We start from the raw sequence: 62027 nt of genomic DNA on the forward strand, positions 1-62027 counted from the left end.
CAACTACTACTTCATAGCAAAAGCAACAGCTACTGCAAAAATATAAATAAATAAAAGGAAAGAGAAGTGTTTAAAGGGAAAAGAGAAGGGAGGGCATGCTGCTGCTGCTGCTGCTGCGTTGCTTCAGTCGTGTCCGACTCTGCGCGACCCCATAGACGGCAGCCAACCAGGCTTCCCCTCCCTGGGACTCTCCAGACAAGAACACTGGAGTGGGTTGCCATTTCCTTCTCCAATGCATGAAAGTGATAAGTGAAAGTGAAGTCGCTCAGTCGTGTCCGACTCTAGCGACCCCATGAACTGCAGCCTACCAGGCCCCTCCATCCATGTGATTTTCTAGGCAAAAGTACTGGAGTGGGATGCCATTGCCTTCTCCGAAGGGAGGGCATAGCTATTATATAACCCATCATGGGTTTTAATATAAATTAGATGCATAAGGTAATCTTGTGTGTGTGTTAGCCCCTCAGTCGTGTCCGACTCTTTGAGACCCTATGGATTATAGCCTGCCAGGCTCCTCTGTCCATGGAATTCTCCAGGCAAGAATACTGGAGTAGGTAGCCAGTCCCTCCTCCAGGGGATCTTCCTGACCCAGGGATCAAACTTGGGTCTCATGAATGGCAGACAGATTCTTTACTGTCTGAGCCACCAGGGAAGCCCAAGGATGGTCTTGCTAGAATGTAAATAAAAATTACAGAATCTGAGAGAAATTGCCTACTGAGCAAAACATTTGATGCTGTAAAAATTAATAGTCATCATTTCCAAGTTATAAAAAATATTATTCCAATTCTATATTTTAAGTATGAAGTTGCCTGATTACCTTGGTTTTTCTATAAGAATCATTCCATTTAAGAGCAGACAACCTTACAGAAACACATACTGGAAAAAATGTCCTCACACTTAGTTATTCAAGAACGGTGAATCAGAGAATGAGCCTAAGAGTCACCTTCTAAGAAGTCTGATTACAACCCTTTTAATTTTCTGTAACTCTGCAATATCTAAGTCACAATTACTTGTAAAATAGCATTTCTATTTAGAACAAGCAGCTCAGGAAATCAAGTTAGTTTTATCTGTTTTATCCTTCAGTTTCAGTATTGAAAGTATGATATAGACATTAAAACTATGTGTTCAAAAAACTACTTCTTTTTCACCCTTGACTGGCTTCAGTAATTCAAAGGCATGATATTCCTAACCTTGAATATTGATGGTATCTTTTTATACACAAAGGTGAAACGGAGCTGGAGCATCTTGTAATGTCTTTTGTCCCTCTCTCCTCTTTGTAATCTTGGTTGCTAGTCACCCAGCTATGTGCTGATTCCCAAATGGTCCCAGCCTTCCCTTTCGACCTACAGCTTCTACTCTCTCATGAATTCTCCTTGAGGCCAGAGTGGTATGCTACTTTTGTTCCTGCTCTGATGTTGTAGTTACAAGTTACCCACTTGCAGGGAGGTGAAAAATCTTTTCAGCTCAGACATCTCTAAGACCAGAGCCTTTAAGTCACAAGAAATATTGAAATAGCAGAGACATGCTTCAGGAATGTTAACTTTTCCAAACACAGAGGAAAACTTGGTTCTTTGATTCATAAATTTTGTGGCAATGAAATTTGGCATTGACTTTATTGAATTTGGGAAACATGATGTTCTGGCTAGTTGCCACACAAGGATTATGCTTATATTAGGCATCCTCACCATTTTTTGGAGTTTACCCCCAAAGAGAATCATTACAGACAAAGTTTATATGCCAGAAATTATTTTAGAAAGCTATAACTAATGCCCACAGTGGGTGTCATTTTTAAAGATCAGGACAAGTTCTATCCTGTTTTGGTAACCAATACATTTCTGTGAAACAATTCTGCATTGTAAGTTATGTTCACACAATTCAAAATTCCATATATTAAATATCATTGAGACAAATGTATTTGAGTTATACACACACACCATTTACCTACCATTGTCCAAATAGACACAACTGTAATTCACCTATACAGTCTATGCTATCACATTTTGGATGGCTTCCTTACCCCATCAATATAAATATCATCATCATTTCATTGGTCCCATATGTTTTCATGTTGCATTCAATGAAGCTTCAATTTAAAAGCAGTTACAACAAAGACTGACAATGGTGATGACACAAAGGAAACAGTTGGGCAATTTGGAAATGTTATAAAATGCTTATGAGTATCTATGTAGTGAAGTGTGAAGTCATAGAAATGATAAACTAATAAAGAGGGTAGCTCTTGTTTTCTAATTCTTTGCTTTTAAACATCCTAAAATGTTGGCAAATAACAATATTGGTTCTCGGAGTAATGGTAAATATTAGAAATATTTTAGGCAGCTTCTGGCATAATTCAGCACCTTTATTACTAATTCTGCCATTGCTAATCACAGCTGACTCACATTGATTTTTTTCTGCAGTTTGTTAGAATTCTTCAATATGGAATTCTTTAAATTTGGTCTTATAATTGAGTTCTTTAAAAATTGTTCATTACTCTGGAGTTTACTTCCTTAATTCAGTGGTTCAGATTCTTCATCTGTGAGTTAAAGAGCCTAAATTTGATGAGTTCTAAAATGCTCTGGTTCCATGACATCTGAGCCATTTGACTTCAAAAGGCTTTTGTACCTTTCCTACCTGTAGACCATCTATTTATTCTTTTAGACTGCTATAGCTCTTTTACAAAAACACTTTGTTTTGTATTTTTGGTTTGTATTAGAACTTCATGCACTTTATTCTTATTCCCTTGCACCTGCCTTTAGTGGATCAAAGCGAAAAATAAAAAGTTTAGGGTTGGGTATGAACTCCCCAAAATGCATCTCTGTATAGCTATTTTTTAATTCTTATTTGTGAATTTCCTACCCCAACACTACGGACTTCTTTTGCTTATATATTTTAGCCTGTATACAGACTAAACTTTATCTAAAATAACTCAAAGACCTCTATAAAATGGTTTGTTTAACAGAGCTTTAGTTATAAGAATTTCAAAGCAAACTTTATTTTTTAGAAACTCCAAATTTGAGTAAGACACATAAAAAGTGGGGTACATAAAATGATACTCAAGTTTGAGTAAAATTTTAAAAGGCATATATTATTTGTAATCATAGGGGCTTCCCAGTTGGAGCTAGTGGTAAAGAACCCGCCAGCCAATGAAGGAAGCATAAGAGACGGAGGTTCGATCTCTGGGTCAGAAAGACCCCCTGGAGGAGGGCATGGCAACCAACTCCAGTATTCTTGCCTAGAGAATCCCGTGGACAGAGGAGCCTGGTGAGCTACAGTCCAGTTCACTTCAGTCACTCAGTTGTGTCTGACTATTTGAGACCCCATGGACTGCAGCACACCAGGCCTCCCCTGTCCATCACAAACTCCTGGAGCCTACTCAGACTCATGTCCATTGCATTGGTGATGCCATCCAACCATCTCATCCTCTTTTGTCCCCTTAACCTCCCACCTTCAATCTTTCCCAGCATCAAGGTCTTTTCCAATGAGTCAGTTCTTTGCATCAGGTAGCCAAAGTATTCGAGTTTCAACTTCAGGGTCAGTCCTTGCAATGAATATTCAGGACGGATTGCCTTAGATGGACTGGTTGGACCTGCTTGCAGTCCAAGGGACTCTCAAGAGTCTTCTTCAACACCACAGTTTAAAAGCATCAATTCTTCAGCACTCAACTTTATAGTCCAACTCTCACATCCATACATGACTACTGGAAAACCATAGCTTTGACTAGACGGACCTTTTGGTAAAGTGATGTCTCTGCTTTTTAATATGCTATCTAGGTTAGTCACATCTTTTCTTCCAAGAAGCAAGTGGCTTTTAATTTCATGGCTGCAGTCACCATCTGCAGTGATTTCAGAGCCCAAGAAAATAAAGTCTGTCACAGTTTGAACCGTTTCCCCATATTTTGCCATGAAGTGATGGGACCGGATGCCATGATCTTAGTTTTCTGAATGTTGAGTTTTAAGCCAACTTTTTCTGCTCTCCTCTTTCACCTTCATCAAGACGCTCTTAAGTTCTTTGCTTTCTGCCATAAGGGTAGTGTCATCTGTGTGTCTGAGGTTATTGATATTTCTCCCAACAATCTTGATTCCAGCTTGTGCTTCTTCCAGCCCAGCATTTCTCATGATGTACTCTACATATAAGTTAAATAAGCAGGGTGACAATATATAGCCTTGATGTACTCCTTTTCCTATTTGGAACCAGTCTGTTGTTCCATGTCCAGTTCTAACTGTTGCTTCCTGACCTGCATATAGGTTTCTCAAGAGGCAGGTCAGGTGGTCTGGTATTCCCATCTCTTTCAGAATTTTCCACAGTTTATTGTGATCCACACAGTCAAAGGCTTTGGCATAGTCAATAAAGCAGAAGTAGATCTTTTTCTGGAACTTTCTTGCTCTTTTGATGATCCAGAGGATGTTGGTAATTTGATCTCTGGTTCCTCTGCTTTTTCTAAAACCAGCTTGAACATCTGGAAGTTCATGGTTCACGTATTGCTGAAGCCTGGCTTGGAGAATTTTGAGCATTACTTTACTAGCGCGTGAGATGAGTGCAATTGTGTGGTAGGGAAATGGCAATCCACTCCAGTACTCTTGCCTGGAAAATCCCATGGACAGAGGAGCCTGCTAGGCTACAGTCTATGGGGTCACAAAGAGTCAGACACGACTGAGCTACTTCACTTTCACTTTCACTTTGAGCATTCTTTGGCATTGCCTTTCTTTGGGATTGGAATGAAAACTGACCTTTTCCAGTCCTGTGGCCACTGCTGAGTTTTCCAAATGTGCTGACATATTGAGTGCAGCACTTTCATAGCAGCATCGTTTAGGATATGAAATAGCTCCACTGGAATTCCATCACCTCCACTAGTTTTGTTCATAGTGATGCTTTCTAAGGCCCACTTGACTTCACATTCCAGGATGTCTGGGTCTAAGTGAGTGATCACACCATCACAGTTATCTTGGTCATGAATATCTTTTTTGTATAGTTCTTCTGTGTATTCTTGCCACCTCGTCTTAATATCTTCTGCTTCTGTTAGATCCATACCATTTCTGTCCTTTATTGTGCTCATCTTTGCATGAAATGTTTCCTTGGTATCTCTAATTTTTTTTGAAGAGATCTCTAGTCTTTCCCATTCTATTGTTTTCCACTATTTCTTTACATTGATCAGTGAGGAAGGCTTTCTTATCTCTCCTTGCTATTCTTTGGAACTGCATTCAAATGGGTATATCTTTCCTTTCCTCCTTTGCCTTTAGCTTCCCTTCTTTTCTTGGCTTTTTTTAAGGCCTTGTCAGACAACCATTTTGCCTTTTTGCATTTCTTTTTCTTGGGAATGGTCTTGATCACTTCCTCCTGTACAATGTCATGAACCTCTGTCCATAGTTCTTCAGGTACTCTGTCAATCAGATCTAATCCCTTGAATCTATTTGTCATTTCCACTGTATAATCATAAGGGATATGATTTAGGTCATACCTGAATGGTGTAGTGGTTTTCCCTACTTTCTCCAATTTAAGGCTGAATTTGGCAATAAGGGAATTGCCATAAGGGTGGTCTCATCTGCATATCTGAGGTTATTGTCATTTCTTCCAGCAATCTTGATTCCAGTCCTGTAGCCACTGCTGAGTTTTCCAAATTTGCTGACATATTGAGTGCAGCACTTTCATAGCATCATCTTTTAGGATGTGAAATAGCCACAGTCAGCTCCCGGTCTTATTTTTGCTGACTGTACAGAGCTTCTCCATCTTTGGCTACAAAGAATATAATCAGTCTGATTTCGGTGTTGACTGTCTGGTGATGTCCATGTGTAGAGTCTTCTCTTGTGTTGTTGGAAGAGTTTGTTTGCTATGACCAGTGCATTCTGTTGGCAAAACTCTGTTAGCCTTATCCCTGCTTCATTCTCTACTCCAAGGCCAAATTTGCCTGTTACTCCAGGTGTTTCTTGACTTCCTACTTTTGCATTCCAGTCCCCTCTAATGAAGAGGACATCTTTTTTGGGTGTTAGTTCTAGAAAGTCTTGTAGGTCTTCATAGAACCATTCAACTTCAGCTTCTTCAGCATTACTGGTTAGGGCGTAGACCTGGATTACTGTGATACTGAATGGTTTGCCTTTGAAATGAACAGAGATCATTCTGTTGATTTTGAGATTGCATCCAAGTCCTGCATTTTGGACTCTTATTGACTGTGATGGTGACTCCATTTCTTCTAAGGGATTCTTGCCCACAGTAGTGGATATAGAGTTCATTTGATTTAAATTCACCCTTTCCATCCCATGGAGTCACAAAGCATTGGGCACGACTGAAGTGACTTAGCTCATAGGCATTTGTAATCATATCTTCCACAGTTTACTCACTAATTAATATAGCTTGATATAGGTTTTCTTTTCAGATTTCGATTTTGTACTCAAAGCATACATTCATACCATGTAGCCCACGGTATGTGGAATACCCAATACATTATGTTCTGCAAGGGATAATTGCAGCTTGAGGGAGAGAGTGGGATTCTTCTGATTCTCCCCTAAATTGGGTTCACTCCAGCTCTGGCAGAGGTGACAGAGAGATAGAAGGAAGGAGAGAGTTAAAGCCTTTGCAAAAATGACCCAGAATATAGACAGGTGACTCAAATCAAGAGCACTGTCATCTTATGGTAGACAGATGGGAGAACCAACTGGAAAGAGTAAAACCCAGCTCAAGCCCTTGTGAGTAGGAAAAACAGCCCCAGCACAGCTGCTGGGGTGCAGGGTCCCTGTGTGGCACACACACTCCAAGTGTCCCTGCGATCACCAGCCCCAGCACAGTCCTCACTTGGTTGTGGGCATGCAAGATGAATAACCTAATTTTGGACCTTTTTTATGTCCAAAATTATTCTGTAGTATATGAGGGGGAAACACATTTATTTTAAAGGCACTGCTTATAAACTTCCCTAAATGATATATATATCTAAGTAAATAACCTCATTACAGTAATTTTAAAAGCATTGTGTGTGTTATTTTTTATCAGTAAAAATCAAATATCATGTCAATTAACCACAGAAACAGATCCCACAATTAAAGCAATAAGCCACATTTAACAATACTTTTTAAATGTAAAACTGTTTGGTCAGGGAACTAATATGTCTTTTGTAATTTTTAATAGCTTGTTAAACAATTTGAATATCAAAAAACCCACCTGTTTTCTGTAACAGGTTGTTAATTAGGAAGAGGTTTTGGAAACTCTAGTTTTATTCATCAACTTATATTCAATTCACAGCTAACTCTTCACTTTGATTTTTCTTCAAATGATTCATTAAGGTTGTTTAATACAGAGCTCTTTAACTGTGGTCTTATAATTGAGTTCTTTTAAAAATGTCTATTATTCTGGAATCTAGTTCCTTAAATTCTCTGGCTCTTAATGCTTAAGTTAGGTTTGGAAACATTCCTTTTGTTTCCACCAGTATTCAGTCTACACCCTCATTAGTCTCTAGATATCCCTTGGGTATATAGCTGAGATATGTCTTGTTATGTTAAGAAAAGAAAAGGAAATGGAAAATTCTTGAATATGATCTCTTTGCAGAAGAAAGTGCCAATTAAAGCACTCCATGTTATTCTTTCTGAACATACATATGTCTTATCAAAATAGTTTAAAGTTCTCTTCACAAATGATGCAGATTTTTAAGGTTGAAATCTCTTTGTTTACAACACATATGCTTATAAATAGTTGCTTCCTGTAATATAAAGATAATTTTGTTCATGATTTAAGAGGCATCCTTGAGATATCTCTCTATACAATGTTACCTCCTATTTTTAAGGACATTAGAAAAAATAAACATTTTCTTTAGGTTAGGTGCACCTAACCTAAAATAAATAGATTTATTAAAATAAATATCAAATAAAACATCAAATAAAGCAGATTAATTAAAATAATTATATACCCCTACACAAACATACCTCCCTCACTCTAGTTTGAAAATTCAAAATCAAATCAACAAATTAATCTGCAAAACTTTTCGCTGTCAATCTTGCTGTGAACCTGCTAAAGTGTCACTACAACTCATAAAGGGCAAGGGCTGTATCTGAGTCTTATTCATCTTTAAATATAATTTTTTGTCAACACCTGGCAGGTAGAAAGCTCTAATAAGCTGTTTGTTGAATGAATGACCCTGATGCTAGAAAAGATTGAAGGCGGGAGGAGAAGGGGACAACAGAGGATGAGATGGTTGGATGGCATCACTGACTCAATGGACATGAGTTTGAGTAATCTCTGGGAGCTGGTGATGGGCAGGGAAGCCCGGCATGCTGCAGTCCATGGGGTCACAAAGAGTTGGACACAACTGAGCAACTGAACTGAAATGAACTGAATAAATGAACTAACCACTCTAATTTCACTTAATTGCATGTAATAACTTGCTCTCCATTATGATTGCAGTCATAGAAAGGGTGTCTTAACCATTTTCTGAGTATATTTTAATACATATCTAGGTTAACAACACAAATTTAAATTTTAATCATTTCTTCAATTTGGATCTTGGAGAGATAAAGGGTCACAGTGCAAGGTTTTGCTGCATGTTAATCGTTGCGAGTGTTATGAATTCACCTATTAATATTTAATGAGGACCTACAGAGTATGAAGCTGTGTGCTAGGCAGTGAGAAACGAATACTTAAAAATATTTCAGACTTTTTTGCCCCCAGACATTTTCAGTTTAGCACTCACAAGATTCCTGTCCTGCATTATAATATACTGTTTGATTGTTTCTAATTATTTAATCATCTTCCTGCAGAAGAATTAAGCATGCTTGTCACTTTGATGTTGAACTTAACTGTACAATATGTCTTAGGCTAATGAAATATGAGTGTAATTGATATATATCACATTTGGACAAAAGTTTTAAAAGCTATTATGTGGTTTACTTGTTGAATTTTCCCATACCATGAAAACAATGTGCCTCTAATAGTGAAAGTCCCTTTTAGCCTGGATCCTGGAATAAGGAAGGATATAGAAGTAGAGCAAATGAAAACCCACAGCTGCTTTCAGATCAGATCAGTCGCTCAGTCGTGTCCAACTCTTTGTGACCCCATGAATCGCAGCACGCCAGGCCTCCCTGTCCATCACCAACTCCCGGAGTTTACTCAGACTCACGTCCATCGAGTCAGTGATGCCATCCAGCCATCTCATCCTCTGTCGTCCCCTTCTCCTCCTGCCCCCAATCCCTCCCAGCATCAAAGTCTTTTCCAATGAGTCAACTCTTCACATGAGGTGGCCAAAGTTAGTCTACATTTAATAGGAGCGAAAAGTAAGCCATTTTTTGGAGTAGGCTGCTGAGACTTGGGAAGTTGCTTTATCCTTAGTGTAGTCTTCTGAGGTTGAAGAAACTGTTTTTTGTGTTTGCGTATTTAATCACTCAGTCATGTCCGACTCTTTGGGATCCTGTGGTCTATAGCCTGACAGGCTCCTCCGTCCATGGTATTTTCCCAGCAAGAATACTGGAGGGGATTGCCATTTTCTTCTCCAGGGGATCTTCCAGACCCATGGATTGAACCAACATCTCTTGCATCTCCTGCATTGCAGGTGGATTCTTTACCTTTGAGCCACCTGCTGCTGCTAAGTCGCTTCAGTCATGTCCAACTCTGTGCGACCCCATAGATGGCAGCCCACCAGGCTCCCCCATCCTTGGGATTCTCCAGGCAAGAACACTGGAGTGGGTTGCCATTTCCTTCTCCAATGCAGGAAAGTGAAAAGTGAAAGTGAAGTCGCTCAGTCGTGTCCGACTTTTCGAGACCCCATGAACTGCAGCCCACCAGGCTCCTCCATCCATGGGATTTTCCAGGCAAGAATACTGGAGTAGGGTGCCATCGCCTTCTCCTTTGAGCCACCAGGGAAGCCCAAATATGACTAATATATGGTCAGAGCTCAGCTATAGTTTCCCAGATAATATTAATAGGAGACTATTCTCATGCAGTGGCTTTCTGCCTTAAACAATGTAGAAATTTGTACTGATTCCACTGATCTGTCTGACTCTGTGCTTTATCTACTGTACCAAATTGTCACTTTAAGTAATCATAATGGTAATTGTTGTAATAGGAGTAGGAAATAACATCTCTTTTTTATTTTATTACACTTTATATTTAATCTACCCAACAATTATACTTGGAAGGCATTTTTGTCTTCTAGGTTAAAAAGATCAAATTATTTACCCCAAATCACATGTCTGTCTTCATCCTTGCCCACTCTTCATTTCGCTTCTTACCTGCTCTTCACAGTTTTGGCAATAAAAGCCCATAAATGTACTGTGATGCAAAGGGGAGGGACTTAAAGACAGAGGACCTGTGTTTCACTCTCCATTACTAGCTAAGTGACTTTAAGGGCATCAGTTAACTTACTTTACCTCTCAGGTTCAATTCAGTTCAGTTCAGATCAGTCACTCAGTTGTGTATGACTCTTTGCGACCCCATGGACTGCAGCACACCAGGCTTCCCTGTCCATCGCCAACTCCGGGAGCTTGCTCAAACTCATATCCATCAGATCGGTGATGCCATCCAACCATCTCATCCTCTGTCATCTCCTTTTCCTCCTGCCTGCAATCTTTCCCAGTATCAGGGTCTTTTCCAAGATGTCAGTTCTTTGCATCAGGTGGCCAAAGTATTGGAGTTTCAGCTTCTGCATCAGTCCTTCCAATGAATATTCAGGACTGATTTCCTTTAGGATGGACTGATTGGATCTCCTTGCAGTCCAAGGGATTCTCAAGAGTCTTCTCCAACACCACAGTTCAAAAGCATCGATTCTTTGGCGCTCAGCTTTCTCTATAGTCCAACTCTCACATCCATACATGACTACTGTAAAAAACCATAGTTTTGACTAGATGGAGCTTTGTTGGCAAAATAATATCTCCACTTTTTTATATGCTATCTAGGTTGGTCATAGCTTTCCTTCCAAGGAGTAAGCATCTTTTAATTTCATGGCTGCAATCACCTTCTGCAGTGATTTCGGAGCCCAAGAAATTGAAGTCTGTCACTGTTTCCATTGTTTCCCCATCTATTTCCCATGAAGTGATGGGACCAGATGCCATGATGTTCGTTTTCTGAATGTTGAGTTTTAAGTCAACTTTTTCACTCTCTTCTTCCACTTTCATCAAGAGGCTCTTTAGTTCCTCACTTTCTACCATAAGGGTGGTGTCATCCACATATCTGTGGTTATTGACATTTCTCCCAGCAATCTTGATTCCAGCTTGTGATTCATCTAGTCCAGCATTTAGCATAATGTACTCTGCATATAACTTAAATAAGCAGGGTGACAACATCTAGCCTTGACGTACTCCTCTCCAGATTTGGAACCAGATCATTTTTCCATGTTCGGTTCTAACTGTTGCTTCTTGACCTGCATATAGATTTCTCAGGAGGCATTTCAGGTGGTCTGGTATTCCCATCTCTTGAAGAGATTTTCACAGTTTGTTGTGATCTTCACAGTCAAAGGTTTTGGAATAGTCAATAAAGCAGAAGTAGATGTTTGTCTGGAACTCTCTATCTTTTTTGATGATCCAGCTTGTTGACAATCTGATCGCTGGTTCCTCTGCCTTTCCTAAACCTCTCAGGTTTCTGATCCATAAAATAAGTGTGATTCAGGTTCAAAACAAGAAATATACATGAAAGGTCTTTAGAAAGTATAAGGTACAATGATGTAATCTATTGACACAGTTATATACAAAAAATGATCTTTCCTCTTGATTATTAACTTTGTAGGTCAACAGCAAGTATCTGTTAACTTCTCATGGTTTGACCAGAAATTTCTGTCTGTGGATTCATTCTTTATTGCCAACTCTTTTTTTTTCCCAATCTGCATACTCCATTTCCCAATCACCGGCAATCAAAACAAAGGAAAAGAAAAAAAAAAAAAAACTAAGGCAGAAAAACAGATAGTCAGGAATGGAAAGAGGTATAGTCAGCTTTATTTTTTAATAAGCACTATCAGTTGGAAAGAGATAACCTGTGGTAACCAAGATCATATATCCCAGAGTTTATTAACTTTTCCTTGTCAATAACAGAATAACTTTTTTTGCATCAAATATATTTTTCAAATACTAGGTGAAGTTTGCTTTTTAAGCAACTGCAGCTGGTTGCATTTTCCAGAAATAGCTGCCCCAATATCTCTCCTATCTTCCATCTCTTGCCACTACCCTATCAAAGAGGGAGCCTATTTCTCTACTCTCTTGAATATAGGTGAACCCTGTGACCTCTTTGAAAGAAATACTGCTATCCTAGTTCCAGACTTAGCCTGTCATTAGCCTGGCAGCTTCCACTTTTTGCCTCTTGTAAAGCTCACACACAAACACTCATTCTTGGGATGCTTCCTCTAGAAACTAAGGCACCATTCTCTGAGAAGTCCAAGCCACTTGAAGATCCATGTAAGCATTCCAGTCAATAGCTCCACTTAAGCTCCCAACCATCAGCCAGCTTCAACTCCCAGCCATGTAAAGTGCACCATTTTGGATAGTCAATCTAGTTCAGCATTTAGGTGGCTGCAATCATAACTGAAATCCAACTGAAACATGAAGGAACATAAGCTTGAACAAGTCATGTTAGAATTTAACCTACAGAACCATGCAAAACAATAATCAATGATTCATTTTTGGGGGGTGGTTTGCCACATAGCAATAGATACCCAGAACACTATCCACTGCATAGTTTCCCAAACGTGATTGTCCTTTGTTTCATATGAATCCATTAACACAAATTAACTAAAACCAACATGATCTTTGTAATTGTCTAGTGATTTCATCATTTTGATGCTGTGTGTTATAAAAATTGTATAACAAATTTTAAAATGAAGACATTACTTCACATACTTTGAAGCTCATTTTATTTTTTTTATATTTTTTTAAATTTTATTTTATTTTTAAACTTTACATAATTGTATTAGTTTTGCCAAATATGAAAATGAATCTACCACAGGTATACATGTGTTCCCCATCCTGAACCCTCCTCCCTCCTCCCTCCCCATTCCATCCCTCTGGGTCGTCCCAGTGCACCAGCCCCAAGCATCCAGTATCGTGCATCGAACCTGGACCGGCAACTCGTTTCATACATGATATTTTACATGTTTCAATGCCATTCTCCCAAATCTTCCCACCCTCTCCCTCTCCCACAGAGTCCATAAGACTGTTCTATACATCAGTGTCTCTTTTGCTGTCTCGTACACAGGGTTATTGTTACCATCTTTCTAAATTCCATATATATGCGTTAGTATACTGTATTGGTGTTTTTCTTTCTGGCTTACTTCACTCTGTATAATAGGCTCCAGTTTCATCCACCTCATTAGAACTGATTCAAATGTATTCTTTTTAATGGCTGAGTAATACTCCATTGTGTATATGTACCACAGCTTTCTTATCCATTCATCTGCTGATGGACATCTAGGTTGTGAAGCTCATTTTAAAAGTTTTTAGGAAAAGATAGAACTAGCATGCCGAGACTTAAAATATATTGAGTTTTCATTCAATTATTTGTGTGGAGATTTGGTGATCTAAACTGAATTTATTTAAAAAACAGTGGATTTTTCAAAGACTCAGTAAGATAGGTTTTCAAGTATCTTTTCTTACATTCTAAATAATGTTTCATAGCTGGTAAACTGAAACCAGGTATTTCTGACTGATTTCCTCTTTGGTGGGAATCTTTTTTCCCCAAATGAAAAACATGTTTCTTACTTTTTATAATTGTAAAAGTAATACACACTCATCATTGAGAATTCCAGCATAGACTATAAACCAAGTAGAGGTAAGAGTCATTTGAATATTCACATCCCAAATATAGTGTTAAATAACAAAGTGTTTTTGGCAAGTTACGTCATCTCTCTGATTCAGTTTCATCTACAAAATCAAGATAATAATAATTCATAGGCTTGCTGTGGGACTATTTTAAATGATACATACAAAACATTTATAACAGAGCCTAGAATAAAATGTCTTCAATATGTTAGTTTTAATTAGTAACAGTTTGATATATAAGTGTGTTTCCTTCTAGATTTTTATTTTAAGCATGCATAATTACATGTGTACATTTTTAGCAAAAATTTATGAAATCATAAATGCTCAGCTTTCAAGCTAGTTTTTTAACTCTTCACTCTATCACTTGAATATGGTTTTATAACAGTATATAGAAAAGTCTCATTCCTTCTCACAACCACATTGTATTCTAATTTATAAAAACATAATATATGTAAAATATAACCCTAGTCTATTGGAATTTTTTTTTTACAGTTTGAACTAGTATATAAAACAATGATTTTATGAACAAGAAAACCAGAAAAAAAAATAATTATCTTAAAATGTATGGAACATTTCACACAGATAAACCAGAATAGTTTCTGATCATATGGTATGTGCTTTATTAGCTCTAAATTCTTAGAGAAACCATGAATCTGCTCATCTACATGCAGATAATATTCTAATAAAATCAATATATTTTAAGGACCACAAAAACTAGAAAAGCCAAAACCATACAATCCCCATAATTTTACCAGGACCCCTAAATAATCAAGTTTAGTTAAAGACTCTGGGCACCTCCATTATATTCAGCACATCATAAAGAGAACCTTTATTTCATTATATCATGTAAAATTTTAATTAAAGACTAAGTAAGTTCCGAATATCTGAAGACAGAATTTGGGTTAAGAATATTAAATCATAGATACTGAGAAATTGAGTGAAACTGAGATATTAGCATGCTAACATTGATTTGACAAGATTAAAATAAAATGTCAAACAGAGCGAGTTATTTAATTGGTGTTAAGTTCAAGTAAATTTCACACAGCAGGACCAACCTGCCTGTCTTATCTCTTCTCTGCTCCTTTAAGCAGGATATTCAAACATTCACAGTGGTAGAGCCAAGAGGTTTGGCTTGATGGAGGAGAGGTAGAGAAGAATTTGACTACTGGAATTTGACTCCAATAGTTTCTTTAGTCTCTGATTTCCAGCTTCATCAAATACCCATAAGATTCCTGTAAAATATCAAGCTTGCTAATGAAAACAGAGCTCCAAAGTAAGTTTCCTAGCCCTCATCTTCTAACCAAGTTGCATCCTCTAAGCTCCTCAGTTCAGTTCAGTTCAGTTCAGTCGCACAGTCGTGTCTGACTCTTTGCAACCCCATGAACTGCAGCACGCCAGGCTTCCCTGTCCATCACCAACTCCCGGAGCTTGCTCAAACTCATGTCCTTTGGGTTGGTGATGCCATCCAACCATCTTATCATCTGTCTTCCCCTTCTCCTCCTGCCTTCAATCTTTCCCAGCATCAGGGTCTTTTCAAATGAGTCACTTCTTTGCATCAGGTGGCCAAAGTATTGGAGTTTCAGCTTCAGCATCAGTCCTTCCAATGAATAGTCGGAACTGATTTCCTTTAGGATTGACTGGTTGGATCTGCTTTCAGTCCAAGGGACTCTCAAGAGTCTTCTCCAACACCACAGTTCAAAAGCATCAATTCATCAGCTCTCAGCTTTCTTCATAGTCCAACTCTCACATCCATACATGACTACTGGAAAAAAACCGTAGCTTTGACTAGATGGAGCTTTGTCAGCAAAGTAATGTCTCCGCTTTTTAATATGCTGTCTAGGTTAGTCATAGCTTTCCTTCCAAGAAGTAAGTGTCTTTTAATTTCATGGCTGCAGTCACCATCTGCAGTGATTTCAGAGCCCAAGAAAATGAAGTCTGTCATTGTTTCCATTGTTTCCCCATCTATTTGCCATGTAGTGATGGGACCGGATGCCATGATCTTAGTTTTCTGAATGTTGAGTTTTAAGCCAACTTTTTCACTCTCCTCTTTCACTTTCATCAAGAGGCTCTTTAGTTCTTCTTTGCTTTCTATCATAAGGGTGGTGTCATCTGCATATCTGAGGTTATTGATATTTTTCCCAGCAATCTTGATTCCAGCTTGTGCTTCATCAGTTAAATAAGCAGGGTGACAATATATAACCTTGATGTACTCCTTCCCCAATTTGGAACCAGTCTGTTGTTCCATGTCCAGTTCTAACAGTTGCTTCTTGGCCTGCATACAGATTTCTCAGGAGGCAGGTCAGCTGGTCTGTTATTCCCATCACTTTCAGAATTTTCCACATTTTGTTGTGATCCACACAATCAAAGGCTTTGGCATAGTTAATAAAGCAGAAATAGATGTTTTTCTGGAATTCTCTTGCCTTTTCTATGATCCAGTGGATGTTGGCAATTTGATCTCTGGTTTCTCTGCCTTTTCTAAAACCAGCTTGAACATCTGGAAGTTCACAGTTCATGTACTGTTGAACCCCTGCTTGGAGAATTTGGAGAATTACTTTGCTAGTGTGTGAGATGAGTGCAATTTTGCGGTTTGAACATCTTTGGCATTGCTTTTCTTTGGGATTGGAATGAAAACTGACCTTTTCCAGTCCTGTGGCCACTGCTGAGTTTTCCAAATTTGCTGGCATATTAAGTGCAGCACTTTCATAGCATCATCTTTTAGGATTTGAAATAGCTCAAGTGGGATTCCATCACCTCCACTAGCTTTGTTCATAGTGATGCTTCCTTAGGCCCACTTGACTTCACATTCCAGGATGTCTGGCTCTAGGTGAGTGATCACATCATCATGGTTATGTGGGTCATGAAGATCTTTTTTGTATAATTCTTCCATTTAATCTTGCCACCTCTTCTTAATATCTTCTGCTTCTGTTAAGTCCATACCATTTCTGTGTGTTAATGTGCCAACCTTTGCATGAAATGATCCCTTGGTATCTCTAATTTTCTTGAAGAGATCTCTAGTCTTTCCCATTCTAATGCTTTCCTCTATTTATTTGCATTGATCACTGAGGAAGGTTTTCTTATCTCTTTTTTTTCCTCAGCTATTTGTAAGGCCTCCTCAGACAACCATTTTGCCTTTTGCATTTCTTTTCCTTGTTGGTGTTCTTCATCACCTAAGCGCCTCTCATTTGGCAATTCTGGTTTCCCCCTGACTGCTAGCTGTTTGACAACTTTCACACAATAAGTCTTTTACATAGAATCATGTGGACACATGCATGAAATATTTTACCAGAAGCTTTTGGATTTTCAGTGTCATATGAAGTCTTGGCTTTCTAGGAGTCTTATAAACAAAGACACATAAATAAAGTACATCCCCTATAGTCGGCTAAATAATGGCCCTGCTAAGAGGTCTATGCCGTAAACCCCAGAACCTTTGAGTATATTACTTTGCATTGCAAAAGGGACTCTGCAGATATGATTAGGTTAAGGATCTTGCAATGCGGAGATTCTTCTGGAATTTCCATTTGGGCCCAGTGTAATCACAAATGTCTTTATAAAATTGGGGCAGGAATGTCACAGTCAGTGAAGTTTATGTGACCCCAGAAGCATAGGGAAGGAAGCAGAAATGAAGATGATTAGAAGATATTGCATTGCTTGCTTGAAAATGGAAGAAGGGGCCAGGAGGTAACCTCTAGAAGCTGTAACAGACAAAGAAGCAGATTCATCCTGGAGCCTCCAGAATGCATCCTTGCCAATCCATTTTAGAGTTCTGACCTCCAGATCTATTCAATAATTAATTCTTTTTGTTTTGTCTTACTACTGCTGCTGCTTAGTCGCTCAATCATGTCTGATTCCTTGAGATACTGTGGACTGTAGCCTGCCAGACTCCTGTTCATGGGATTTTCCGGGCAAGAATACTGGAGTGGGTTGCCATTTTCTTCTCCAGGGAATCTTCCCAACCCAAGGACTGAACCTGGGTCTTCTGCCTTGTAAGTGGATTCTTTACCCTCTGAGCCACCAGGGAAGCCTTTTATCTTACTAAGCTTGTGGTAATTTGTTGTAGCAGCAATAAGAAACTAATACACTTCGGTGAGTATGTTATGATGAATTCTATTGCTGATTTCTTCAGAGTAAAGTAAGCAAATATGTAACGTTTAAGAAGAGTGTGACTAGCTAGAGATACTTGTCATAGAAGTATTCACAATATGCTAAATTCTAATGAGAACACAAATACTTTATCCCTCTCTTTGTAATCCTCACTTATTTTCCTCCGTATTCATGTGTAAGTTTCATTCCAGTTATATCCTTCCAAAATGTCACAAAGGGTACAGAGTAAACGACATCTTACTTTTATTGCTTTTTGTAATAATGGTTTGAAGCTATCTCTGTAGCTATGCCAAGGATGAAATGACCTGTTTCTTGGAGCTAGAACCCCCAAGTCACTGATAATCCAATATTCCCTACGTCTTATAAAGAAGTACACCTGTGGCGTGAAAACAAACACAAGCATAGTTATTTCAGATCAGATCCGACCCAGTGTGAGTCATAGCCATGTGGCTTCTGGTATTTCTACTATTGGAAGTTTATTTATTCATTAAACTTGAATCCAAACCTTTGTGTGGAAGGGTTATGTGGCTTTAACAAACATAAAGAAGCCAAGAGTGGCTTCATTTCATCTTATACTCAAGATGGGAAATTAACGTATGCAGGAATAATGCAAGAGAATCCTGTGAAATAGACTATCCGTATAAAATGGAATAATAAAGTGCAGAATCTTTTTAAAAGTGCTGAGGAGATTCAGATAAGAAAAGGTAATTAGAGCCCTTTGGGATTGTCTGATATATTGCCCTTGGCTCCTTAGATTTCTGCAAGGAGAAAAGAAAAGAAACAATTCTTAAATTGTGTTTTCTAGGTGAAAGCAATATGTATCTTTCTCATTGCTGGATCCAGGAAACGATGAGAATGAGATGTCTAACATGGCCAATTAGTCAGGATCTTCCTTTTAGACCTCCTTTTGCCACTGTCTTGTTAGCGAGATTTGTGTTTAAAAGGTTAATTGCTCTTTGTAATACTTCTCCATTGGTTCCATAGTGCACACAACTTCTAGAATTATGAAATGTAAAATTCACCTTCTGTGTCAAGTATTTAATAATTTAAAAATCAAAGTTGTAAAATGGTAGAGAATAAGGAAAAATACAGAAGAGAACTAGGATTGCAAATCTTCCATGTTGAGGCTTAAGGGTGACTTTTTATATATTAATATAAAAAATCTTTCTAATGCTGGAAATTTTTTCAAATGTTGAAAAATGCCACTTGGGTTTAGGCTGCTGCCTGAATAACGAGCAAATGAATTAAAATATACCAGAGATACTACATAATTATATAATAACCCAGTTAAATGACCTCAGAAATGTGGGAATCAATCCTTTTTAAATGTATAATAATTGAATTCATTAAACACTTCTTGATGTCCTTTGTAATTTCATCCTACACATCTTGAAGTAACAGATTTCTTAAATATGCTAATACTTATGAATAAAATTATGCCTTATTTTAGTTTCAATTTTAAGAATTATTTTTTGTAACATTAAGAGGAACGATTTTGTTCTAATTGTTAAGACCTTTGGAGAGACCCAATAAATAGCACCTCTTTCACTACCACATAACAAACTTCAATCTAGCAGAAAAATAAGATGAAAGAATATGATTCGTGGAACAAAATTTCATCGTTACTACTCAAAAAGTTCTAGAATGGCATTTACTGGTTATATTTTTGAGAGATTGAAAACCCCGGAATAAAACAGCCGTATCTATCTGCTTGGGCTTCTCAGGTGGCACTAGTGGTAAAGAAGCTTCCTGCCAAGGCAGGAGACAATACATGCAGGTTTGATCCCTGGGCCAGGAAGAGCCCCTGGATGAGGGCATGGTAACACACTCCAATATTCATACCTGGAGAATCCCAAGGACAGCGGAGCCTAGTGGGCTATGATCCATAGCGTCGCAGAGTCAGACACAACTGAGTGACTTAGCATGCATGCACGCATCCATCTACCTAGTTAGAGACATGCAGAGAAGAAAATGTGCTTTTTTTAAAATCAGGTTTATTCTTGAAAGGTAAAATGAAGAGGTGAGTCAAGCATACCCAACCTATTATCCCAATTCTGCCAAGGAGCTAAATCACACTACCTTCCCAAACAAAGATGACCAAAGGGATGAAGAGGACTCAGAAGTGTTATGTGAATCTCACTTCCTGGATATGAAACATCTGGAAAGGAAAGAAGCAGTGTTTCCCCACTAACTGGACTCTCAGATTCCTGCCAGTACACTTAATATGCAGTCCTTTTATTTGTTTTTATAAACCTTAAGAATACTTCCTCAATCTTTAATTCTCCAGAAAAGTGCTATATTTGTAAGATGTACTTCCTAAGAAATTTTGACCTGTTGCTCATTTTAGCTGTACATGTGGGAACCTTGTCTATCACTTATGTACTTCCTGCTGTCTCGTCAAGAAGGGTAACTGTTTACAGTATCCTGGGAAAGGATTAACCCTATAATTTTTACAGCCCTTTTGTTTCCAGTCAGTTTCCAATACCTTTCCCAAGGATGCTCAGAAATGTTGCTGGTCTTCTCAATAGGAGCATGCTAAGCCTATGTCTTCATAATTGCTGGTTGAGACGAATCTACCATACTGCACATATCATCTAGATTCATTCTTCCTAAAATACCTTGCCTTCCAACACACATTGAAACTTTTTCTACCATTTCACACAGTCAACATCACTAAATCTCTATTTAGTATACTCCCCACAGGTCAAAATTGTTCTGTATGCAGAAGTTTCTTCTAATTTTACTGAAGTTTTGTAAAGAACGTCAGATAAGTCAAATTCCAGAACTAGTTTTTGCTCTGTTATTAGTTTCCTACAGCTGCCTGATAAAATACTACAAATTAGCAGCTAAAAATAATGACCCGCATATTAGCCTCTGGTTCTGGAGGTCAGGAGTCTGGGCACATCGTGGCTGGGTTCTCTGCTCACGGTCTTACCAGGCTGAATTTAAGCCATTAATGTTATCCCAGGCTGTGGTTCTCACCTGGGCTCAGGTTTTCTTCAAATGTACTGGTTTATGGCAGAATTCACTTCCTGCAGTTGTAGGACGGTGTCCCTCCATGCCTGTTAATTATCAGTTGGTGCCACATTCAGTTTCTAGGGGCTTCTGGACTCAGCGGTTCAAATATGGGTGTTTGCTTTCTTCCAGGCCAGCAAAGACTTCCCTTTCTGTCACCAGCCAGAGAAAATTTTCTGCCTTTAAATGTCCCATATGATTACATTTAGTTCAGTTCAGTTCAGTCGCTCAGTCGTGTCTGACTCTGCGACCCCATGAATCACAGCACGCCAGGCCTCCCTGTCCATCACCAACTCCTGGAGTTCACTGAGACTCACGTCCATCGAGTCAGTGATGCCATCCAGCCATCTCATCCTCTGTCGTCCCCTTCTCCTCCTGCCCCCAATCCCTCCCAGCATCGGACCTTGCTTCTATCACCAGTCACATCCACAGCTGGGTATTCTTTTTGCTTTGGCTCCATCCCTTCATTCTTTCTGGAGTTATTTCTCCACTGATCTCCAGTAGCATATTGGGCACCTACTGACCTGGGGAGTTCCTCTTTCAGTATCCTATCATTTTGCCTTTTCGTACTGTTCATAGGGTTCTCAAGGCAAGAATACTGAAGTGGTTTGCCATTCCCTTCTCCAGTGGACCACGTTCTGTCAGATCTCTCCACCATGACCCGCCCATCTTGGGTTGCCCCACGGACATGGCTTAGTTTCATTGAGTTAGACAAGGCTGTGGTACATTAGACTCACCTAAATTATATCCCTTTCTTAAAGTCTTCTATGCCATGTGATAGAAACATGATATTCACTGTAGCTAGAATTATGAAGGATGTGTACACCAGAGGCAGAAAATCTTGGGGACCATCTTAGAATTCTACCCACCAAACACTGTTAAAAAGTCCTAGGCATTGAAATGCCTGATTGTTTCTCTCCTTTTTTTCTTTTTTATTTTCCAGTCAACTCCTTATCTTTGTCAAATACTGTCCAAATTAGACCATCATTCAATTTTTAAAACTTTCTAAAATCTCTGGTAAGTATCTGTTAAAATTTTAAAGAAAGTCCAAATGAATTTCTTAAATAGACAGGCTACTTAGAACCAGCCAAACCTGGACAAAAGTCTGGATTCTCCTTCTGCATGGTGATTCTACTCTAGCCAGTTAGCGATATTATGGAAACTTTTCAGCCTGTTTTCCTCTGTAGAATGGAGACCGTGATTTCCACCCCTGAAACACTGTCAGTATTTAATAAGTGTGTTAAAATTCTTACCACAATGCTAGGCCCAGAGTAGCCAGCTAACAATTTCTCTCCTTTTCCTTTGCTTTATTTATCTTTTCATTTTGGTTCTGCTTGGTTTTCATTTAACACAAAAGTCTCCAATAGCTCAAATGGATCAGATTTTGCCTTACAGAAAAATGTTACTTTCCCACCAACACATTATTCTCAACAAGATTATAGTATCCTACAGTTTATTACCATTGCTAATACCTTGCCTGATAGGGAAGAGCTCTAATCTATTGACCCCTCTTAAAATTCTTATCATGGGAGTCACACTGACCAAAGCATGGATCATCTAAACAATAAATTGCATACTTCACGTACCAGCAGCACACCTTGAGCACTTTAAATATTGATCCTGGAAGGTGATTTATTTATATTGTTTTTATAATTAACACATTTAATGCACTCTACTTATATAATGTGGTTCCAGACTCCTCCATATCTAGTAGAATTTTTAGCTGAGTTTCCTTTTCTACAGGGAATAGAACATCAGGGATAAAATTTGTTCCCCAGTTCGTCTTCTTTGTATTTTTTAATTGCCCAGTAACTTATTTAACCCAATTGCTTAGAAATTCTTTGCAAGTGTCCCTTGAATTACTTTTAGGTTTTTTGTTTGTTTGTTTGTTTCTGTTGGGCCTTCGTTGCTACACACAAGCTTTCTCTAGTTGCAGCGTGCAGGGACTACTCTCCAGTTGCTGTGCATGGGCTTCTCATTGTGCTAGCTTCTCTTGTGGAGCGTGGGCTCTAGGGCTTGCCAGCTTCAATAGTTGTGGTGAGAGGGCTCCAGGGCACATGGGCTCAGTAGTTAGTTCCCAGACCAGAGTTCGAACCTGTGTCTCCTGCATTGGCAGGCAGATTCTTAACCACTGGACAACCAGGGAAGTGCCCTTTAGCTTAATTTTTTGTACTTGACATTTAACTCTTACTCAGTTCCCTGGTTCTTTTTCACAATTTCTTCACTGTGGAAATGTCTTAATTTGTGGTTTTCTTCTTTCAAGGCTGTGGTTTTACCACATAGTCATGCAGGACTTGTGATCAAGTTACTTTCTTTGAAATACATTATGGTGCTTTGAAATAACTTAAAAAGTTTACCTTGGGATATTAACAAGTAGTTTTTTTCTTAATGTTTTAAATGTTCTGTCAGTTTTGGTGTTTGTTTTCCCACCCCTCATTAGATACCCTCCTTCCGATGGATATTTTCAGTTCCCCTCACTTTTTAAAAATGTTGAATTTAATCATGCTATTACAACCTAGTAATTGCCACTTTTCTGACCACGGCTCAGAACTAAATCTATTATATTTCATTCCCCTTTGAAGTTCTAAAGGAATTTAATCTTGAAAAGGCATTTATCATATCCAGATACCTGACACCCATATTTTGTCAAGATTACGATTTCTCCCAACCTGTGTGGGGACAAATGTGCCTTATTACTATTATCTGGCCTAATTTTTTAGGTTCCCTTTGCCTTATTTAACATCTCTTACTTATTCTCATTATCCCAGTGTTCTGCTACATTTTTGTTCCTTAAATATGGAATGTCTGCTTATCAAGTTTCCACTTACTTCCCTTGTCCAGTAGTATTTTTACCATGTATGAATCAGTATTCAAAATGTTTCTGAACACTCAAATTGAGTAATTTGAAGAGAGTTAAATAGGGGCTTCCCAGGTAGCTGAGTGATAAAGAATCTGCCTGTCAATGCAGGAAATGCAAGAGACGTGGGTTCAGTCCCTGGGTTGTGAAGATCCCCTGCAGGAGAGCATGGCAGCTCACTCCAGTATTCTTGCCTGGAGAATCCCATGGACAGAGAGGCCTATCTGGCTCACAAACAGTTGGACATGACTGAGCAGAACACAATGAAAAGATAACTTTATAAATGTGCAGTAAGGAACAATGCAGTGTCCCAGGCTTAGTCACAGTGGAGAGCCACTGGGAGGACAAGCCGAGGGAGTAATAATTACTGGAACCCTGAGACAGAGCTGAGGGCTGCCAGAAAGTCAAGTTCAGTGAGGGATGCATCCAACCATCTGCAGACCAGGAGGATTGGAGTCTAGGGTATAAATACTCTGTCACACCTCCTTTCCTCTGATTACCTGCCGGAAATCTCCACCAGCTAAACTTAGCTGGAATCCAGAGGATAAGGGAGTCCTTTCAGCATATTCTCCTCACTTGAACAGGAGGAGAAGGATGAAGATTGGGCCTGGAAGAGAAAACTGAAGAAATCCAGCAGAAACACCACCGCTATTCGTACCTGCATCTCAATGCCTTATTAGAGACATTGTGACTTAGGAGCAGCATGTGTCATTTTCCAATTACTCTCCTTCCAGCTGGGCTGGAAAATACCATTCACTGTCTGTATACTTGCCAAGCATTCCCTATCACCATGGCGTCTGAGATGAGTTTGGAAATACGTATGCATTCTCCATTAAGATGTGACTTGATGTCATCTCTCTGGGAAGCTTTCCATAACAGCCACAAGAAGACACTTTGAAATACATGATTGCTTCTCAGGGGCAGTTCTTAGAAGGAAGAGCATTTTAAAGAATTTATCAGTGGCATCAATCCAATATCTTCCTGTCAATCAAAATTTTGGAATTTCTTACTGTGCTTTTGGCCTTCTTACTGTGCTTTTCAGTGATGTTACTAGATGACTCAGTGCTGATTCCCTCCTTGTTCTTGTTAGCATTCAGATCAGATCAGTTGCTCAGTCGTGTCCGACTCTTTGCCACCCCATGAATCACAGCACGCCAGGCCTCCCTGTCCATCACCAACTCCCGGAGTTCACTGAGACTCACGTCCATCGAGTCAATGATGCTATCCAGCCATCTCATCCTCTGTCGTCCCCTTCCCCTCCTGCCCCCAATCCCTCCCAGCATCAGAGTCTTTTCCAATGAGTCAACTCTTCCCATGAGGTGGCCAAACTATAATATTGTCTGTTTTCTTTGTCCTTAGAAATTTACAATGACAGTAAAAGAAAGGAATTTAGAAAATCTTTTTTTTTTAATCTTAAAAGTTTTAATCTTTCTTCTCAAATGTAATACATGATAGATCAACCTTGCTAATGGTTTTATAATGTCTGTTGAAATCTCACCAGTGTGTTCAATCTCATATTTTATTTCAGTTCTTCTTTACCATTTGAGGAGAGATAAAAGTCTCCATTGCCATCCAAAGGTCTCTACCTTTGGCTCACCATCAGATCAGATCAGATCAGTTGCTCAGTCGTGTCCGACTCTTTGCGACCCCATGAATCGCAGCACGCCAGGCCTCCCTGTCCATCACCAACTCCCGGAGTTCACTCAGACTCACATCCATCAAGTCAGTGATGCCATCCAGCCATCTCATCCTCTGTCATCCCCTTCTCCTCCTGCCCCCAATCCCTCCCAGCATCAGAGTCTTTTCCAATGAGTCAACTCTTTGCATGAGGTGGCCAAAGTACTGGAGTTTCAGCTTTAGCATCATTCCTTCCAAAGAAATCCCAGGGCTGATCTCCTTCAGGATGGACTGGTTGGATCTCCTTGCAGTCCAAGGGACTCTCAAGGGTCTTCTCCAACACCACAGTTCAAAAGCATCAATTCTTCGGCACTCAGCCTTCTTCACAGTCCAACTCTCACATCCATACATGACCACAGGAAAAACCATAGCCTTGACTAGATGGACCTTTGTTGGCCAAGTAATGTCTCTGCTTTTGAATATGCTATCTAGGTTGGTCATAACTTTCCTTCCAAGGAGTAAGCATCTTTTAATTTCATGGCTGCAGTCACCATCTGTAGTAATTTTGGAGCCCAGAAAAATAAAGTCTGACTCTGTTTCCATTGTTTCCCCATCTATTTCCCATGAAGTGATGGGACCGGATGCCATGATCTTCGTTTTCTGAATGTTGAGCTTTAAGCCAACTTTTTCACTCTCCACTTTCACTTTCATCAAGAGGCTTTTGAGTTCCTCTTCACTTTCTGCCATAAGGGTGGTGTCATCTGCATATCTGATGTTATTGATATTTCTCCCGACAATCTTGATTCCAGCTTGTGTTTCTTCCAGTCCAGCGTTTCTCATGATGTACTCTGCATATAAGTTAAATAAGCAGGGTGACAATATACAGCCTTGAAGTACTCCTTTTCCTATTTGGAACCAGTCTGTTGTTCCATGTCCTATTCTAACTGTTGCTTCCTGACCTGCATACAAATCTCAAGAGGCAGATCAGGTGGTCTGGTATTCCCATCTCTTGAAGAATTTTCCACAGTTTATTGTGATCCACACAGTCAAAGGCTTTGGCATAGTCAATAAAGCAGAAGTAGATGTTTTTCTGGAACTCTCTTGCTTTTTCGATGATCCAGCAGATGTTGGCAATTTGATCTCTGGTTCCTCTGCCTTTTCTAAAACCAGCTTGAACATCAGGAAGTTCATGGTTCACGTATTGCTGAAGCCTGGCTTGGAGAATTTTGAGCATGACTTTAGTAGGGTGTGAGATGAGTGCAATTGTGTGGTAGTTTGAGCATTCTTTGGCATTGCCTTTCTTTGGGATTGGAATGAAAACTGACCTTTTCCAGTCCTGTGGCCATGGCTGAGTTTTCCAAATTTGCTGGCATATTGAGTGCAGCACTTTCACAGCATCATCTTTCAGGATTTGGAATAGCTCAACTGGAATTCCATCCCCTCCACTAGCTTTGTTTGTAGTGATGCTTTCTAAGGCCCACTTGACTTCACATTCCAGGATGTCTGGCTCTAGGTCAGTGATCACACCATCGTGATTATCTTGGTCGTGAAGATCTTTTTTGTACAGTTCTTCTGTGTATTCTTGCCACCTCTTCTTAATATCTTTTGCTTCTGTTAGGTCCATACCATTTCTGTCCTTTATCGAGCTCATCTTTGCATGAAATGTTCCTTTGGTATCTCTGATTTTCTTGAAGAGATTCCTAGTCTTTCCCATTCTGTTGTTTTCCTCTATTTCTTTGCATTGATCGCTGAAGGCTTTCTTATCTCTTCTTGCTATTCTTTGGAACGCTGCATTCAGATGCTTATATCTTTCCTTTTCTCCTTTGCTTTTTGCTTCTCTTCTTTTCACAGCTATTTGTAAGGCCTCCCCAGACAGCCATTTTGCTTTTTTGCATTTCTTTTCCATGGGAATGGTCTTGATCCCTGTCTGCTGTACGATGTCACGAACCTCATTCCATAGTTCATCAGGCACTCTATCTATCAGATCTAGGCCCTTAAATCTATTTCTCACTTCCACTGTATAATCATAAGGGATTTGATTTAGGTCAGTGCCTGAAATTTCCATCTTTAGAGAAGTTTCTCGATATAAGACCTTATCTCCTGGAAATTCCCATTAAGTGGGTTTAGATTAACTAAGAGAGGTAATATATTGACATACAGAATCACTGATCAGCTTCAAAGTCATCAGGCAAAAAGAAAGAGGCATTGACATTTAGATGGTAGTTCCTATTTAGAGAAGCTAAAGACTTAACCTTAGGCTAATGGAATTAACCCCAGCTTTTATGTCCAACATATTTCTATTCGTGGGTAAAACTAAAGAACAGAGGGTTTATCTGCCAAAAAATTTCAAACATCAGGGATGAGGTTTATCTGAAAATTAAGTCCCATCTTTCTCTGTCAGCAAGTGCTTAGGCAAGGCCTTTGGTTATATATCAGGTTGACCAAAAAGTTCATTTGGGTTTTCCCAGCACATCTTATGGAAAAACCTAAATGAATTTTTTGATCAACCCATTATTAATACCTGGACTAGTAAATTTTCATAAAAGAGAAGACAGGAGAAGTTCAGGGATAAAGGCAAGTTAGAGGCAAGTTCTGGGAAGAGAATTGTAAAATTAGAGGAGAATAGAACTGGAAATGCAGAGTGTGGGTAGGCAGATATTCACAAAGGAAATGGATATGTTAGAAGCACATTTTGTCCCCTCTCCCCAACTTAAAAATTTGATTGTTCTGTCTTTCGTTCTATCTAATTGGCTACAGAACTCAAAAGTGTGCTTTGATCATTTCTTTATGATACAACAGATGACACTTTTTTCAATATGCAAGGCAAGATTTTTAAATTTTGCAGATGTTGGTTTATTTCATCCTCCCAATAACTGTGAAATGTATAATATCATCATCTTGATTTTACAGATAGGAAAAAAATATGAGTCTCAGAGCAATTGAGTAACTTATTCTAATATCAAACCCTGCCAAAGTCAGATCCAGGAATTAACCCCTGACAATCTGATGAGCTTTATGCCTAACCATTATACTATACACTCGCTGATGACTACAGAAAATATATCTTAACCCTCAGATTAGCATTTTGCTGTCTGTATCAATCAGATCATTCAACCCTGCATCTTTCTCTATGGTCTCAGTCTGTAGCTGGACCAAGGCAGTCACCACTCTGTTACCTTGAAAGGGCACTACTCTTGGTCATGAATCCTGGTATGCGTAAAACACACAAGCAACAAGAAGTGTGGTCTGGGTGAATTTTAAATAGAACCTCTCTCTCTGTTGCTGGGCAAGATGAACCATTGCAAAGCAGTCCCTCCATAAGGGCAGGTCCATGCCTCCAGCAGCCTTCAGGAATAGAGAACATCTGTAGTAGCCACATGCCCCAAAGCCTGGTGTCAAAGCCCAGGAGACAGTGTTCCCCACTAACACTGCCAATGGGAAGGAAAAGCCCAGTTTTCACTGGTTGCCAGGACAGGACATCTTTTCTTCTCCCTCTGCTATTCTGTAAAAAATATCCCATGCTTTTTACAGATAAAAATGAAAATCCCAAGTTATAATGGTCAAATAGGATAGGAATTTTTATGAAAAGAGAGGAGGATTAAATTATCTAGAGCAATACCTTCAATTTCACCTTCTCTGCTTCTATCACCTTTTATCCAAGACAGGCCTACAAAGCCTAATTTTAACCCCTCTCATGATCTGTGCAAACACAGTGAGAGCAAATAATATTTTCTTTCAACAACCACGAATACACCATGAACAGAGCACTCTAGGCATATGGCTGTGTACAGGCTTCATTAGCAACGACATCCTCAAGGTGGTGACTGGCCTCAGGATTCTAATTGTGTTTGACCTTGACAGTAGTGTATACATACCAAGGGTGATGTACAGATTTTCTCAAATTCTGAGTCAAAATGCTTCAGTGTTCATGCAGTTTTATTGAATAAAAGGCAGTTTGGTGGGTGGATTTGCTTTAAGTAGATCAGAGGTTCAGTAACATGAGTATGTCTTATTAAAAAAAAAAAATTGAACCAAATAAACATTTACCTGGGTGTAAAAGCCACAAAGTACTAAAAAGTTATCACAAACATGGCTCAAAATTCCTGATTACAAATGTAGACTTGGTTAGCCTGTAAATCAGCCTCAGCTGTTCTAATACTCATCTGTCCCAGTACAGTAATTCAATTCAAAATGCTCAAAAATTAAATGAGAGCCAGGGCTGGGGAGTGGGTAATCTTAATAGTACATCTAAAGTGAAAGTCATTCAGTTGTGTCTGACTCTTTGCAACCCCAAAGACTATACAGTCCATGGAATTCTCCAGGCCAGAATACTGGAATGGGTAGCGTTTCCTTCTCCAGGTGATCTTTCCAACCCAGGGATCAAACCCAGGTCTTCCGCATTGCAGGCAGATTCTTTACCAGCTGAGCCACAATGGAAGCCTATTGGTACATCTAAAGAGACTATGTAATTTATGAGTCAGACATGGTGTAAAAGTTTTTCTTCCTTATTTCAATTCCAAAATGATTTCTTAGTGGTTTATCAAGTCTAGAAAGACAGTTGAACTTGCTTTTTTCCCCCAATAGTCAAGTTTACAAGTATGATGAGAACCTAATGCTTGAGCATTTATGTTAAAAGAAGATGTGTCAGTGGCAAGGAGCAAGTCAACAAAGTCAACAAATTATTATACGTTCACATATGTTCAAATTTTGAAAACGAAGAATAAAGACTGTGAGAAAACAGTGTGAAAATATTTCCTTGTACATGTCAGTCATGCAATATCTGGTGCAGAAAAGTAATGGATTATCAGATGAGGGCTTTTGTGCTTTAAAACGTGATCTCTCTCATATAGTATGAACTGGACCCTGTTTGTGAAATACTATATAATATTTTAGTTTGTGGGAAGAATAATTGCTACAATATGTATTATAAAATATGCTGATGCTATTTTAGTTGGATTTCTGAGAACTCAAATAAGGACCAACACCAAGCAGAGTATACTGAGTAGGTGATATCATCTTTGCCATTGTCTTTCCCCTTCTGCTTCAGCCCCGTGTTGCCTATAGTTCCTTCCTCTCCAATAAGTGTCTAGGCGACCTATGATATTTACTGATATTTACTTTCCTCCCTCTCAGAAGGATGTCTTTAAAACAGGGAGGGAGATAACCCAATTTAGTGTTTTCCAATGGCTTTCTAAGGAGCTGGATGTTATTGCAAATTTCTCTAAAATAGCATTTCAGAATCAAATTAATTTGGGAAGTGCTGTGTTAAACAAAGTAAATATGGACTTGCTTTTACAGAACTTCTTAAAACTTCTAATACAATAATGTGCATTGAGCATCTTTTTTATAGGAGAACATTTCCCAAATGACCATTCCAGAAAGTCCTTTCCAGGAAAGTCAGTTCTCATCTGACTGTTTGGAAAACACTGATGTAGGAGAAAGATCTGAGAAAGGTCTGAGTTCAAAGCCTGGTCCTACTGCATATTTGAGAAACTTCTTTGAGATCAAGTTTTCTTATGAGAAACACATGGCGCATAGAAGACATTCAGAAAATAATAGCCATGATTTAATTATATAGTTGCTAATCAGTTCATTTCAGTACATGTCCCTCAGTCATGTCCCACTCTTTGAGACCCCACGGACTGCAGCACACCAGGCTTCCTTGTTTTTCACTATCTCCCAGAGTGTGCTTAAACTCATGTCTATTGAGTCGGTGATGCCATGCAAACTTCTCATCCTCTGTCGTCCCCTTCTCCTCCCGCATTCAATCTTTCCCAGCATCAGGGTCTTTTCCGATGAGTCAATTCTTTGCATCAAAGTACTGGAATTTCAACTTCAGCATCAGTCCTTCCAATGAATATTCAGGACTGATTTCCTTTAGGATTGACTGGTTGGATCTCCTTGCATTCAAGGGAGACTCTCAAGAGTTTTCTCCAGCACCATAGTTTGAAAGCATCAATTCTTCAGTTTTCAACCTTGTTTATGGTCCAACTCTCACATCTGTACATGACTACTAGAAAAACTATAGCTTTGACTGTAGTAGCAAGTATAGTATACAGGGATTGAGGGAACAGAGTAGGGTTCCTTTACTCTTAGAAAGCCCAGAGCTGATCAAAAGAAGACCTAGAAGATGCTCATGAGGCAGTAATGACTGGATGGACACAAATGGAATGTGAGGCTGGGCATGGCTGGACAAGTAGATGATGCCTTCCTGCCTCCCAGGTGGCAGAAGGGGACTCTGCCTAATCCAGAAGGGCTGCAGAAAAGTATAAGACTGAGTGAAGGAAGTGGTTTTAGTTCTCAGGCCATTGCTTATAAAATATAAAAATCTCTTAGAACTTAACTGATTTAAAAATCATGGAATTCAGGGTCTTGGCATAAAGAAAGAATTGGAATCTTCTTTATGTATTCCACCAGTCATGGAAAGGAGTTCAGTTCATTTCAGTTGCTCAGTCTTGTCTGACTCTTTGCGACTCCATGAACCGCAGCACACCAGGCTTCTCTGTCCATCACCAACTCATAAACTCTCATGAATTTACCCAAACTCATGTCCATTGAGTCAGTGATGCCATCCAACCATCTCATCCTCTGTCATCCCCTTCTCCTTCTGCTTTCACTCTTTTCCAGCATCAGGGACTTTTCAAATGACTCAGGTCTTTGCATCAAAGACCAAAGTATTGGAGTTTCAGCTTCAGTATCAGTCCTTCCAGTGAACACTCAGGACTAATCTCCTTCAGAATGGACTGGTTGGATCTCCTTGCAGTCCAGGGGACTCTCAAGAGCCTTCTCCAACACCACAGTTCAAAAGCATCAATTATTTGGTGCTCAGCTTTCTTTATAGTCCAACTCTCACATCCATACATGACCACTGGAAAAACCATAGCCTTGACTAGACAGACCTTTATTGGCGAAGTAATGTCTCTGCTTCTTAATATGCTGTCTAGATTGGTCATAACTTTCCTTCCAAGGAGTAAGCATCTTTAAATTTCATGGCTGCAGTCACCATCTGCAGTGATTTCGGAGCCCAGAAAAACAGTCTGTCACTGTTTCCACTGTTTCCCCATCTATTTGCCATGAAGTGATGGGACCAGATGCCATGATCTTAGTTTTCTGAATGTTGAGCTTTAAGCCAACATTTTCACTCTCCTCATTCACTTTCATCAAGAGGCTCTTTAGTTCTTCTTCACTTTCTGCCATAAGGGTGGTGTTATCTGCATATCTGGGGTTATTGATAGTTCTCCTGGCAATCTTGATTCCAGCTCGTGCTTCATCCAACCCAGCAGAAAGGAGAAGAAATGCCAAAATCAAGGGCGATATGAGTCTGTATATGTTTTACTTTTCATCTTCACAATAATAATAATGGTGCCATAGTCAAGTTTTTTTAAGATGCCAATGTATTAAGGCATGGAAAACCATTAGAACAGTGGCTGGGATGCAAATATCAATAGATGTTAGCTATTATTATTACCTTTCTTTCTAAAATGTGCTTTCAAATACTGATCATAGTACTTCTCGAGCAAATCCAGAAATAAAGATTACTTCACAAATTTCTACTGTATACCAGATTCCACTCACTATGGGGCTTGCCAAAAAAGGCAGATTTCTGTTATAATCACAAAAGTTACCTAGTATATAGTAACTTTTTAAAGGCAATAGGACAGTCCACCAGGGACAGGAACTATATGAGAAACAAACTAAGAGCCTCATCACTACAAAGTTAGGAGACATATTTTAAGACACTAGAAGATAAAAGAATCTTCCATCTACTAAGCTCTCATTCTGTTCAAATTGCTGTTTGATGTAATTTCTCCTCTGAAGTCAAGGGGATTAAGTTGATGGATTTATCTCTGAAGTTCTTTAAGAGATGAATGACAATTTCATCATCAAACCTTTGAAGGAAGATTAACCACCAGTTCAAGTTGAGAAAGTGCTTTTCCTCCCCCATTTAATAACAATAAAACTTGTTTATTGCTCTCTTTCTACATGCTAGGCTGCTAAATACTTTACAGGCGTTGTCTAAATTCAGCTTCCCAACAATGCTGTAAAGTGTGGTACTCTCTCTTCCTTTCATCACTTTACAGATGAGGAATCTGAATCTTGGAGAGATTAATCTGTCCAAGGTCACTCAGCAAAGAAAACCAGACTCAAGTCTGTCTAATTTCAGGGACTACACAGAACTACATGTCCAAGGAATTTACTACTCACTGGGATTGCTTCGACATTTTCTGAATTTTTTAAATTGTTTTAAATAAGAGGTAATTTAAAATAAATCATTCATGCTGTTGACATCTCAGACAGAGCTAACACTGCCACAGAGAGCATGAGTGTGGCAACCAGGCTTGTGTAAATTAGGTTAGTTCTTCATTTTGCAAATAAAAGGCATATGGGTAATCTCTCCTAGAAATTCGGAAAGGATACTTCAGGTCCCATGTTATTCCGTCAAGTACTTCGACTGCTTAAATATGTTCACAGTTGGCACAATTGAATCATGTTGCCTGTGTTTGTTGGTGCCTACTATGTTAAGGTCATTTCTTTAAGCTAATGCATTAGCAGAGGCACAGCTCAGTCCTTTTGTTAATAATGCTTCTGTATAAAGTGTTTCTGTTAGCTCACATAGCCAGACTATATGAGTTCATGGGACCTACCTATTCTTGTTAATATGATATTGTATAAGAGTTATTAAGTAGTCTTTCTAAATGTGCCTTCTGTCTCTTCAAAGAACTCCTCTGTGGCTGCTACTGTTTAGTCACTAAGTCGTGGCCAACTCTTTGTGACCCCATAGACAGTAGCCTGGCAAACAGAGGCTCATCTGTCCATGGGATTTCCCAGGCAAGAATACTGGTGTGGGTTGCCATTTCCTTTTCCAGGGGATCTGTCCAACCCAGGGATCGAACCCTCATCTCCTGAATCAGCAGGCGGATTCTTTATCACTGAGCCACTTGGGAAGCTGTAAGAGTTATTAAATAGTCTTTCAGCTTCCCAAGTGTGCCTTCTGTCTAAATGTGCCTTCTGTCTCTTCAAATAGCTCCTTTTGAAATTGCTTCTCTAACACATCACTAGGACCTATAATAGCCATGTGTTTATGTGTACACTAAAATATTTCTCTGAAGATACTCTCATGCTTAACACAATCACTGCATCCTCAACACCAAAAACTACATTTCAAGAACATAGAAGGCCATCAGGCCATGACCTCCTACTGCTCAAGCCTTGTCCATCATGGAATAGAGTTGACACTCTATGCTCTAGTATACTATTACTCGATTTAGACCAAGTTACTTGACAAACAAACATAAAATATTTCATGTGTCCATGTCTTCACATCAGCCAGAGCCTGCCACTTCCCTGTCTCAATCCATCCAGTGGCTTCACCTCATCAGCCCAAGTCCTTGCAGTCCCCACAAAGTGATGCTTCCTTAGCCACACCCTCCACTCACCCGCTCCCCGGCTCTGGTAACTGTCTGACCTGGATCTTACCACTTTCCTCTCAGCTTAATCTGTCTTAGCAACACTGGCTTCCTGCCCTGACATGTTCCACCTCAGGGCATCCTAGTCAGCTCAGGCTACCATAACAAAGTATTGCAGACTGAGTGGGTTAAATAACAGGAAATTATTTTCTCAAAGTTCTGGAGAATCAAAATCCAAAATCAAGGTTCTAGCAGCATTGGTTTCTGGTAAGAGCTCTCTTCTTAACTTGCAGATGGCTGTCTTCTCATTGGGTCCTCACATGACCTGTCTTCTGGGTATGCAGACTCCTGATATCTTTCCTTCTTCTTATAAGAAGTGATTCACAATGTTGTACTCAGAAACCAACATAATATTGTAAAGCAATTATCCTCCAATTAAAAAAAAAAAGGTTAGTCCTATTGGATTAGGACCCCACCCTTATGTCCTCCTTTAAAGCGAAAGCAAAGTCACTCAGATGTGTCCGACTCTGTGCAACGCCATAGACGGCAGCCCACCAGGCTCCACCGTCCCTAGGATTCTCTAGGCAAGAACACTGGAGTGGGTTGCCATTTCCTTCTCCTGTCCTCCTTTAATTACCTCCTTATAAGTCCCTATGTCCAAATATAGACACATTGGTGATGAGTCTTATTTCAAGACTCCATAATAGTTTTCTCTCATTCTTTAGGTCATAAATTGTTCAAAAGCAACATTGATATTAGCAAACAATGACTTGTAAAATGTGAATTGAGGGATATATGAAAGGTCTTATCCATACAACCAAAATATTTCTTCTATATAGAGGCAGCATTAGATCTCATCTTGGGATAATTGTTGTTTTTCACTATTCCCCTTAAAAAAATTATCCTGAGGTGGTAATCCATAATGTTATCAGTAGTTCTATAAGAGATTAATATTTCTAATGATGCCCCTCACTGATAGAAAGAGGTTCATAATTTTCATCTTGGAGGCTTGGAGAGAGCAGAGGAAAATGGAAGAGGTTCTTAAAAAGCAGAAATAAAAGGAAATGTTTACTTGCTCCTTTGTGTCCGACTCTTTGCAACCCCATGGACTGTAGCCTGTCAGGCTCCTCTGTCCACGGGATTTTCCAGGCAAGAATACTGGAGTATGTAGCCATTCCCTTCTCCAAGAGATCTTCCCAACCCAGGGATCGAAGCTGGGTCTCCATGTCTCCTGCATTGCAGGCAGATTCTTGACTGCTGACCCACTGGGAAAGCCCCCATAGGAAGCATTACGTACTGAAAAGTCAAGTACAAATTTTGCTTGTTTCTCACTTGTGCCTCCACTCAATATCTTAAATCATTCATGACTGGGGCTTTCTCCATCTAAGAAGTGTAACAGTCCTTTTTGCTTTTCTAATAGGCTTTTCAATTAAAAAACAAGCCTGCCCATTTGATAAGGCCTTTGTTTCCCAAGATCGCTATGTTTAGTTTTTCTTCTAGGACAGGTCTCAAATGGTATTTTTTTTTAATCTTCAAAGACCACCCTTCCCCACCAGTCTACTGAAAAGAATTTAAAACTTTGTGACATTCACCAAACCTATCAACTCAGAAAAGAAAAATCTCCCCTTGGTGCTGAGAAATGCAAACAATGTAGCTTGTGGTTCCTAGAAAAGTAAAAGACTGGAGGAAATTACATGGAGAGACTTGAGAGTTAGCTTGCCCCTCTGGAGACCCTCCATCAAGGAGCAAAAGAAATAGCTCTCATTAGTCAGTTTCGCTCTATGACAGGTACTGTTCTAAGAGTTCTACTGAGAAGTGTGACGCTTGGAACGTGAGTAAAATGCAGCTTACTTTTATTTTTCATCTTCTGGTTAAACTTTATTCACCGAGTAATTCAACAGTGACTTTGGATGGTGTTTGGCAGAGCCTTCCTTCATGAGGTCACTCTCAGATAATAGGTCGATAAAAGGTCAGCTTTTGTTATGAAAACGGTCTCAATTCTAAAATTACAATTCCCAACCAACTTCAGGTCGGAAGGCAATGGGAAAACGGCTTGAACTTCGTACCCTTTATCCTTCCCCATGATCTACAAGGCGTGGCTCCCTACTTTGTTCGCTGTCCAAGCCTGTTCTATGCCCCAAACACCACACTGCCTAAGCAACACTGGCTTCCACACTGTTCCTTGAGCTTACAATCATGCTTCCACCTAAAGGATTTTGCACTGGCAAAGTCATATAGCCCATTTTACCATTTCCTAAATGTCTTTGCTTACATGTCATTCTGAACGAGAAACATTCCCTTAACACTATTATTATTTACCATCTTATTCTCCAGTCTTTTTCTTCATTGTACTTTTTTACTTGATAGACCGAATACTTACATGTTTATTAACATGTTTCCCTTAGTTGGATATGTTACACAGGTTCAGGACCTTGATCTGTTTTCTCACAGCTGTTCTTCTCATTACCATCTGAGAACTCTGAACAGTACCTGACCCAATATTAGGTGCTCAGTGTACATTTTGGGGGGCTTCACAGGTGACTCAGTGGGTAAAAATCTGCCTGCAATGCAGGAGATGTGGGTTCTATCTCTGGCTCAGGAAGATCCCTTGGAGAAGGGCATGGCAACCCACTCCAATTTTCTTGCCTGGGAAATCTCATGGATAGAGGAGCCTGGCAAGATACATACAGTCCATCAGGCTGCAAAGAGTGAGACACAACTGAAGTGACAGCATACACATACACACCCACACATTTTTTTAATTTCAGGGTAAGACTACCCCATGAGTATAAACTGTAGAATAAAGCATCTCTAAAGCAGCTCAAAGGGAGGAGTCTTGATATTTTATTTTAAAATGTGGCTGCTGCTAAGTCGCTTCATTCATGTCCGACTCTGTGCGACCCCATAGACGGCAGCCCACCAGGCTCCCCCATCCCTGGGATTCTCCAGGCAAGAACACTGGAGTGGGTTGCCATTTCCTTCTCCAATGCATGAAAGTGAAGAGTGAAAGTGAAGTCGCTCAGTCGTGTCCGACTCTCAGCGACCCCATGGACTGCAGCCTTCCAGGCTCCTCCATCCATGGGATTTTCCAGGCAAGAGTACTGGAGTGGGGTGCCATTGCCTTCTACAAAATGTAGCTAGGAGTTTATTAATAAAAGAGTAATTATTCAGATTACTCCAAGTTTGCTTACTCTATGGCTACCATTAAAAATTAATATTCTAAACATTTTATTAAAATGAGCAGTGTTCCTTCTAAGCAGCCTTTCCTGCTTTGACAATGTTTTCACTTGGGAGACAAAACATGGAAATGAACCCGAGTCTTACTAAATTAGTATAATTGCATGTATAATTTTATAATTATTTGATAATGTTATAAATAAGCTTTTTCTTAGAAAAATTATTAATTTCATTTTAATATAACCAATATAACTTTCTTTCAACAAGGTCTGAACTCTTTAATTCTAGATTTTTTTTAATTCTCCTATTTAAACATTATAGAAAGTGTCTATTTTTGTCTTCATGGCTAGATTAGTGTTTGCTGGGTTATGCTTCTGTTTCTCTGCTTCCACTGTTGCATTTAACAAAAATATTTAGGATCACACAGTAATGACTTCTTAGGGTAATGTTGCTTTACAAATGTGGTGTCTTAATAGAACTTGGAGTTTGTAGCATTATGCAAGCTAAATTGTTCTTGCACTGTAAAATGCATTTGATTCTTCTCCTCTTATAAATTCCATGTATCTCCTTTCAATATCTGCTTTCCAGGAGTCTATGCAAGATTGATGGAGACATTAAATTCAAAAACTAAAAGAGAAAAAAATGTAATGTGAGTCTTCAGTTGACTTTAAAGGAGATATATTGCTTAATAGAAACATTCAGGGAACAATGATAGTGGGCAGTAAATCCTAGATTAATTACATTTACTCAATGTGCTATAGAGCTAATTCATATAGCCAAACTTTTTTACAAAGCACTATCATTTCATGATTTTTTACACTGGACTGTAAATATACAAGCATTACTGTTAAAAGACAGGATTTTGCCCCTTATTACTGAAAGCAAAATTACTCTGCTCTATTGCAAACCTAGTAGATGTCTATCCCTGCTGCTGCTGCTAAGTCGCTTCAGTTGTGTCCGACTCTGTGCGACCCCATAGATGGCAGCCCACCAGGCCCCCCCGTCCCTGGGATTCTCCAGGCAAAAACACTGGAGTGGGTTGCCATTTCCTTCTCCAATGCATGAAAGTGAAAAGTCAAAGTGAAGTCGCTCAGTCGTGTCCGACTCTCAGCGACCCCATGGACTGCAGCCCACCAGGCTCCTCCGTCCATGGGATTTTTCCAGGCAAAAGTACCCCTACATCTTTTATTAATTGATTTCTCAAAAATCTGTCCTTCATATTTTATTGTGCAGTCAACAGTAAACCTCATATTTTGAAAGATTTGAAACTGCTAAGTAACAAATCTGTGAATTCACAATGATATTCTAAATGATTCAGGAAATGTCATTTTAAGTGGTAAAATCAATATGTATTTTGGTTCATTATCGAAATACATAATGACTATTTCTAGCGTCTCCTCAGATTTTCTGTTTAACCATTTTGTATTGTGATGCCTGGCCTGAAGCAATTCTATTTTTAGTTCTAATGGAACAATCTTAAATTGCTTATTTTCTGTTTACTAAAGTCATCCTGTTTGTTACCATGGAAACTATGACAACCGCTCCAACTAGCTATTTTATTAAATGAATTGAAGATGTAGCTGAAGACTGTGAAGGTGCAGCATCTCATTCTTAAAACGTGTTTTCCAACAACTGCAAAACTATGGCCAATCTGTAGAAAAAATGAAATTAATTATGAATAAGATCTTCTACATTTCAAATTAGGGAGGCTTATCCACATTTGAAAAATCTGAATATAACTAGCACATAGTCTTCCCCAACCTACAAAGGGTATGTCTTTTAAAAGTGTATCTGTAAATCTATTCCTTGGAAATTGGAGCACATTAACCCATTTATGAAATAATTTCATAAATAATAATTAGGTCTCCAGGGCCACCCTCAAAAGCCCTTTGACCTGTAATGTCTCAATCGATAGCAATATTAGCAATAGCCTTTGTTCTCAGTTCTGGCAGCAGGAGACAAGTTTCAGAAATGTGAAGAAAGGGAAGAGTTTTCTCATACCCCGGTGCCCCTGTCTCCAGCCTCTTGGGGTCCTCTTATTACCAACTCTCCTGGGTTGATCCTCAACAGGGTCCTCCTGCCCAGTATCCTTCAAGTCAATAAAAGAAGACTGAGGTTCAGTTCAGAAGCAAAGGAAAACTTATTCTTTGATCTAAGAATGGAGAGGTGCAATCACCTGCTCTAGAGTCCAAGCTCTACTCGCTTCAAACATTGTGGCTGGGACCTCTTTATAGGGAGAAGGGTGGAGTTCTGGTGAGTGGGGCGGGGCTATGCTACTCCCCGCTGCAGATCGTAGTGCTAGGGATACAGTGACTCGCACAGGCCTAGGGAGTTGCGGTGTTAGGCGCAGCCATTTTGCACTAGCAGCTCCGGTCTGAAGTGCTGAGTGCAAGGCCTCTGCCTGAGGCATCCTACTAGCAAGTGAATCTAAATTAAGCATGAAAGAGCTTAGACTTTATCTAAACACCTAGATTCCATCTAATTTTTCCTGTGGACCCTGTGGGCTTTGCCAAGACACTCTCACTTTAGCACATCTTTCTTCAGAGTTTAACTTCCCTTCAAGTTTCACTTGGTGAAAAGGGCTTCTCTGGTGGCTCAGACGGTAAAGCATCTGCCTACAACGTAGGAGATCAGGGTTCAATCCCTGAGTCAGGAAGATCTGGAGAAGGAAATGGCAACCCACTCCAGTATACTGGCCTGGAAAATCCCATGAATGGAGGAGCCTGGTAGGCTACAGTCCATGGGGTTGCAAAGAGTTGGACACGACTGAGTAAGTTCACTTCAAGTTTCACACTTCGATCCTGCTTCTACATTGAACCATCATTCTCCCCAAGAGTCAAGATGTTCCCAAATAATTGTTTTAAAAAGAGGGAAAGCAATCAAAATACTCTATTGTCTGAATGACTGAACTCTTCCTGAAGTTTTTGCATTTTAAAACATTCAATATTTTTTTTACCCAAAACAAATCCCTAACACATAAGATTTCCATAACCACAACTAAAGAAAATATTCAGAGGGTAAATGTGTGAGGAAACTGCTCTCAGGATATACTCAGATTTAGAAATCAGGCCAAGAAATCAGGCAGAAGTCAGTTGAAATGAAAAGTCAGCTTCTTTACTGTCTTCCCTAATTCTTGGATCTTGGGTTTTCTGCTCAAGGATGGATAGCAGTGGTTAGTTGTAAATTGAGTCATCTTTTTGTTCATTTAATTTCCAGGAGATTTTAATAAAATGTATCTTTTAGCCCTATAATTGTGCTTTTAAAAGAATGTCATCTTCTTGGCTAAAGAGATCAAATTAACACAATAATATAGACAAACATTTTGTTCTTATTTTCTAACAGAATACAAACCAAACAAAATCATTGTGATTTGATCATTGTGAATTTTACACAAAAAAGGAAAGAATTATTCAGTTCAGTTCAGTTCAGTCACTCAGTCGTGTCCCACTCTTTGCAACCCCATGAATTGCAGCATGCCAGTCCTCCCTATCCATCACCAACTCCCGGAGTTCACTCAAACTCATGTCCATTGAGTCAGTGATGCCATCCAGCCATCTCATCCTCTGTTGTCCCCTTCTCCTTCTGCCCCTAATCCCTCCCAGCATCAGAATCTTTTCCAATGAGTCATTGCTTTGCATGAGGTGGCCAAAGTATTGGAGTTTCAACTTTAGCATCAGTCCTTCCAAAGAACACCCAGGACTGATCTCCTTTAGAATGGACTGGTTGGATCTCCTTGCAGTCCAAGGGACTCTCAAGGGTCTTCTCCAACACCACAGTTCAAAAGCATCAATTCTTTGGCTCTCAGCTTTCTTCACAGTCCAACTCTCACATCCATACATGACCACTGGAAAAACCATAGCCTTGACTAGATGGGCCTTTGTTGGCAAAGTGATGTCTCTGCTTTTGAATATGCTATCTAGGTTGGTCATAACTTTCCTTCCAAGGAGTAAGCGTCTCTTAAGTTCATGGCTGCAATCACCATCTGCAGTGATTTTGGAGCCCCCCCAAATAAAGTCTGACACTGTTTCCACTGTTTCCCCATCTATTTCCCATGAAGTGATGGGACCAGATGCCATGATCTTAGTTTTCTGAATGTTGAGCTTTAAGCCAACTTTTCACTCTCCTCTTTCACTTTCATCAAGAGGCTCTTTAGTTCCTCTTTACTTTCTGCCGTAAGGGTGGTGTCATCTGCATATCTGAGGTTATTGATATTCCTCCCGGCAATCTTGATTCCAGCTTGTGCTTCTTCCAGCCCAGCATTTCTCATGATGTACTCTGCATACAAGTTAAATAAGCAGGGGACAATATACAGCCTTGACGTCCTCCTTTTCCTATTTGGAACCAGTCTGTTGTTCCATGTCCAGTTCTAACTGTTGCTTCCTGACCTGCATATAGGTTTCTCAAGAGGCAGGTCAGGTGGTCTGGTATTCCCATCTCTTGCAGAAGTTTCAACAGCTTATTGTGATCCACACAGTCAAAGGCTTTGGCATAGTCAATAAAGCAGAAATAGATGTTTTTCTGGAACTCTCTTGCTTTTTTGATGATCCAACGGATGTTGGCAGTTTGATCTCTGGTTCTTCTGCTTTTTCTAAAACCAGCTTGAACATCTGGAAGTTCATGGTTCACGTATTTCAGTTTTTCTCATCTTGAAAAAAAAATCTGAAATTATTTGCTTTTTCTTCTTTAATTTCTTGAACATCAAACAGTAAATTATTGATTCTGTCTCAAATATGTCCAAAAAAAAAAAGAAATATTAGGACATCTTTAAGACAGAACCAATAATTTACTGTTTGATGTTCAAGAAATTAAAGAAGAAAAAGGAAATAATTTCAGATTTTCTTCAAGATGAGAAAACTGAGTTATCTTTATTGTTTATACAACTATACTTTATATAGATTCAGAATTAATCAAAATATATAAAGGCTAAGAGTTATTTCTAGAAATGTAAAGTAATTGTCTTTTTTTTTAAATTAAAGTGATGAGTATAAGAACAAATGAGATTTGATATTCTGTCTTTCCATAATGTAGTAGTTGAATTTTCCTGTAAAATATTTCTGGCAAATTTGTGTATTTTTATGTAAATATATATGCAATAAAATATGAAATGAGAAATTAAATTTTTAATTGAATTTCACTGATCTTTTAGGATGGAAAATTCTACAGGGCTTTATTAGAATATTAATATTACTGACACTTCAAAATGAAGACATAATTTTGACCTTATACTTATTTTTTATCTCCTTAGGGTCCACTTTCATTTGTAATACTCATATAATTCCAGTTAAAAACCAAGAGGGCGTGGCTATGATGTTCATCATTAATTTTGAGTATGTGAGAGATGAAGAAAATGCTGCTTCACCAGAGAGGGTAAATCCAATATTACCAGTCAAAACTGTAAACCGTAAGTAAATGACAACATGTACGTGTTTCTTTATTTTTATGGTAAATCTTATTAATAGAGTTGCTAACATGGAACTATTTTTACATTTCATCTTGTGATACCGAATTCTTTTCATCTGAAATTAATTTACGATTTTGCATCAATACTCATCAGGAAAATCACTGTAATTTTTGAGAGTGTATATGCAATTTCCCTAGGTATTATTATCAACATTATAATTACTTTGGAAAATAGTTTAGAATTTATTCTCTATTTTCTATGCTACATAAATAACCATTTCAGTTTTTCAACTGTTTAATAAAATAGAGACTGCATTTTTTTTTCCAATTTTTATACATCTAATAGTTTTCTCTTGTCTAATTGATCTGGCTATTACCTTCCAACATATTATTAAAAAGAAATTGATAGTGAACATCACTTATTCCTGATTTTTGTGTGAATGCCACCAGTGATCCGCATTAATTCAAATGGTTGAGTGGAACGTGTTTTGTAATTTTATGGAAGTTTCCATTTGCTTCTATTAATTAATGGGTGTTGAAATTTGTAAATTACCTTTTCAGCATCTTTGGAAACAAATTTGCTATTCTGTTTCCTTATTTTTATGGTAAATCTTATTCATAAAGTTACTAACATGGAACTGTTCTTTTGTCTGTGAAAGAAGCCACATTTGGGCATGATGTATTTTATCCTGTAATATTGAATTCATTTCATCTAAAATTAATTTAGGATTTTGCATCCATACTCATCAGGAAAATTGCTCTGTAATTTTTGACTGCATATGTGCAATTTCATTAGATATTATTATCAACATTATAATTACTTTGGAAAATTATTTGTAATGTCTTCTCTGTTTTCTATGATATGCAATAATAATAAATAGTTTGGGGATTATCAGTCAGTTCAGTTTAGTCACTCAGTCCTGTCTAACTCTTTGTGATCCCGTGGACTGCAGCACACCAGGCATCTCTGTCCATCGCCAACTCCCAGAATTTACTCAAACTCATGTCCATTGAGTCTGTGATGCCAAGATTGTATGGGCTTTAAAACTTAAGTATAGCTCCCCTGTGAAATCATCGAAACCTGGTACTTGTTCGTGGAGTAGCTTTTTGACATTTCTTTTCCTCCAGAGGGGCTTCCTTGACAGCTCAGTTGGTAAAGAATCCGCCTGCAATGTGGAGACTTGGGGTCAATCCATGGGTTGGGAAGATCCCCTGGAGAAGGGAAAGGCTATTGATTCCAGTATTCTGGCCTGGAGAATCCCATGCACTGTATAGTCCATGGGGTCCCAAAGAGTCGGACTCGACTGGGCGACTTTCACTGTCACTGTTCCTCCAGAGATTAGACTAATCAAATTATTCTGCTCAGCTATTATCAGTACCTTTGTACTCCTCTGCATGCTTAGTCTTTTACCATTCAGTTTGTCAGTTTAAATTATATTATTTCATTCCCCCATTTTTACCAACAAGGCATTTGATGAGCTTATATTATATTTCCTTCTCTTTCCATTCCCTTGGTTGCAGTACTTCTGGCTTCTCAGAGGATGTAATTTACATACTTCTCACTTTTGTTTTGCCTTAAATTTCTAGTGAAATGTATTCAATGCTCACCACTTGTCTTTTTGTCAAAGTTTCGCCAAACAAACTTCTTGGATAAAGTTCATCCTCTTTAGGAGATGTTCATAAGTAAATCAACATGGCCTTTCTGACAGTTTCAGGACAGACTGGGTAGATATAAGCTATTTGGTCCACACTTTGTTGCCCTGTGAACCTAGAAGATGGTGTTCCACGTTTCTTGCATGACATTTTCCTAATGAAAAATCTGATGCCAACCCTTGTCTGCACTTTGTAAGTGATTTTGTTATTTTTCTGATTCCCAGAAAATTTCAAAAATAAACTAATAATGGTAGATTTTAATACTTTTCTTTCAAATGAAAACAGACTTTTAAAGTCTAAAACTATTGCTTTTATATGTCTAGGTTTGACATTCTATGTCAATTTTTCCAGATGTATGGTGGGCCCTTTCAATATGTACATTCAATTCATGTTATACTTCAGGAAATTTTATTGAATTATAATGTTAATAGCTATTTTCTTTTGGTTTATTTGTCTTTTTCAGAGACTCAAATAATAAACTCAAGTAACATTGCACCTTCTTTGCCTATCTTTCATATCCACCACTTCCTTTCTAGTCCTTTTTTCTGTCTTTGTTCTATTTTATTTTCTTAACTTCTCTCATTTATGGCCTATATTCTTATGGTTTGCTTGTAATGTGATATTAATTTTTTAGATAATTGTGTCTTTTTTCTATCTTGAATGTATTGCCTGTATTCTTTCAGTCTTGCTTTGCATTTTCTTCTTTGTCCAGATTTTATTCTATGTTCTTGAATTCCTAATTTATAATCTTATTTCATATCTCTAATTACTGGTATAAAATTTGAAATTTATTTTGGGGTGCTATATACCTATTCTGTCTTATGGCCAGATACATAACACACTTTCTTCTGCACGTTTTTATTCCTGTTTCCTGTTTTTCTCTTATGATATCTTTGTACATATATTAGTTTTCTTTGTATAGGTATTAGAGATATCTTTGTACAGATAATCCATTCATTAAGGACTTTCCTGGACGATCACTAATGAGAAATATCTGGTGGGGGTGGGGAAGAGAATAGGTCTTGTTTGAGTGGCTTCTTAAATTTTTCAGTTCAAAGTTTAATTCATGTATAGCAAGGAGTTTGTAAATGTGCGGGTTTTGTGGAGGAAGTTTCCTGTTCTTTAAAATATATGACACTAATTGATTTTGTTGTTTGCTTGTTTTTGTCCTCTGATTATTCTATTCCTTCATATGTGAATACGGAGAACTTATATTTATCTGCTTCCGTATTTCCTAGCTTCCAAGGGACAATTCCACCTTTGAAGATACTTCCCCCTCTCCAAGAAGTAGTGCTTTTCCAAAGCTTACATCTGGGTCTTGTACACTTTTCTAGCCACTTTTATTATCCCCCTTTTAACCAAAGCTTTCTCCATTAAGGTCACAGAATTTCTCTCAGTATTTCTTACTCAGTGTGAAACTGTCTTCTTCTGAGAGTAAACTCTATTTGATATGTGTTCCATTACTCTAAGGAGACTTTTGTGCTCCCATTTTTTCCACTTATTTTCTGCTTAGTATTGTATTGTGTTCTTAAGCAATTCTTTTGGTCTTGGACAGTTATTCCCTGGCTACATGTAAATTAACGTTTGTAATGTCTTGCTCTAATTACTCTTTAGGCATAGTTTATAGGTATTTTTATTTGCCTCCCTTATTGATCTTTGTAGTTTTTAGGAGGATCTATGAGCAAATGAAAATTTAAGTTACTGTCATTGTCTGTGGGAAACTGGAAGACTTATCCCAAAACTTTAATATTGAAAAAATAAATTGTTATACTATATGTAAATCAGAAGGCTAAATATATGTCAAATAAAAAACCCAGTCCCAAAGCCTATGTTGCAAAATGAACTAATACTAAATCAAATGTACACCAGCTAAAACATTTTCATAGTGTCAGTTGCTTTCTTAGCTGCATCGAAATGACATTATAGTATCCTGTTAAGGCAATACTGGGACATAATATATTAGTGTAATACAATTCCAATATTCTGAATATTTTACCCTGAACAATATCACCCTTGGGAAAAACTATCAAAATGGCCGATTTGTCAGTCTCCCAGGTGACATGTTTATAACAAAACTGAAGTACTATAAAAAATTAGTATAATACCAAGATTTGTTCCTTTAAGTTGATTACTATTTTTGCTTTCTTTATATTTTCTGCTAACAAACTTCATCACTATTGAATGGTTCTCAAGAATATACTTTAGGCAATCTCAGGTTGTATTTTGATCATGAATGTCAATAAGATAATCTGTTTTGGGGGAAGCCTAGTTTTGTTTCTTTTTTGTCTTCAGAAAGTCTTCATTTCTCCCCCAGAATAGTTGTCTTTCATGGCCATCAAATTGGATGAGAGTGAAAAAAGGGAGTAGTGAATTAGTTGTATGGCAAAAAAAAAAAAAAAGATTAAAAAAAAAAAGGTTTCATTTCACACTGAAATACAAACGGATAATTGAAGCTTTGATTTCTTGAATGGAAGATAATCTCTACAGTAGCCTCCCAGAGTGTCATACATAATATATGCAACTTTATACTATGATTAAAATAGCATCTCTTGTGCAAGTCACAGCAAATTCAGCAGCGATTGTTCCTTATTATGTGAACATGAGTGGTTTCCCTACACTGCAGCTGTCGCTCAAATAGGGAATCGTTAGAGAGAGTACAAATACGCAGATAAAATTGTTTCCAGAGCATTACAAAGGCCTATTATTTATAACCATTATATTGGTTTTGATTATAACTTCTGTCACTATATGCTCTAAATTTCTTTTTACTTGGTGTCAATTTTTGAAGAGTTGATTATTAAATCAAGCAGAAAAGTTAAAGACAGACAAATTATATTTGGTAGCTTCTGATACTATCCAAGTTCTACTTTGCATCATTTCTGATCTTTGGAAAATTCCCCTGTTTTTCCTTAAAGTATAATTTTGCTACCTTTATAAAATAATATATTGACTATATCAAACATTGTTGCTCAGTTGCTGCTGCTGCTGCTGCTGCTAAGTCACTTCAGTCGTGTCCGACTCTGTGCGATGCCAGAGACGGCAGCCCATCAGGCTCTTCTGTCCCTGAGATTCTCCAGGCAAGAACACTGGAGTGGGTTGCCATTTCCTTCTCCAATGCATGAAAGTGAAAAGTGAAAGTGAAGTCGCTCAATCGTGTCCGACTCTTCATGACCCCATGGACTGCAGCCTACCAGGCTCCTCCGTCCATGGGATTTTCCAGGCAAGAGCACTGGAGTGGAGTGCCATTGCCTTCTCCCTGTTGCTCAGTGGTGGCCACAAAACAAATAAACCAATGAAAAATAAAATAAAACCAAATTTTGATAAACCCCATTCTGCAGAAAAATTTCAACTTTCAAAAAGCTCCATTTCTTATCTAAATAAGGAATATAAAAGTTTGTGTGTTAAGTGGGTGTCTGGGGGTGTATGCATGCCCTTAGTATTGGTATTTAAATGAAAATAATAGGAAAAGGCTATTGTTTGTTTGAGAAGATACAGGTGTCTATAAATTTAACTGCCTCTCCTGAAATGTAGACAAAATTTTTTTAAAAATGTGAAGTGACAAGAAATACAGATGAAAAGGAAATGAAGTATTAAATTGAGAATATTAAGTAATAGAAAAGAAGCTATTAGTAAATACACAATAGAAAAGATACATCATGAAAAGACACTGTGATAAATTGGGTGGAGTAAATTGTGGAAACTTAGAGACTTGTATTGAATAAAAAGGTGAATCAGTTCTCAGCACAAATATCTAGTTTCTGAGTCAAGAACACAACACAACAAAAGTAAGCAGATTTCTCTGGGAAGAACTGATTTTTCACAAACTTAATCTCTGTTGAAGATATAGAACCAGCCATAAATAGATGACTTATTTTTCCTGGAAAGAAGAAAGTACAGGAGGAGTATTATTCTAGTAGGTCTAACTATCAAATTAATAAATACTGCACAATTGTGTTTATTAATTACTCCATAATGAATATAAATACCAATTATAATACATAATAAACCTTTTCTCACTGATGGTTTAAACTCTGTAATCTGAATAGTGGAAATGATACTGAGTGGAGGATAAAAATCTACTTTTCCTACCAAATAAAAGGGGATCACATCGAAAGGAAATAACAGCAATGCAGCAATGGGATAATGTGGTCTCTTCTTTTTCTGCTCTAATATCTGTTGCTATCAAATATTTGTACAACATGGAAGATAGCCAAACTATGTGTTCATGCTTACACTATTTATTTCAAAGTTAATTGTTATCAAGTTTAAGAGGTTTCTGTTTTTGTTATTTTAAATAAAATATTTTGAAATTTTATTTTACATGTATATTTAAATCTAGTGTTTCTTTTATTTGACAACAAAAATCTAGGCTCACCAGTCTGGTTCACACAGACACACATACACGTTCTCATTTGTTAAAAATCTCTTTAAGGTGTTTGGGAAACCTAAATTAAACAAAAACAATATACAACCCAACAGAAAATAAATACATTCCATCTTCTTTTTATGTCTTAAAACCAAAAAGTCAGTTTGAGCCACTATAAATGCTGACCTTAAGTTCATATCCCCAAATAAATTTTAACTAATAACATTCACTCCTCTTATCAATTTAAAATAGCTTTTTGTTTGTCTACTTAATCTACTGCTTCCATCACAGTCAAAAATCCATGAAGTTTTCTCATTTTACTAAACTTTAAACGTATCTCAACAAGAAAACAGGCCCATGTTTAAGTCTTTTCAGTCAGAGAAAAATAATGAATTTTATCATTTAGTGACTACACTACATGTAAAAATTGCACATAAAATACTAATTTTTTTAGATAATTTTCATCTCTTTCCATTAATAAGTATTTCAAAACTTCACCAAGGTTATCATGGCTCTCTTGTCAAATCCACCTCCTTTGTCAGACAGATCACCTCACCTTCCACATCTCAGAGGGCTTGGGGAGGGCTGAAGGAAGTCCTTTCATCAGCCCAGCTTCAACAAATGTATCTCATTCCTGGTGACAAATAAAGAGCAAGAGAGGTGAGAGCTGTGGAAAACTAAAGAAGCTCACCTTATTTTAAGTATCCAGGAACACTTAAGCTCCACTTCACAGGAGGAATGTTGTATTTTCTTCCATATCCCCCATTTTGCAAAGAGTGAGTACCTATTGGCTCAGTTATAAAGAATTCACCAGCCAATGCAAGAGACATGGATTCGATCCCTGAGTCAGGAAGATCCCCTGGAGAAGGAAATGGCAATACATTCCACTATTCTTGCCTGGGAAATCCCATTGACAGAGGAGCCTGGAGGGCTACAGTCCATGGGGTCGCAAAAGAGTCAGACACGACTTAGCAACTGACAACAATAACAATGCATATTTGTAGAATATATAAATTTTAAGAATAAGTTATTATTTGCATTGAGTAATAAAGTCATTTTTCCTACTGAATGAGCATTAGTCAGTGATATCCTGATACTGAGACCAGCAACATCATCTTATAACATGTTTGAAATGTAATTTGCTGGACCTTACACTAGAACACCTGATTCATTAACACAGAGATACAGCAATCTGTATTTTGAAAAACTCTTCAAGTCATTCTGACACATTGAAGTTTGAGAACAACTGTTCTAGGTTATTAATGGTTAGATAAAAATACATTTTAAATGAAGCTAAACATAAAAATAAAGTTAAAATTTTACAGTATCTTATTTTCACAGTTATTTTCAAAAGTGAACTTTTTCATTTAATTTCATTAAGGTATTATAAAAGAGACTCCATTATCTTTGAAATGATTAAAAATATCCTCTCCAAATCAAAAGAGAATTTTTACTTTTATGCTTACTAAAATAAAAATTTGAATTACTCTGAAAGCTTTGCCTGAAGCAAAGTCTATACACACAAAATACAGTTGGTAATTTAGGCAATTATCTAGCTAATTTAAGCCAGTAAAATGTATTCGTATGCTTTGGACTCAATATTCTTAATAATTGACACATAAAGCATATATCTTCCTGAATAGCTACGTTACTCCCTCATATTTGTATTTCAGGGTTCAGACCCCAAGCTAAGGAACAAAGACATTTTCTGTATAGCTGGTTTATAAAGGGCACTCACAATGTTTTTACTATTCTCCATTGGAGCTGAAAGTCATTCTTTAATTCAAAGATGAAGAGCTGTGGTAGTAACAGTTTCCCACTCAGCAAGCATTACTATAGAAACAATCCATTATTCAGATGAATTTAATTAAAGGTTTTACAACATAACTAATGTTTACTATTATCATGTGTGTGGAAGTTTCCTCTTTTTAAAGATTAAATTTGACATAGAAAAAGGAACCATGACATTGTTGCTAAAAGAAATCTGGGAAAAGTTCAGTCATAAGTTGCAATCAACTTTATATCACGCCACCCCACCCCCCAGGATTTGGGCAAAATACATGTTTCTAGGATCAAGAAAATTACTAATCATTAAAAATTATGCATTATCCTTTTGTTAGCAATGAATGTTAATGACAGCCTAAATGAGCATGTCCACATCAGAGTCCCTGTGTGCCTACCGTTTGGAAGAATTTGTTACTTAGCAACACCCAAATTAGGGACAGTCCCTATTTACACAGCATGAGGGTAACAGGTGTCTGTACCATTTGTGTTCGGAACACTCCATCAAAGAGTTCCTGTCAATTGTAACAACTATTAATACATGGTCATCTTGGGTCAATCTAGGTACAAATGTTATTACTTTCGCATAACATTGAATGGACTCTTTAACTTGGCATTTTGAAAAGAAAGAATTCTATAAAAGAGAAACAAAATAGCAGTATTGTAAATCATACATTGATTTATTAAGCAGTTAATACTGGAAACCCAGTTAGGTATTTATAATTCTAATGTGTTTGATTTCATTTCCAATGCCTCCTTGTGGAGAGATTTTTGACTTTAGGTGGCTAAGAGAAGTCCACCAGCCTGTCCCGTTTTCTGCCTTATCTCCCTTATTCTAAACCTGTGTTTTCTGCTTCTTTGCCCTCAAGATGTTGGAAGCAGTGCTTCTCAGACATCATCAGCATTTGTGAACTTGTTCCAAAAGTTCTCCGCTGCTGCTATGGCCCCTGTGGTTATTCTCACTCCTACTACATCAATAACTTCCCCTGATCTCCACACACATGATCTTGACACATTCCTTCAAGATTCCTATCTTGTCCTATACTTAATGCCTTATTGTGAAACGTTTCTTTTTCTCCAGTATCTCTCACCCCAGGAAATGTCCCAGAAGTCTAAGTCTTTCAAGGCATTACAGATCACATCTGCTCCTTTAAAGGGTCCCAAATTTAGCTGCAGGTTTACCAGGTTGATGGACACTCTGGCGACCTTTTGTTTTCACAAACACCAGGACTGCACTGGCTTTACTGCCCCATTTGTCACCCACTAATCAGGTTAGCCAGGTCAGTACTGAGTTCACTCAGAATAATGTTTTTTTCTTTTTTTTTCCCGCAAACTGCTAGCTACTGCCTTCTTTGACAATACTATGGGTTGTTCCAGCAGCCCATGGGCATCATCATAGACTCCTAACACATTAGTAAGATAGACATCTCCTCTCAGGGTGCCTCTGTGGAAATTTCTTCCTGAAAAGGAAAGTCAAATATGTCAATTATTTTCCCTGTTTCTCCCATCACATTTGATATGTTTCCCTCTCTGACTCAGAGATTAAAATTATATTTCTCTGCACATCCAGAGCTAGTTGGCTGGAGAAAAGTCCCACAGTGATTTTAAGGCTTCCGATTTAAATGCCAGATGTGTGAATACCCTGGTTATAGAAAGGTACATTGATATTAATTCATGAATTCTTTTGTGTGATAGTGGCAGTGAAAGTGAAGTCGCTCAGTTGTGTCCGACTCTTTGCGACCCCATGGACTGTAGCCTATCAGGGTCCTCTGTCCATGGGCTTCTCCAGGCAAGAATACTGGAGTGGGTTGCCATTTCCTTCTCCAGGGGATCTTCCCAAACCAGGGATCGAACCCGGGTCTCCTGCATTGCAGGTGGATGCTTTACCATCTGAGCCACCAGGGAAGCTTACTCAGATCATTTTTTTCAGACCCTAGACTGACTGTCCTTCCCCATCTGTACCATAGGCACTGTGCCTGACACCTTCCTCAAGGCAGGGACAGATGCAGAAAATATTGGCCCCTTCAGGTACACAGCTCCATCCCTCACTGGGAGTTGTAGTCAAAGACAGGCACCTGTCTTACCCAAGGTCATGGCCCTTCCCATGGGATACCTGTAACCGGTGACTAGCTGCAACAGGGAGATACCTGACTTCATTTTGGCATAACTCCGAAGGGCAAGTCCAGCTCCACAGCTCCCAAGAGGACAGGCTGAAGTTTTAGCTGCATTTTTGTATCAGTTTAAATAACTTCCTCTGACCAATCCTGTCTTTTTTTTTTTTTTCTTATAGGCATATCCCCTGAGGCCGCATCCCCAAAACTCTTTTGCACAGTCTGTTTTCAGAGATCCAATCAAGATACTTCCCAGCACTCCAAATGCTTTGTGAGGGGAAATATCTCTGGTTGTGACCTTCACAACACCCTGCCCCCCAGCCCCATATGCACACACACATGTCCTCTACTTACCCCACTGTAGTCTCTGGTTTGTGTGACTTCTTGAATGTAAAATTTTTCCCACTTTTCAGTTTATAATCCAGCTCAGCAGAACCAAGCAAGGGTAATATCTTTTAATTGATATTTACCTTGAATTTAGTAGTAAAATGATTAAGTAGTCAAAAGTTCTAAGAGTTTGTGGAAATGATGAGAAATTAAACCAAGGGAATGGGGAATTTGTAATTGTGAGGAAATTCAGTGATTTAGCAATATATTGGTAACTTTTTAGAAATATTTGGGTTTTCTGCAAGAGAAGTGCTGTTTCTAATATTCCTAGGTATAGTCTTAAATTAGTGTCTTGTTTCATGTCAAAATTAGCACAATAGTTTTCTTCCAAATTTTAGATTAGAATCAGCTCTGGTTGAGTGAGGGAGGTGAAGAGAGAGAGAGAGAAATAATTCAGATTGGTGAAAATTTCTCAGTTTGGAAAATTTGATAAAACCATTTCCTAAAGTCCCATTACTGCAGGAGATAGGGATAGAAATGTAGTTGTGATCATTGTAATTCTGTGAGAACTGTGATTAGCTAAAAGTATATGTAAAGAAACTCAAAACTGGAAGGAATATTAAGAGTCAGCTAGTCCTAGAGGATTCTAAGGGAGGTTAGTGGAGGAATTTCAGATGGAGGAGATTTTGTTATTCAGCCTTTGAGATTATAAAAAATGTGTGTATGCATTTATCTACATTTATTTAGAGGAGAGATTTATGATTCTCAATAGATGGTTGTATGAATATTTATGGAACAAAAAAACATGAAATCTGGGGTAAAACTGAAATTAAATCAAGGAAGCTGCTGTTTTATTTTGATTTTACCACCCTGATTCCCTATTTGACCCTGGGCCAAGTATTTAACATTTTTTCATATATAGTTTAAAGTCATAATTATAGGTTTCAAAACAGAAGGACACTGGGAATATCTGTATCTTCTTGGGTGAGATAGAAACAGCTCTTATTTAAGTGTTAGCACAAGGTGTGTGAAGATGAAGCTTACAAGTTTATATTCAGCAGTTTCATAGAAGGTACATGTCCTGAGAAAGACATTGTCATGATAGTTAATTATAAGTTCATGTATAGTAGAAATATCTCTCTCAAGTGAAAAATAATGCCTTTAAACAAAATTATGTTCATGTCAGTAGTTTATCAATACATATAATTGTTTTAGGGAATGTGTTAAAAGATGTATAACTCCCCCGCCCCGATTCTATTGTTATTATTTCAGACTTATTGACGTTTTAGTAGATAGTAAGCTAAATAGTATCTCTTTTAGTTATTCAAATTAGAAAGCAAATATATTAAAATATGGAAGCAACTTACAAGGCTGTTTTTTAGTGTTAAGAATCATAAGATTATACTTATCTATGTTTTATATGTGATGCCTGAGAGTACTAGCATTGACCAAAATTCTCAATGTTTATTCTTTCCGGATGAACTGAGGTTAGACAACTAAATCTGTAATGCAATATAACATGGTCATATTAACCTAGTGATGCAGAAAAGACCATCTGTACCACCTTGGATATGACTAAACCGTAGGAGCAATCTAAATGCCTTGTGCAGTCATTAATTTAAGAAAGGCAGGGAATTGTTTTTAAACGTGGAGGGTAATGTAATGGATTAAAAATGAATAAAAGTAGGCACTGACCTCAGTGCATTGTAATAAGCTTGCAGAATTGATTTGTAAACTGCTTTATAAGTCAATTCCAAGTGCATTAAAGACTAATCAAATGACTTTGATGCAGTTCACTGATTTTTAACTTGGCAATTTACTTGAGCATATAAAAGTTGTTAGTAGAATTATACAAGAATGCTTGCAAAATAGATACTGTGATGTACTGTTATTTAATCATATGCACAGAGTGATTACTGTCACCTACTAATTAATCCAGAGCTTAATGTTGAATGTACCTGGAATTTGTGCACTGTGTCCTTTGATCAGAAAGATAAATTCTATTTCAATTATATTTGCCACTGTTAACTACTAGCACACAAAACCTAACAGTAAGAATTTAGCCTGCCTAATTCTAAAATTTTCTGTAATTGGTATTTTATATAAAATTCACTAGATGGTGAGGCATTTGAAAACATGTCTGCGTATGCTCTAGAATCAGAAAGATAGCAATTAATAACCTCTGGGGAAAAGGTGACAATTAAGAGCATGTGTTGTGTTAGGCATATAGGGCATGATATAAACTTCACCATTTTCATCAGCTGTTGGATTCTACTCAGTTATTTTGGTGAATATGAGTAAATACAATTCCAGGAGGCTGTGTGTATATGCTAAGTTGCTTGAGTTGTGCCCTACTCTTTTCAATGCTATGGACCATAGCCCACCAGGCTCTTCTGTCCATGGGATTCTCCAGCCAAGAATACTGGGGTTGGTTGCCATGGCCTCCTCCAGGGGATCTTCCCAACTCAGAGACTGAACCTGCTTCTCATGTCTCCTGCATTGGCAGGCAGGTTCTTCACCACTAGCACCACCTGGGAAGTCTACTAGGAGGCAAAGATGATCTAAATAAGCTGGTCAGAGCAATTGAATATCTTAGTTTTGCCACAGTCAAAACTGAAGCACATTATCAGTTTAGGATCTGCTAGTGAAAATTCATTTACCATGCTCAAGCATTCTGTTAGAACTGGGATTTTGTGAGCAAAGTAGACAGAGGCCCTGCCTACAGTCCACTAGGGAAGAGAAATGTTAATCAGAAAATCAGTAAGTGTACAACTACGAGCTGTTGTGAAAATTACAAAGGTGATACTAATAGTTCTGAAGGAAAGAAGAGCTTCCCATAGGAAATGACTTTGGAGCTAAAATCTGAAGGCTGTTATTATAGATTATGTATAACTGAATCACTCAGCTGGACCTGAAACCGCTGCTGCTGCTGCTAAGTCGCTTCAGTCGTGTCCAACTCTGTGCGACCCCATAGACGGTAGCCCACCAGGCTCCCCCGTCCCTGAGATTCTCCAGGCAAGAACACTGGAATGGGTTGCCATTTCCCTCCAATGCATGAAAGTGAAAAGTGAAAGTGAAGTCGCTCAGTCGCGTCCGACTCTGTGCGACCCCATGGACTGTAGCCTACCAGGCTCCTCCGCCCATGGGATTTTCCAGGCAACAGCACTGGAGTGGGTTGCCATTCCCTTTTCCACACCTGAGACTAACACAACATTATTAATCAAAGACTTCCCTGGTGGCTCAGATGGTAAAGCGTCTGTCTACAATGCGGGAGACCTGGGTTCGAGCCCTGGGTTGGGAAGATCCCCTGGAGAAGGAAATGGCACTCCACTCCAGTACTTTTGCCTGGAAAATCCCATGGAAAGAGGAGCCTGGTAGGCTACAGTCTATGGGGTCGCAGAGTCAGACACGACTGAGCGACTTCACTTTCATTAATCAAAGAACATGCCTGCCAATAAAGGAGAGGTAAGAGACAAGTATTTGATCCCTGGGTTGGGAAGATCCCCCAGAGGAGGGCATGGCAACCACTCCAGTATTCTTGCCTGGAGAATCCCATGGACAGAGGAGCCTGGCAGGCTACAGTCCACAGGGTTACACAGAGTCCAGACACAACTGAATTGACTTAGCACACACACATGCATGCTCCAGTATAAAATATTTTTTAAGAAGAAAGAAGTGCAACAGATTTCCATAAAAAGAAAATCCTAAAGGATGTACTGAGTAGGAAGAGTGAAAATTATCAAGCACAAGGAAGCCCTGAATCTAAAAGAAGCATAGACCTCTGGAAGAATTATAAAGTTCATATGGCTGGGTCCTAGAAAGGAAAGAGGAAAAATTAAGCTTCAGATAGTAGAGTTAGTATTATCTTCATGCCCAAAGCAAGAACTTACTGGGAGCAGTAAAAGATTAAGCAATAGTCTATGTGGTCAAAAGTGGTTTTTTTTTAATATATAATTTTTAAAGGATGGACAATATGATGCACATATGGAAAATGATATGTATCTTATTGCAAGAAATCCAGTGAACCGTGATTATCTCCACAGAGTGAGAGCAATGGAGATAAAGAGAAGTAAAAACATTAAAAAGATATTCAAGAGGTAAAATGAACACAGCAGATTAATTGGATATGAAGGACGGAGTAAGACAGAATAGTAACTACTAGAATAGCACTCATCTCAGGCTTAGACAACTAGATGGACTGTGATGCCATTCACTGAAAAAATAAGAGTTGGACTTGGAGGATAGATCATGAGATCAGATTTGTTACAGGATTTTGAGGCGCCTAGAAGACTTCTAAGTGAAGATGCTGATGAGGCTATTAAAAACATATCTTTGGAGGTAAAAGAATAAGTCTAGGCTTGAGTTATAGATTTATGAGTATTTGAACCAAAGGAGGAATTGAAAATATATGGATAGATAAGACCATCCACTGGAAAAGTATACTTAAATATAATGCACAAAAGTTCATAAGTTTTGAGTGTTCTTCCATGTTTTAAAATGATTCTCAATACATTGAGGAGAAGCTCATGGTAAATATATTAAAGACAATGGTGCGTATGACACTTAAAGAACTTAAGGAGGGATTTCTGTGGTATCGAGTGTTTAAGACTCTGAGCTTCCACTGCAGTGGGCATGAGTTTGATTCCTAGCTGGGGAACTAAGAATCCACATGCCACGTGGCATGGCCAAAAGATAGAAAGGAAAAAAAAAAAAGAATATAAGGAGGTAGAAAATACCATAGCCCAGATAATCCAATTGACTGACTGGAAACCCAGCATGTGATTGTAAAGCCATGGAATGGTGTGGACTTAGGCCACTGGACTGACAACATAAAGCAGAATCTGCATTTTCTTGTAGACAATATTTAGAAAATCTTTTAATTACACAGTATTGTTTGGATGCTTTCTTTATCCTTTTAGTTTTCCTAGAAATATAAGCTTTACCTTTTTACTATTTTAACTTATAAAAGAATGCATGCTCAATGAAACAAACATTAGAAATATATAAAGAAGAATGCAATACATTTCCCACACTTCCAAACCCATTGACCCAATCAACATTAAAACTGTGGATTGTGTTTTTCCATATCTTTTTCTACTGCCATATGACTTCTATGGGCAAATACCAGGTTTTATTATTCTTAATGAAATAATATCACCATAAACACATTAAATTGAAACTTCCCTTTTCACGTAAAACTATATTTGAGTAACCGTCTAACCAAAGCAGATACATATTCTTGTTTTTCAAGAACATTACAAGATTCCAAAGTATAAAAATGCCATAATTTATTCCACTATTCTCCTTCTAATGGATAATATGATTGTATCTTTTTTTGGTGCATTTGTAATATCCTATAAAAGGGATTTCTGAGTCAAATTAAGTGTATATTAAAACTGTATTTTTTTCACTTTCATAGACATTGTAAGATGATTTTCCAAAGAATGTGTACCAGTTTGCTGTTCCACTAGCAAAGCATCAGAATGCTTGTCAGCATTCTTTGCCAGCACTAGATGTTATGTTTCTTGTTTTCATTTACTACAAGTTGAAGCATGGAAAATACTATCTTGTTTTAATTTGCATATTTTACTACCAGTAAGTTTATGTGTTTATTAGCTAATATTTTATTTTTTAATATTTTCATGTTTATATTTAGTTGCCCTTCTAAGCATCAACCATTCTGAGATGCATATAACATTCCATGCCATATTCTTAGATATTGGAACAAAAACTAATCAAGGCAAAGAAGTTCTCATGTTTACAACCCACTCTGAAACCAAATGTTTTTCAGGAATTCCAAGCAGAATGAGGACTGTTTCATACACAGTTGACCCCACTTTTTCACATCAACACTAGACTAACAATATCATCCAATACAAATCTTTTAGAATATGTCAGGCCAACTCCTTACTCCAACCTCATTCCCTCTCCTCCACTTTCAATACTGCAGCATCCTCCACTCCATAGACCTCCCACACATAGGCACTTTCCTGTGTCTGGCCCTTTTACACATAGTATCCCATCCCTTCATTTTCTTTCCAAACTGTACTCCAATTCTCGGCTTCCCTTTAAGAAAATGGATGTATAGTGAATATATCTTGTAATTTATTAAAACAAAAAAATCATTCAAATAATGCTTTTGTATCAGTGGAGTATATCTAACCATCAGAAACATGGTAAAATCATTTCACTATTTTCTTACAGCTTATATGATAATTCATATCGGTCCCAGAGACGTTTTCTACCATAAACCACATTCCAACTGTAAATGACTCAAGTATTTGTTAATAACTTTTTACATGGTAGTTAAATATGTGTCAGCAATGTTTATTTGTTTGTTTGAAGGGATATATATCCTTTGTCATGTAATAATGCTCTTTTCCTATCTCCATTTGTAGGGAAACTTTTTGGGTTCAAATTCCCTGGTCTGAGAGTTCTCACTTACAGAAAGCAGTCTTTACCACAAGAAGATCCTGATGTGGTAGTGATTGAGTCATCTAAACACAGTGATGACTCCGTAGCCATGAAGCACTTAAAGTCTCCAACAAAAGAAAGCTGCAGCCCCTCGGAAGCAGATGACACAAAAGCCTTGATACAGCCCAGCAAATGTTCCCCCTTGGTGAATATCTCTGGACCTCTTGACCATTCCTCTCCCAAAAGGCAATGGGACCGACTCTACCCTGACATGCTGCAGTCAAGTTCCCAGCTGACTCATTCCAGATCAAAGGAAAGCATTTGTAGTATACGGAGGGCTTCCTCAGTTCATGATATAGAAGGATTCAGTGTCCATCCCAAGAACATATTTAGAGATCGACACGCCAGTGAAGGTATGTTAGTAATTTTTTTAATATGGAAACTTATATTAAGGGGTAAGGAAAGATAATTTCTGTATTGTGTTTAATTTCAACATTAATTCTTATACTTGTGAAAAAGAAATGTGAGTAGATCTATTAAAAATATCAGTTCTACAGAATTGTTACTGATTTCCTCCTTGAATCCTAGTGACTTTTTTTTTTTCTGGCGTCTTTATCTGAGGCAGAATGATCACTATTATCTGCTTACTTTATGGAGTGTTAAATAATTAATGCTTAACATAAGATCTGTTTAGGTGATAACACTATTATCTCAAACATAATGCATTGTGCTGCATTTAGTAAATAGTCAAGAACTGGTCAAAAAGAGTGGTGCGTGATCATAGGACTATTTTACTGACCATTTCTTTCCAAAAGGAAAAGGTGTATGAAATATGATATACTGAGTGATAAGAAAGCTATACACTAATTGGGAGCAGGGAGGAGATAGGAAGGGGGAAGGGGCTCAACCAAAAGCAACATGAAATGCAAAGTCAAAATTCATTATTTCTCTCTGCCCTCTTCAGGACAACAAAAACAACTCATCATTAACATGATAATGATAATATTTGTTGAGTATTTACATGTGTGAGGCGCACACATTAACATTAACTCATTTAATTCTTATAATAACCTTATGAATTAAAATCTGTTATTAAGTCCAGGATTTAATAGATGAGGAAACTAAGACTTAGAGGCATTCCTGGTAGCTCAAGAATCTGCCAGCCAATGCGGGAGACAAAACAGACTAGGGTTCAATCCCCGCATCAGGATGTCAGGAAGCTTCCCTGGAGGAGGGCATGGCAATTCACTCCAGTATTCTTACTTGGAGAATCTCATGGACAGAGGAGCCTGGTGGGCTACAGTCCAAGGAGTTGCAAAGAGTTGAACACAACTGAAGTGACTTAGTACACAAGGCTTAGATATGTTACATAAATATCTGGTCCTAGGTTATGAAGTGCCAGAAAGTGTTAGTCGCTCAGTCATGCCTGACTCTTTGCAGCCCCATGGACTGTAGCCTCTCAGGCTCTTCTGTCCATGGAATTCTTCAAGCAAGAATACTGGAGCGGGTAGCCATTCCCTTCTCTAGGAGATCTTCCCGACCCAAGGATTGAACCCAGTTCTCCTGCATTGCAGGCGCATTCTTCACCATCTTAGCCACCAGGGAAGCCCTTTTAAACCCAGGACTGGTTGCCGGAATCCACAATCCATTCATTCAATGTTGTTCTTCTTTGATGCATGCTTCACAAAACCTTACTGCAAGGAAATGTTGAATCACTGAAACTTCTCCAGGGAGGTCCAAGGTTCAGGGTACCTGTCATGGTCTGTGTATGTGTTGGAAAAAATTTTGAGACATAAGGCAAAATGAGAAGAGAATAAAGTTTATTAGAGTGGAAGACACTATTAGAACAGTGGCTGGCTCAAGGGAAAGCCAAGCCCTTTCACAGCTGGGCAGTCAATTTTTGTAGTCTCAAGACAGAGAAAGTTTCTACTGGAATGGTGGCATTAGGTGATTGGCCAGGATGATACAAGGTGGATAATAGGATGGGTACTTTACCTAATTTGGAGTCATGGAACTGGCTGGTTTTGATCCAGAGACTCATGGCAACAGATGCTTGGTCAGTTCCAGAGATTTTTAACCTCTGACTTTGGTACA

At 38.3% G+C, this 62027-nt stretch overlaps 1 protein-coding gene across 1 annotated transcript; it reads left to right on the forward strand.

Annotated features, from left to right (window-relative positions):
* Positions 1 to 43065: 43065 nt before the first annotated feature.
* On the forward strand, positions 43066 to 60521 carry LOC123331203 (potassium voltage-gated channel subfamily H member 7-like). The gene is made up of 2 exons (XM_044934619.1): positions 43066 to 43281; positions 59918 to 60521. The coding sequence occupies exons 1-2, from the start codon at positions 43185 to 43187 to the stop codon at positions 60400 to 60402; spliced, it is 582 nt and encodes a 193-aa protein (XP_044790554.1). The 5' UTR covers positions 43066 to 43184; the 3' UTR covers positions 60403 to 60521.
* The last annotated feature ends 1506 nt before the right edge of the window (positions 60522 to 62027 follow it).

This window comes from Bubalus bubalis, chromosome 2, assembly GCF_019923935.1.
Source record: "Bubalus bubalis isolate 160015118507 breed Murrah chromosome 2, NDDB_SH_1, whole genome shotgun sequence".
NCBI lineage: Eukaryota > Metazoa > Chordata > Mammalia > Artiodactyla > Bovidae > Bubalus > Bubalus bubalis.

Excerpts from the sequence above, each read along its gene's own strand:
- LOC123331203 (XM_044934619.1), top strand. The coding sequence starts at position 43,185 with ATGATGTTCATCATTAATTTTGAGTATGTGAGAGATGAAGAAAATGCT. Across the intron at positions 43,282-59,917 it reads ACCAGTCAAAACTGTAAACC|GGAAACTTTTTGGGTTCAAA; the intron begins GTAAGTAAATGA and ends CTCCATTTGTAG.